Below are 68,634 nucleotides of genomic sequence, written 5' to 3'. Positions count from 1 at the left end.
ATATTGTGGTTACTAGTTCAATGATTGGATCGGTTGAAACAGACTGTGTGTTTACAGACATCTGCTGCTGACATTGGCAGGTTAAGAGAGCTGTAGCCATCTTCTTCTTCTTCTTCTTCTTCTTGTGTTCACACCTGTACACTTGTGATCGGATCGCTCATGAGGGATGCTGATACCAGGTCTGAACAGAGCCTTAGAGTATTTCTCAAGACAGACAGAACAGAGATTCATCTTTAAAGTGTGAGCTGGGTGTGAAGCTGCACAGCTCCTCGTCTTCCCTGTTGGTTCAGTTGGTCTCTGTGCTTCAGTCTCCAGCTCTGTTCTGACTCAGTTTATTGTTCTCACTGTGAATCCTGGGAGGATTTTATTTATTGTCTCAGACAGTGTCACCATCTGGTGCATCCTCAGTTGGAAACTGATCTTCAAATTTCACTTAAGCCTCTTAAATGTGACATGAAGCACGACAACATGTAGGCACAGGCCCGAGAAACCTCCTCAATGTTTATGTATCTGCGGAGAGAAGATTTAAAATCTGTCGACATCTTAAAGAGTAAACCTGCTCCATCTGGTGCTCACAGCACTCGATGTAAAAAGTTATTTAAAGGGGCTAATAAATCCAGTGAAGCCTGTATTCACCTGTGTTTCCTGTCTTGTGTCCAGGTTTCGTTTCAGTGGGCGTATCCTGGGCCTGGCTCTGGTCCATCAGTACCTGCTGGATGCCTTCTTCACCAGACCTTTCTACAAGGGGCTTCTTCGCATGTAAGTCCCTCCGCCTTCCTCCCTCTTACTTCCCATCCATACCAGCACTTCCAGTCAGATCCCCCTCCCTACCTCCAAAGAGACTGCTGAGAATACGAGTGTTTCAGTCAGATCCTCTCAGCCAGCAGCTGGCTGGGTTTCCCATCAGTCGGAGCAGCGTCCTTATTAATAGCTTTGTCCAAACAAGCTCAAACTCTGCCAAACGTCTGCACTAAGGACAGATGTTTATGTGATAATAAAAGCTCCTAACCTTCCCAGCAACAGGGAGCTTTTTTTGGCTGCAACATTATCGTGCAGACAATTTATAAAAACAAACAGAAATGTATTCTAAATTCTAATAACAAGCACGTCAGATGCTTCATGCAGCCTGACAGCAAAGTGATGCATTTTGATTTCCTGTCACGGTGCAATGCAAAAAACTTTTCATGATGCAGATTCACCAGAATATAAAGAAATGCAAGCTAAGCTACAGTTAAAAACAGCTAACATATCATCTTCATAGCAGCCCTACACAGTATACCGACGCCTCAAGGAACAAAAAAACTAGAAAAAGTGTTAAATTTAGTAGAAATAGCTTTTATAGTTATATAATATCAGCACATAAATTGACATAACTAAGGCTCAGAAAGTCTCGTCAACATGCGTCTTATATCCCTGTAACACTGACACTCTCCTCTATTCATTCATATACTGATATCTGTGGTGCGCTTCACATCTGTGGAAAAACAGGCAAAAAAATCCAAATAATTTCACATTTTACGTCTTTTTTCTGTAAATGATGTCCTTAACTTTAGGACAGTACGGTCAAAGATGTCATATTGACATGTAAGATGTCAACACATGCTTTGAGTAACATGTTGACTATTCCCCAGTTTACTTTTATTTATTATCTGTGTGTCTCAGGGGTTTTATCTGATACATACTGAATTTAAGCAAACATATCACCTTGTCATGCATCTCTCTCTGTGTTATAGTTTACTACCTTTAGCTTTCTTTATGGAAAGCTATCTCACACTGGCAGTTAACCTCTAACCTCCCTCCGTATAATCAGCCGTGGTTTATGAGCAGGGCGAGCCATCGATGCCTCGTTGACCCCTCTGCCTGCTCTCTGCAGCCCCTGTGACCTGAGCGACCTGGAGTTCCTGGACGAGGAGTTCCACCAGAGTCTGCAGTGGATGAAGGACAACGACATCGAGGACATGCTGGACCTCACCTTCACCGTCAATGAGGAGGTCTTCGGACAGGTGTGTGACTGCAGCCTGGTTAACTGTGTGACTGCAGCCTGGTTAAATATGTTACTGCAGCCTGGTTTAATTTGTGACTGCAGCCTGGTTAAATTTGTGACTGCAGCCTGGTTTAATCTGTAGCCTGACTAAATTTGTGACTGCAGCCTGGTTAAATCTCTAACCTGAATAAATTTGTGACTGCAGCCTGGTAAAATTGTGACTACAGCCTTGTTAAATGCGTGATTGCAGCCTGGTTAAATTTGTGACTGCAGCAGCCTGGTTTTATGTGTGATTGAAGCCTGTTTAAATTTATGATGCAGCCTGTTTCAATTTTTCTGATGCAGCCTGGTTTTATGTGTGACTGCAGCCTCGTTAAATTTGTGATTGTAGCCTTGTTAAATGCGTGACTGCAGTCTGGTTGTATTTGTGATGCAGCCTGGTTGAATCTGTAGCCTGATTAAATTTGTGACTGCAGCCTGTTTACATTTGTGACTTTAGCCTGGTTTTATTTGTGACTGCAACCTGTTTAAATTTGTGATGCAGCCTGTTTAAATTTGTGACTGCAGCTTGGTTAAATTTGTGATTGCGGCCTGGTTAAATTTGCGACTGCAGCTTGGTTAAATTTGTGATGCAGCCTGTTTAAATTTTTGATGCAGCCTGTTTAAATGTGTGGCTACAGCCTGGTAAAATTTGTGATGCAGCCTGTTTACATTTGTGACTGCAGCTTGGTTACATTTGAGATGCAGCCTGGTAACATTTGAGATGCAGCCTGTTTAAATGTGGGACTGTACACTCAGATGTAAGTTTTCCCTGCCCGTGTGTGATCCTGCAGATCACAGAGCGAGAGCTGAAGCCGGGCGGGGCTGGTATCCCCGTGTCAGAGAAGAACAAGAAGGAGTACATCGAGCGCATGGTGAAGTGGCGTATAGAGCGAGGCGTGGCCCAGCAGACGGAGAGCCTGGTCCGAGGCTTCTACGAGGTACGTCGGTGTATTAACGAGGATCTGAGTCACTCTTGAAAAGGCAATAAGTAAGATTTTTCCTCTTAAGAGCACAAACTGGCTGAAATATAGTCTGTGATCAGTGACGCAGTGTGGCTGCGTCATTGCATCAGGTGCTGAGATTTTCCTGTTTTTTAACTCAAGACCCCACGAGCCTCCTTCCACCCACACTCCCACTGACATCTGGCATTTTCAGCTTCGAGCAAAAGGCTAAAAACAGTTGTGACGAAGCCAGAGAGAAAATGACAAAGCAGCATTTTAGTGAAGTCCATCATGACTCATCGCTCTTCATCAGACATCTGGGTTCGATCTTTGCTCTTTCTGCTTGTCAGAGCCGGCCTGTCATGATGATTATCGACTTATCGTCAGCGTCGGGTCGCAACGGATAAGATGTGATCAGGACTGTTTAATCAAAAGACAAAACATAAGTAAATAATCGAACCAGATTACATGTAATGAGATTATAGTTACATTATATTAATAACACTTTTAAGATTAAGCAACTTTTTATCATCGTAACAAATTCTCTGCGTCTGATGTTCAGGGTTTCTAAGACAAGATCATGGAGAGTTTATTCCTTTTTAATCACATTGAAAATGGAAGATGAACATTTTTAGCAGCTTTTGATTAAAAAACAACAAAAACTTACACAACAGAAACAGCACACGTCCCACATGTTGTACGATGCACACAATACACCTGTAGTATGTACTTGTACTGTTAGTAGTACTCGTTGTAGAGCCAGACTGATGGTTGATTTTTGAGGGCAATGCTTGTACCGATATTAGGACGTGAAAAATGTTATCGTTGGCCATTTTGAATTTAGTGCTCATTTTTGGCGATTTGCACACGTTGTACTTTAACAAAGCTTTTATAGAGCTTTAATTTATTCAGGATTTTTTAAAATTATTTTCCAATTCCGGTACTTGAATATTAATGTTTATGCTCTTTGAAAGGGTGTGGCATTATTATGCTGCTATATATCAGTGGCATAAAATGATCTTAGAATGATATTACATATATTAATATTGTTTATTGCTGTCAAATCAAGTTTATTTCATGTCATCCCCGCTCTCTCTCATCACATTTCCTGTCATCTCTAAGCTGTCCCATCAAAATAAAGCCATAAAAGGCCAAAAAAAACCCAAAGAGATTACATCAAACACAGGAAATCCCAAATAAGTAAGTAAAACACAGGAAGAGATCAAATCATAACACAAAAGGCATGATATAAAATGACACAATAAAACACAAAAACCATTAAAAAGCAACAAATAGATAAATTAAAATGGCTGGATGCTGTAGAGTACTTAGTAATACCTATTATGTGCTTGACTCCAGCTAATCAGCGGTATGTTCAGTATTTATTTTCACAGCAGAGTGTTTGGGTTTTGTGCGCTGGTCAGCTCAGGACACGTTCCTGCCGAGCGTGCCTGCAGAGGTCTGTTCAAACTCTGAGTAACGACAGATAAACATGTTTGTATTCGTCTGAAATATTTGTACGGGCGAGAACTCATTCCAGTTTATAACCGCGAGAAGATGGATGTTGACACCGGCCCTCCCTGCTGTGGAGGCTCAGCATGACAGAGTGAAGCAGGAGTGGACTGTAATCTGGGCCCGCTGCTCAGATTCTGCTTTTATTTTTCATACCTGGTACAAAAACCCAACACCTTGTTTAACTCGCTCACCTGGCAGGACGACAGATCGCTGGGCTTCATGTGGGTTTACAGGCCAAGTCCAACATTTACAGTCAACAAACCGATGCAGACTTTTCCCACAATAATGTTTATCCTCAGGATCAGCAGACATATTCGGCCTCATCCCTCGATAATTTTGTTAGTCGGCTAATTAACTCGTTCATTCAGGAGTCAAACATATTATTTCCTCAGTGTTTCCTGTGATAATGAGATCGATCACGAGTTATTTATGTCATTATCACGGAATAATTAATGTTCTTTGTTTTCTGGAGAACAAGCTCTGTTTCAACATGTTGGGCCGAGGGCGTCAGTAGCAGAGATTCAAGCTGACAACCTACTTAGCTCAAATTAAAACAAGGTGTGCTGTTTTGCAACGTGTTTAAAGTGCATTGTTTTAACTCATCTACGGTCAGACATCTGGAATGTAAACGTCCAGCCCCTTCTCTTTATTTCAAATCTGTGGCTCTCCTAATAAACAATCAGCCGTACTCATACTGTATGTGGCACCATGTGTTAAATCTGTTTGTCTGTGTTTCCCAGGTGGTGGACGTGCGGCTGGTGTCTGTGTTCGATGCCAGGGAGCTGGAGCTGGTGATTGCAGGCACTGCAGAGATCGACCTGGCAGACTGGAGGAACAACACCGAGTACAGAGGAGGTACGTAAAGCTGCAGGGAGGCAATGAGGCAACGGAGCGGAGATGAAAAGCGTTCACGGCACGCTGACGCCAACGTGAGGAAACTAGCAAAGTCAAATGGAAAACACAGCTGACACATTCATCCACAAGCTGCGTGTGTGCGCATCCGTTAACTCTCTGAGGGATTTCCAAGTTTTTTTCCTCAACCAGTCGGAGGATTAAACCCAGAAATCTGCCTGACTTCTCGGGAGATGTAGAAAATTTGAATGACAAATGTAAGATAGCTAATTTCACACCGGCTCGTTCAGCTACATCCCTCAAGATCCACTGAACGTGGCGGCGTCGCATGTCGGGTCCGTCACAGCTCAACAGCGAGGTTTGAGAAGTAAAAGTCACATTAATGTTCTGAATGGAGGATGTTGATCATCAGACATGATGTCGTGAAGATGATTTCTACAGCTCTCATGTTTCTGTGAGAGGAACGCTGCTTTGTCACAAACACATCCATGAAGTTTGGTTCAGTAATGAATTTATTAAAGATCGTCTGAGAATATGACCAACTCTGCTGGCTCATTCTGTCACTTCTGAAGTTTGGAGATAATCCTCCTTCTTCATTATTCAATTTCCTTTCTTTAGAGCAGCAGATCCACTGGCAGCTCAACAGCCCCACAGTATAATACTACCAGCACCATGCGTGACAGTAGGTTTGGCATTGTGGCCAAACAACTCAACTTTTGTTTCATCTGACCACAGAGTTTTCCTCCAGAAGGTTTTTTCTTTGTCCGTTCGATCAGCAGCAAACTTGAGTCGAGCTTTAAGCTGCTCTGATCCAGCAGAGTTGGTGCCAAAGGGAAAAGGCCGTCTGACAACGTAAAGCACCAAAAATGTTCAAAATATTGTGCACACTTAAACGGATATGTACATTTTAGGTAGGTTTATAAGTACCTCATACAACCCCTACTATCACTTTAAAGAGACAGGCACTAAAACGGAGTATTCACAGGGCGAATAGAGTTTGTTTTGCACATTAAAGCATGTAAACATTTGCTGATAAACACCAAAAATACAAGTATGAACCTGATACGGGACCATTAAAACCAGTAACGTGCAGCCACAGAGGATCTGTTCCCACACTGATCATAAATGAGCTCCAACTTTCTAATCAGTGAGCTTGTTAACACAAAAAAATGTCAGCAATAACAAGTCGAACAGCGTGAGAAATTTGGCTGCTGAGGAACAGATGGAGCGCTTCTGAAAAGCTTCCAGTTCACATTGAAACTGTGACGGAGACGTGATGTTCCAACAGAACCAGGACGTGAGAGAGCTGCAGCTCTAGTGGACGAATTTCAACGCTACAACACCGAGTCCAAAGTCTGAAGTTTGTTCCTGTCAGATTCAAACTAGAGGCTTGAATCCTTTAAAATAAAACCAGTCGATTCAAGTCTGGTTTCTGCCAATAGATCTAAAAAGGTGAACATGTGTACCACTGATATTACTTTAACTCCTTCCTGCACGATAAATAATGAATCTTCAGTCCGAGAAATCATTTCATTATCTGAAATGTGCCGTATTATGAGCCCTTGAAAACTTTGGGGAGTTGTTTTCTATTAAATTATATTAATACACATTGTGTTCAGTAGCAGCATGAAGGCTCCAGTGTCCAAACCATTTACAAGAGATCACATTAAAAGGCTTTTTAAGGGTCTGGCCAATGCAGTTGAAGAGCGGCCAGCAGCAGCAAAGAGACAAGAGACAACTCAAAGTGACGTTTGGGCCGTGACTCAGTGTGAAGCTCTTTTAATCGAGGAATCGACAGAACGGCTGCAGACATTAAACATTAAACAGCAGAGCCCATTCAAAAAAAAAAAAAGGAGGAGGAGACAGTGAGAGGAAGAGCCCCGAGGAGCAGGCGACGCGGTGGGCCTCGTTTTGTTATTCATCTGACTCATGCACCATCATCCTGTGTCATCTCCCCGCAGGTTACCATGACAACCACATAGTGATTCGCTGGTTCTGGGCGGCTGTGGAGCGGTTCAACAATGAGCAGAGGCTCCGGCTGCTGCAGGTACGGAGGCACGTGGGGGACCGCATGCACGCGGGCCGCCCTCGTGTGGAGGCTCGGGGGAACAGCAGGCCGCTGCAGAGACACACTGAGGACTGCAGGAGGATTTTATACTTCAGCCTTTAATGTCTCTAGATTAAAGAGCTGGGATACAAGTTTTATGTCTTTTTATTGAAGTTAGAAAATTCTCAGAGAAAGTTGGTTTTTGAGTCTCGTCCAAAAACTGTTGTAGGACCGGTCGGCCCCCAAGAGCTCTTAAAATGTCACATGACAGGTTGATAAATATATATTTTTTTGTGTGTTATATATTATATGAGTGGTAAATCATGCAAAAGCAAAACAACATATTTTGTTATTACTTTAACGGACTACTGGTTTATTCATTCCCATTTCTCCCAGTTAATTTTAATGTCATTATTTAAGTTTCTATTTCATTTATTTCACATTGTTGTATATTATTTTTTTTAACATTTGCATTTTACTTACATTTTACATACTTAACATTTATTATTTTATGTAAAAGAAACAATTTATTTGTAGTTTCTGCACCTTTGCACATTTCACATTAAAATAGTTACCTTGTTTACAGTACAGTGGTTTATTTTGTTACTTTCCAGCTCACCAGTAAGTCATGATAATGGTCGTGTTGGATGTAAAATGGACAAATGATGGACAATATATAGTTAATATTGACGGTGCTGAGGTGGGTGGTGATTCTGCTTCGGGCCCCATAAAGCTTTGGGCCGGCTCTGTACCAATGCGACCCACATCATTATTATTATTATTATTTGACGAGTTGGGAATGAGACTCAAAAATCAACTTTTCTACAAATAGCACCTTTAAGTGAGACACTACAGGTGAACAGAAAGAAGACGTGTTCTTGAAGCTATACAGCCCAAAACATCAAACTTGACCAGCGCTTTAAAAAATTTTGTTTTTAATTTAAAGTTTTCAGGATGCTGCTTTCATTCTTCTCCTGACTTTAATGGCCTTCTTCTTCTTCTTCTTCTTCTTCTTCTTCTTCTTCTTCTTCTTCTTCTTCTTCTTCTCTCTAGTTCGTGACAGGCACCTCCAGTATTCCCTACGAGGGGTTCGCCTCTCTACGGGGCAGTAATGGACCCCGCAGGTTCTGTGTGGAGAAGTGGGGGAAAATCACCTCCTTACCCAGGTAAGATGTCGCCTTCAGGGACTGTACTGTAATCCTTTAACAGCAGCAGAGGGGATAGCAAAAATAGTGAGCGTCAGTTAAAAACAGTGATAATAAATATGTTTGAAAATTTCAGCTATGTTTTTATATCATCAGTGAATAAACAAGCTGTTCTCAGAGGAAAATAAGGTCCCAGAACAAGGTGGCAGGGTCCGCCACATATAAACAAAGTAAAACAGTATGAAGTTGTGTTGTTCTTTAAGGTCAGTTTGTTTATTCAGTCGTGAAAACAAAGAGAGTTGTTTATTTAGTTTGTTTTTCTTCTGACTAAAATGTCTTTCCCTAAAACTACAGATTGCTCCTTTAAGACATCACCTCTCACAGGTGAGTCAGGTTGATGACCTCTGCCTCTCTGTGTGTCTCCACAGGGCTCACACTTGCTTTAATCGTCTGGACCTCCCTCCTTACCCGTCCTTCTCCATGCTCTACGAGAAGCTGGTGACCGCCGTCGAGGAAACGAGCACGTTCGGTTTGGAGTGACCTCGTCTCGGGTTCGACTCGGGCAGAAGAGAAGCATCTGGAGGTCCACCTTTCTCACTTCGGAGAGACAGGGAAAACAAAACTAATATCCTCAAAAGGCAACTAACCCCCCTCGTGGAAAAACTCTGCTGTTTTTTTTCCCGACCGGCTTCTCGTCACTCAGCTCGCAGGCTCTCGCTCCGATTCTCCGCCTCTCGCTCGTCAAAGCGAACACCTTCTGGAGGAGAGGCGGCGAATCGGAGGACGGTTTGAAAAAGCTGTACAGTTTCTTGTTTTCATGGTTGTTCATCGAGCCACATGTGTGCTTTATCTCTTCAGTTGATGGCCTTGTTTACTGGATTTCTAGCACCTCCTCCTCCTCCTCCTCCTCCTCTTCCTCCTCCAACCTGCACCTCAGAGACAGCTGCTCTTGAACCACGACGCTCCCTCCTCCCTCTCTGGACCTCTAAACTGTGTCCTCTCTGCACTGGGGCTGCAACGTTATGAACTATAATACACACACACATGAATCACCTTTGCACAGAACACACACACAAACATGAGACATTTTGTTTTTATCGACGGTGCAGACCAGTGTTTCCCCTCAGACTTTTTTTTATCAGCATAGAAAGATGAGACATTTTAGACTTAAAGCTGGATGTTGGCTGGTCCTCCTTACCTGTACGAGAGCTGGGGAAACACTCGTGTGCACGAAACACACATGAAACATACCACAAATAGCGTAAAAACAAGTTGTTTTGAGACTGAGAATACACGTACTTTCACAGTTTTGATTCCTGAAAAAGGCTGAAAAGTGAGTCACAAATGAATAGTGACAGTTATGGACAGCGTGCTGGTCGGGACTGTTACCTTCAATACTGCGACATCAGAGCGATTACATGACCACGAGAGGCTCAGACTACATGCATATCCTCGACAAGGACACCCGACAACACGATGCTCCGGGTGCACTTTCTTACAGTTCGACACATGCACTCGCTCCAGTATACAGACGCACTGACGGGCTCACTTCAGTCAAGCAGAAGTGCACGGCCTCTCAAACTGTTTCCACACATACATCATGAGTAACAGATGCATTTCCTCACACAGACAGATGCTCATAAATATGACACACGACGTCCTCCTCACTGATGTAATCGCCTCCCACCCTCTTGAAAGTGATGAATGTACCAAATAAGTGACTGAATGTATGAACCCTCGAGCAACTCCGTTCGGCCGAAGAGGAAACACAAAGCGGAGGGAAAAGGAAAGTCGAACGTGACGACGGTTGCTCGAGGAGCGAGGGCGACGCGATGAAGACTCGAGCCCCGGTGTCGACCTGGTGCCTGGTCAGGGTGCAGCGGTGGGATCTTTTTAGTGCCTCTTGGGTTTTCCTGACCATGAAGTGAAGTTTCATGAGGGAAGCTGTTTTAATTTCCCCCAGATCAATGTCTCACAAATCAAAGATGGTGGAAGTTAAGGAGCTGCGGTTTAAAGGAACAGTTCATCCAAATGTGAAAACTCATGGAAAGTCAGGTGACGTTTCGTAAGTCCACGAAACATTTCTGGAGCTTCACAGAAAAACTGTGTTGCAGCATTCTCCTAAACAGCTGAAGTAGATGAGGGGTTGTTTTAAAACGTAGAGTGCATACCTCCGCCAAGGCCCAACAGCCCCCTTTTATACTCACTCACAGATACCAGCAACTAAATACACCTGATTTTTGCATTATTCTCTGAGAAATTAACATAAATGTTGTTGTTTTTTAAAAACTACAGTATCTCACAATGTTAAAGGAAGTGAGAAAAAATACCTGGATCCGTCCCTTTATCTGGATCCACACTAAAAGTTAATGGGGTCTATTCTGGGTTGAGACACATCCTCCATCCAAGTTTCGTGGAAATCCGTTTTGTAGTTTTTGTGTAATCCTGCTGACAAACCAACAAACTGACAAACTTACAAGGGTGAAAACATGAAATGGCTCTACACAGCTCATCCAGCGTAATCCAAGTTTCAGGACACTCCAAGATCCCAAATTGATTTGAAAAGATGTTATTGACTTTTTTTAAGCAGAGATCTTCACTGTAGCTGCTAAGCTAAGTCTGAAGTGGGTGCACAAGCTCAACCGCACGTCGAAGGTGTAAATAATGAGCTGCGTGGAGCCATTTTGTGTTTGTTTGTTTTGTTTTTTTTTTCAGTTCTGTTTTTTATGTTTTAAAACAAGTCCCCAGCTACTTCTGTTGATAAGGCGAACTAATGCAGTGCTGTTAAAAACCAGCTGTTCGGCCCAGATGAACTGGTGACGTGAGGGGTTTACAGATCCAGTCTTTAATCCAGACTCATCGGGATGCCACGGTAATATCAAACGTATTTGATAGTTATGATTTAAATTAAATAACATCCATACTTTCCAAGCCGGACCACAGCAACCAATGAGAAAGGCATCCCTGAGCAGCTGACGGTGGCTAACCCTTGAGGCTAACGTTAGCTAGCATACTACTGTTGACAGAGACGTAAAATCTCCCCTCTAGTTTTCAATGAAGTGTAGAAACAATGTGTTGAGCGCGTCTCCCCAATCATCCAGACTCATTCAACCTTCTTCTGTTTGTTTCTTCTTACTTCTTTCTACAGCAAATGAGATCACGTGTCACGCTACCGTCACAGGTGGTGCACACACATTAACTGTAGTGTGTGATGCCATCATTTTCAAATCTTGTTGTGTGTGCACATTTAAAATCTGTGGAGTTTATGCGTGTGACGTAACCCGATTTCAAAATCAGTTAGGATTTTAAAAGTCCTGTAGTTTGAGCCCAGTTTCAGTCTGTAGAGCCATGAAGCTGAGCGCTGAAGCCAAGCAACAACTGCTGTTCGCTCGTTACGTATGCACGAGTGTCCAAATTGCACCGAATTCAACACTTCCTTGGGTCCTCAGCAACAAACCTGCCAAATGTGAAGTAGATCGGATAAACGTTTCTGCAGATATGTGAAGAGCAGACAGACAGAGAGAGATTCCTTCCTTCATTTATAGTTCGATGTTGAGACGCTGTTTTTGCTGTGAAGCTCCAGAAATGTTTTGTGGACTACGAAACGTCTCCCCGTCATCACGAGGGTGAGGAGACAATGAGTGAACTTTCATTTTTTGGATGAGCTTCTCTTTTAAATTTCCCCAAACTAGATATCACCACAAGGGGGCAGTAAGGTGTGCTGAAAGCAAAGAAGCAGTGATTGTCTCCTTTTCTGAATGACCTGAGGAGGTGTGATGATGATGATGATGATGATGATGATGATGATGATGATGATGATGATGACGATCAGGAAGCAGCACCGGCCTGTAAGGCTGTCTGGATATCGTACTTTAGAAACTTTTTGGCGTACACGTCCATGCAGGACAATAGTTTTGTCTTGAAAGCATGTGATTAAAAACATTAACTCTTAAGTGCACGACCCAAACCACTCACACTCACACACACACAGACACACACACACACACACACACACACACAGACACACACGCACACACACAGACACACAAACATACTCGTTTTCTATGGGGTGCATGCAAGATTACACCTACTGTACAGAGTCCTGTTGGAGCTAGACCACAGGGGCTGGAATAGAGCTAGAGAGCCCCACATGTGATCAACATGTGGAGGCAGACTTTCGTATCCCAGCCCCCCCCCTCCCAGTCCAATACTGCATGCGGGATCTTTCCCGGTCAGCTCTGTGAGCTGTGCTGGGAGCAGAGACCCCTAGATGGCGTTGTGTTATAGCTCGATATTGCATGCTGAAATAGTGCAACACACTGTCCTTACTAGCTTTTTTTGCATGAGGATATCGCTATCCATTGAGAAAAAAGGGGTGAGGGAGCTGGTTAAGTTGTGTCACTTGAGGCATGCGGCCTTATGCTTACCTGGCACTGTCATACCTTGAGTGTGAAGCTCATGGGAACAGGGTGTAGGGAATAGGTGCTCTAGCCACTTAGTTTTTAGCTCTGGGAATGGACACGGTGCGAATGCAGTAGTTTGATTTCTCTATGACAGTGTAACGGCGAGTATCTCGGCAGCATGTTTCAAAAAAAACGTTGTTACTTTCACATGTGCGTGTCTGCCTATCTTAGTAATAGGTCGATGGTTATGGTTCATTGCTCATGAGTCAGTGGTGAATCAATAGGGCTGTTTTGATTTTGTGAAACGTGAGAGCACATGTACGTGTACCATGTGTGCGGTCCTGTTTGTCTCTTTGTATATAAATGTATATGTATGTCTGTCCTGTTGTGTGTATAAATATATATTTTGCACCGAATGTACCAAAGGTTTGGGGCTTGCAAAGTCAACCATTAGGCCTGCTCTCTCTATTTCAGTCTAACAAACACATCCCACTCCAGAACATCACCTCATGTTTGCTTGACGGGCAGATTTTGTGGCATGGGCAACGACAACAACAACAACAACAACAACGCTTCACGTTAGGGTAAACACTCACTCTGTCAGTTTTTCATATATCGAGGCTTTTCTGCTGCAGATCACTGGTAAGATTGACCACTCGCTTCACATCCAGATGAAGACAGTCGCACCTCTCGTCTTTCCTCGTACATTTCTGACAGGACCCGGCTCCGGTTTTCAGAATTCCACTCTATGCAAAGCTCCTGTATGTGTGTCTCCATTTCACCCCGATGATTGTAATAAAAGAGAACAAATGGAAAATTTGGATTAATGACACATGAGCCTTATTTATGTTTTGCCGTATGAGTAAATATCAAAATGTATTATCTTTATAGTGTTTTATAAAACACAGTTCATTAAGACACATTATTAACCTTTTCCAGCCAAATGTCAAAAAAGGGAAAGAAAATTAGTGTCTCTAAATAAGTAGAAACATTAAAGACAATATGGGAAAAATATACTTTAAAAAATCTAATTGTAAAACTATCCCTTATACATTACTACTGTGCAGATGATAATAAATGTACCTGTGCACAGCAGACTGATTTATATGGAAGCTCATTTCTGCCAGGAAAATAAAAACTAGATTAAATGTTAGAAATGACAAAAATATAAATACATAAAACATATTAAACTATGATAACAACATACTAAGTGAAACATCAAAAAATATGAGAAACAATGCCAAGATTATAAAATAGGAAGTAAAGAAGCATGGGACGTAAAGTAAGTCATTTTGTTTTATAATTACGACTTTCTATCCCATAACTATGACTTTTTTTTCTCATAATTCAGACATTTTATTCATAATTGCAACTTTCTTTCACATAATTTTGACTTTCTCTTCTATAATTTCATTTTTTTATATCTCAAAATTATTATTTTGCTCATTATTTTGACTTTTTACCCTATAATTGTGACTTTTTTGTCATAATTTCCACTTTTTATCTCAGAAATGACTTTTTTAAATTACATAATATCTACTTTCTATCCCAGAATGATTCTTTTATTGATCACTTCGATTTTCTTTCTCATAATTTTGAATTTATATGTCATTATTGTGGCTTTTCTCTCATAACTTCGACTTTCTATCTCACATTTATGACTTTTCCTCTTTAACTGGCAGGTATGGGCTTCCATCCTCTCAACAAAATCACAATAACATATAGATAATCAATTTAAACTTGATACATGTGTTGCTCCAGATCTGGGGAGCTGTGTGGGGTGAACTTATGTTGATAAACCAGCTGATGAAAGCCTTCCCACACTTTCTGTTGTCGGTGTAAACAGCCTCCTCCAGGTGTCTTCTTGCTGTCCTGCTGTAACACAGAGCCTCCAGGTGTTGTCCTGCTGTCACAGAGCCTCCAGGTGTTGTCCTGCTGTCACACACAGCCTCCAGGTGTTGTCCTGCTGTAACACAGGGCCTCCAGGTGTTTTCTTGCTGTCACCGAGCCTCCAGGTGTTGTCCTGCTGTAACACAGAGCCTCCAGGTGTTGTGCTGCTGACACAGAGCCTCCAGGTGTTGTCCTGCTGTAACACAGAGCCTCCAGGTGTTGTCCTGCTGTAACACAGAGCCTCCAGGTGTTTTCTTGCTATCACAGAGCCTCCAGGTGTTGTCCTGCTGTCACACACAGCCTCCAGGTGTTGTCCTGCTATCACAGAGCCTCCAGGTGTTTTCTTGCTGTCACAGAGCCTCCAGGTGTTGTCCTGCTGTAACACAGAGCCTCCAGGTGTTGTCCTGCTGTCACAGAGCCTCCAGGTGTTTTCTTGCTGTCACAGAGCCTCCAGGTGTTGTGCTGCTGTAACACAGAGCCTCCAGGTGTTGTCCTGCTGTCACAGAGCCTCCAGGTGTTGTCCTGCTGTAACACAGAGCCTCCAGGTGTTGTCCTGCTGTAACACAGAGCCTCCAGGTGTTGTCCTGCTATCACACAGCCTCCAGGTGTTGTCCTGCTGTAACACACAGCCTCCAGGTGTTTTCTTGCTGTCACACACAGCCTCCAGGTGTTTTCTTGCTGTCACAGAGCCTCCAGGTGTTGTCCTGCTGTCACAGAGCCTCCAGGTGTTTTCTTGCTGTAACACAGAGCCTCCAGGTGTTTTCTTGCTGTAACACAGAGCCTCCAGGTGTTTTCTTGCTGTAACACAGGGCCTCCAGGTGTCTTCTTGCTGTAACACAGAGCCTCCAGGTGTCTTCTTGCTGTAACACAGAGCCTCCAGGTGTCTTCTTGCTGTAACACAGAGCCTCCAGGTGTCTTCTTGCTGTAACACAGAGCCTCCAGGTGTTTTCTTGCTGTCACAGAGCCTCCAGGTGTTGTCCTGCTGTCACAGAGCCTCCAGGTGTTTTCTTGCTGTCACAGAGCCTCCAGGTGTTGTCCTGCTATCACAGAGCCTCCAGGTGTTTTCTTGCTGTCACACACAGCCTCCAGGTGTTGTCCTGCTGTCACAGAGCCTCCAGGTGTTGTCCTGCTGTAACACAGAGCCTCCAGGTGTTGTCCTGCTATCACAGAGCCTCCAAGTGTTTTCTTGCTGTAACACAGAGCCTCCAGGTGTTGTCCTGCTGTAACACAGAGCCTCCAGGTGTTTTCTTGCTATCACAGAGCCTCCAGGTGTTTTCTTGCTGTCACAGAGCCTCCAGGTGTCTTCTTGCTGTCCTGCTGTAACACAGAGCCTCCAGGTGTTGTCCTGCTGTAACACAGAGCCTCCAGGTGTTTTCTTGCTGTCACACACAGCCTCCAGGTGTTGTCCTGCTGTAACACAGAGCCTCCAGGTGTTTTCTTGCTGTCACAGAGCCTCCAGGTGTCTTCTTGCTGTCCTGCTGTAACACAGAGCCTCCAGGTGTTGTCCTGCTGTCACACACAGCCTCCAGGTGTTGTCCTGCTGTCACACACAGCCTCCAGGTGTTGTCCTGCTGTCACACACAGCCTCCAGGTGTTGTCCTGCTATCACAGAGCCTCCAGGTGTTTTCTTGCTGTCACACAGAGCCTCCAGGTGTTTTCTTGCTGTCACACAGAGCCTCCAGGTGTTGTCCTGCTGTCACAGAGCCTCCAGGTGACTCACCTGTACAAACTCTCCCTTCCAGTAGCTCCAGCCTCGCTTTATTCAAACACAGCCGCAGTGCGCATGCGCCGGGCGGTGACGCGTCGACAAAGTGTCAAACCGAGAGGATGTAAAGATGATCGAAAACTCTCCGGACCGACTTATTAGGACACTTACCGCCCACTCGTCTGGATAGTTTACCCGGCTGGAGGCACCCGTAGAGGTAGATTTTTAAACACGGACCGCTTCTCGTCACTCGAGTTGAGGAAAAACTCGGGTTTAATTCACTTTTCTGAAGCCGCGACATTGACCGTTGAGCTAACTCAGTTGAGCTAGCCGGAGTTAGCATGGGCAGCTAACACAGCTAACACTAACATGTCACGTTAGCTAGCCTCGTAGCTTTAGTGCGCTCGGTCGTCTCTCGTTTTCGTTAGCGTGTGGGTATCCAGCTGGACTTGAAGCCTGAAGGGGAGAGAGGACGATGTCTCGGAGACGGCTGGACAGTCGCAGCGGTCTGTCCGCGGGGCTGCTCAGTGAAATACAGACCCCCATCAGCCCGGAGCCCGTGGAGAGCGTGTACGAGCTGACCGGGGAGCTCGGGAGGTGAGTGTTAAACACTGTCTGCAGGAAGCCCTAAAGTTCAGCCAGAGACTCATTTTGCTATGATTCGTGTGGAAAGTGTCTGCTGATGTTGATAAGAAGTCAAACTGGTATTAACAGGATTAACTGCATTACAAACATATCTGCTCCAGTGGCTCATAACCACACTATAAACACTTGCATAAGCGTGCAAACTGTCGGGAAAAGCTTATTAAAGCAGCCTGAGTGTGTGTGTCATACATTTCCATGTGTTATCACAGTCAACCCGATGATATCAGGGCGCTGGACTTGCACCAGCAACCAGCCAAGTGGAAACAAGGCTGATATTTGAACACTCAGCAGGCATTTGGATCATTTTGCACCCTGTAGTGAACTTTATAAATCACATTGACACTAAAGGTTTAGACAACATTACACATGACTAACTTTGGATTTTCTTACTACATACTATAAGTATTCACATATGGGTGTCAGTATATGTTGTCAGACAGTGTTGGGCAAGTTACTTTCAATATATTACATATATAAACTTTAAAAAGCTTTCAGGAAACCACAGTATTTCATCGTCCACGCAGTTGTCAGGTTGTGTCGCTGCTTTTATGTAATTTTGCAAAGGTTTAAATGACTTCTTGAATCATTTTGTTGATACGTATTTGATGAGTGATAGAGTTGTTTGTCAAGTTTTATTTGGCATCAGTAGCTGTAAAATAAGCATGCACAGAGTGATATCGCTCTTCAGTGTGCCTCAGTGTGCATACTAAGTTTGATTAAGTGTCTTAAATGTGAATATTTTAGTTTCTTTACTCTCATCTTTGAGTTGTGGACAAAATGAGACATTTAAGGACGTCATTTTTCACCATTTTGTGACATTTTATAGACCAAATAACTAATCGATCAATCGAGGAAGTTATCATTATCCTTACTTGGTGTATATGATATTTGTGCCAGAACCACAAAGTACAGCGTGATGTTTACCAAAGTTAAAGTGTGACTACAGATTAAGACAACATCAGATGAGAGGGAAAACACAGAAACCACACATCACACGGACGCTAGAAACATTTGAAGGGGACCTGAAAAATATCCTTTTAAGACTGACATGTCTTTTATCTAACCATTTCTAATAGAGCTACAACACGTATTTGATTAGTTGTCGATTTTTAAACTAATCACCAACTATTTTCATTATTGATGAATCAGTTTTGACTAATTTCTTAAGAAATTCAGCTCCTCAAATGTGAATATTTTCCTTTTTCTTTCCTCCTGTTTGACAATAAGTCGTTTTTACAGTTTGAGTCTGAGTCATTTGAAGCTTTAGGAAACACAGCGTCACTACAGATTCAGACCACATTAGACATGACAGGAAAAATGCCATAATAACCACATATCACATCTAACCAGTTCTAATATATTATAACCTCAAGTCTGTTTTGTTCTGTAATGTTTATTTGGAGAGCGCTGAGTCAAATAATTCAATACACCAGCGTTAACGTAGCGTTTGGACTCTGGACTGTGAGCTTCAGCCGCTGTTAACACACGAGCCTCGCCGTGCCAGGAGACCTGACTTCATCCTGCTACAGTAGACCTTTGTCATGTGTTTGGCACTGTGTGTGTGTGTGTGTGTGTGTGTGTGTGTGTGTGTGTGTGTGTGTGTGAGCGCCATGGCAACAGCTGATGGTGGATGGTCATATCCTAAGAACTCTGAGGTGTGTTTGAAGTAGTGTGTCATGCGGCGTGCGCTGTGTAATTCAGATGTCAAAACAGGAAGAAAGAAACGAGTACATGTGGAAACCAGACTGTAGGAAAGAAGAAATGGCACAAGCCGCTTCTGTTCGCGTATTTCAGTGTGATTTGACAAAAAATAGGGAAGTTTACATGCGCAATCATTTCAAGAAGATGATAAGGACAGCTCTTGTTCTAGTTAACTGCTCGTCCTCGGAAGGAATTAATATTAATTAGGTCGATTCGAGTGACCTTTAGCAGTGGAACATTATGTCTCGACTTGGTATATCGACTTGGTTAAACATTAATCAGTAATTTCTTTATTACCATCGAATTAAATGAACGCATAGTGTGAGAAGAGTCAGTCAAAGTGCTAAAAAGACAGAGGAATAAGTGACACCCAACTCTGGAGCTCCTGTTGTAGCTCACTGATTTCATTTCAGACAATAACATTTATTCTTAAACTGTAAAATATCCGGCGTCAGTCACATTTCTCTGTCACGAGTGTCTGATAACCACATTAGAGAGATCACTGCAAGGAAATGTGCGTATACCTTCCGATATACACGATTCAAAGTTAGTTAGGGGTGTTGGGATTTGCAATAAAAGTCAAATGAAATGTGTTGCATTATTTTTGGGGACCAAAAATATTCACAAAACACAAAATAAAAATTCAGACATTTTTTGGACCCAGAAATCAAGCATCAGTCAGACTTTAGTGTTTACAGCAAAACAGCTGTTATAAAACAACTGTTTGTTTCCTGCCCAGCAGCAAAAGTCCGACAAAGTTAGTGACTAGCTCGTTAGCAGTCCGAGAGTTCTGGTGTCGACTCAACCGCAGCTAAAGGAAGGCTAAATATTGCACGTGTGTCAGAGAAACGGCTCAAAATAAATGCCAGTGTTTCCACTCGCTTGTTAGGTAAAGCTGTTGTCATAACAGCCTGATACGCTGTTGGTTTGCGGTGGACGTGTCTCTGGTCGCCAGAAGAGGAGCACTGTAAGTTAATGAAGGGGCAGGAGAACGATTTAATACATGAAGACGAGTTAACTCAGCATGAGGAGTGTTATTCAGCCAGAACAGCAGCTGTACGACAGCTGTCCTCTGTGGCTCTGAAACAGCTTCGTCAAGAGGAAATAACCCAGATGATGTGCTGGAAGACCACACTTTTTATTTTTGGCATGACCCTTCTCAAGTTTGAAAGGTGCAGACATTTACTGATTAGGGAAGGTCTCAAGAAAAACTACAGATTTGTAGGGCCGCAACTAACGATTATTTTCCTTGTCAATTTATCTGCTGGTTAATTTTCTCCAGTAATCGATTCATCATTTGGTCAATATACTCATCAGAGCTCAAAGTGACGTCATCATGTTGTTCCTCTTTGTAAGGCCAACAGACCAAAACACAAACACGCTTTATTTACTGACATTTAAGAAGCTGGAACCAACAATTGTTTGACATTTATGGTTAAAAAGATGCAATCAATTATCAAAATGGTCTGTGTTTAATTTTCTTTCTATTGACGAATCGATAATAGACCATTGCAGCTCTTCTGTGTCGCATTATTAGAAATTTAACGATCACGTTTAATGATCGACATCTGCTGCTTTGATTTTGACCTGTTTTTGTGTCTCTGCAAATCTCACGACTTAACTGAAGTCCAGTACTAAATTGCTGGACTTTTTCCTTTTTAATAACTGTATAATTAAAGTCAGGAATAAAGAAAAATGCCTGCCACATGTCACCATACCCTTAAATTGCTCCACTAGTGTGCTGGGGAGTGAACATTTATTGATTAAACAGCTGCCAGGCAGATACCACAGGAAGGCACTCAACAAAGCAGAAGTCTGTCCAGACTTCCTCAGTATCAGTCGCTGCTGTCAGCTCGTGCAATTCACACATTTTGTTTATCAAATGCATGAAAATAAGCCTGTAAAGTGATGGGTGGTGCTGCAGCCGTAGGATTAGTTTAGCTCGATTGTTCTATTCTTTAAGAGAAGTCCTTCTGGGTCCGTAACCTTCACAGTCGTTGCTCTACGGTTATTTTTGGATTTATTTTCTTTTGTGGCCTTCGTTGTGAGGCCTTGTGGAGAAGTGTTTCCATGAATTGCATAAAATGTCGGCTGGATGCCAAAAAGTGGATGTTTTTTTTAGTGAGGGCATCGAGGTCCAGTTCTAACAACAATTTGAGAGTCAATTAGTGACTTAACCCCAACACATGTATTGCTAAGGAGACACATGTGTGTCTGTTGTGTCACGTCAAGTTGTACATCAGTAACTTCCACCTTCTGTGAGGTAAAATGACTGTTTTTTTAAAGGTAGTCTGGTGGATTTGAAGAGAGCACAGATGGATATAACCGCTTCAGTTCCCACATATAAAGCATTCAGTCTGTGCAGAGTAATCATAGTTACTTATCCCAAGTCACCTTTGTCACATTGTTTTTATAATTTTGTGTTTTTTGTCATAAAACACAGCGTGATGACAAACTTTCACTTTTACGAGTTGTCACATGACGTCTTTATTTGTCTAGCGCCGATTCAAAACGAAAGTCATCTCATGACTCAGGTCTCGACCACACTCTTTGATTAAATTATTTACAGAGACCCAACATTTTCCCCCTTGAGCAAGAACTTGGCAACAGTGGCCAGAAAAAACTGCCTTTTAACAGACATGGTCGGTGCGGAGCAAAATGTTGTTTCCCCCCCCAAAAAAAGAATAAAAGTTGTCGCTTTTTCACCATTAACAACATTCAAACAATGACGTGCAAAAACATTAACGCGAGGAGATACTTCAATTTATATCATTTATTGTGTTTTATTTTGAAAGTGTTGTGGAAACATGTTGACACATTTTGTGGTTCTAGTCAACGTAATAAAGTAATTAAGATGTAGTGAATATTTAACAAGATGTCTCCCAGCCTGCCTCTGCTTATTTCCCATGACTGTAATGTGACGAACATCAGTGTGACGACTTAACATGTGATTTTCCATCCTCATCAATTTATTGTGCTACATGATGATAATGGGAAACTCCATCACACATCAACACACATCAAACCACCACCACACACATCAAACTAAAGTAACTCACACTAATTAGGGGTGTGAGATCTTGATGGAAGTTTAATTTAAGGGTCCCAGATTTTGTTTATACTCTGTTGATGAAGCTAAAGGTCGCAGCTAAACGTCCACTTTTCTGCCTCACAGGGGGAAGTTTGCTGTGGTGAAGCGCTGCGTGGAGAAGGCCACGGGGAAAGTGTTCGCAGCCAAGTTCCTGCGGAAGAGGAGGCGAGGTCGTGACTGCCGGGCTGATGTCACTCACGAGATGGCCGTCCTGGAGATGGCCCGACACAACGCCCGAGTGGTCAACCTGCACGCCGCTTACGAGACCGATCACGACATCGTCTTAGTGCTGGAATAGTGAGTTCACGGCAGCACCAGTCACATGTTCTTTCACCTTTTCAGAATCGGTATATAATACATTACGTAACCGGTCTAATACCACTTATGCTGACTAATTTTTTCTACCACAAACAAGCAAAAACATGCTCACGGCCGGCAGTTTGATCCTGTAAGTGCCTGTTAAAGGACAAAGTCCTGTTTGTCTAATCTTCAGGAGCCGCCACACTCGCTGCTTTTTATGTAATCCTGATTCGTCCCAACAGGTCTATCAGGATCCGGTTCAAAACTAAAAGTCTCGTGTTTGTTAATTACAGAAGAGTTTTAGCTGGAACTCCAAATCAAGATGACCTGAATAACTATCTTCTGAGGCATCATGATGTCCTGATGTCTTTACCTTTCCGATGCATCAGTTTTGTTTCCAAAGAACTGTCCTTCTTTATCTGGCAGATATTTTATTTAGTTTCATCAAAACCGAACTAGATGTGAGACTTAGATTGTAAATATGAGTGCAGTTGTCCTTCTGATCCGTCTCTATGATCTACGTTTATCCTTTCACTAGATTTCTGTCCACTGTAGTGAGCACCGTGCATGAAAGGGTTAAAGTGGCTTGCTATGATTTTCTAACCACACCTTTTAATACTTTGTTGTTGGAGACACTTAAATCCTTCGCTGAAAGCAAAGACAACACGAACACCTCACTCTGTTGACCTAAGACGGCCTGGACGATTCAATAAGAGCTCAGAGAAATGACACAAAGTTGACTAACCTGAAATGTCATAAAATCTGAAAGATGAACTTTGTACTCTGGCCACAATTTAAGGGCTTTGTGTCGACTTTGGCTGACGTTCACACCTACGGTACTTACCAGTGAGTAATCAGGAAGTTGGGTTGAGGTTGATTTCTTGCTCAATAACACTTCGCCGGGACACGCAGGATCAAACCAGCGACCTTCTGACTGAGGGTTGGCCACCGAAACCACCAGGAAACCAAGCAGTTCATGATTACACCATGTTTCTGTTTCACCCATTGAAAGCATCTGATATTTTACCTGAACACTGTGTGTGTGTATTTGTGTATTTACAGTGTGTGTGTGTGTTTTATCTTTGCACAGCGCGGCGGGTGGAGAGATATTTGACCACTGTGTGTCTGACGAGCTGCTGCCAGAGGCCCAGATCACTCGTCTGATCTGGCAAACACTGGAGGGAGTCAACTACCTCCATCAGAGCAACCTGGTGCACTTAGACCTGAAGGTCTGCACACACACACACACACACACACACACACACACACACAAACGCACACACACACACAGGAAGTGTAGCTGGAGCCGAGGGAGTCTATTTTTACATGTCCACTCGCTGCTTCACCACAAACTCGCCCCTGAAGTGCTCGGCTGTGAATTCCCTTTTTGTGCACTAGAAAACCCCAGTTTCCTTTTTTCGTGTCACAGTGGCGCTCAGAGCTCAGAGCTCGGAGTTGTAGGTGGCAACAGAAACCTTCACGCAGGGCAAACAGGGGAAGCTCGACTCAAAGGTGTCATACGGGTGATTTTTACACCACTCCTGCAACATTCAACCACTCCTTGAAAATTTCAAAAATTCCACCTCCTCCCTTCAGTGGGGCTTTTCCATACACTTGTACCGACTCAGCTCAGTTTGACTCAGCGCAGCAGGGATTTCCTGTAACGATAAAAGCCCCTCATTATGTCGTTATTGTAAAGCTTTTATTATGAAGCAGCAAAACTAGGAAATGTTTCAACTCCTTGACACAACTACAAGTACACTTTTACCCCTCTGGTTAGCTTGGCTCGGCTCAACATGGCGAGGTTAAACTGCTCGTGAAAAAGCAAATCAGCGCTGCCAAAAGTGCTGGTGGAAAAGCCCCGCAGGACTCCCTCCAGAGCCACAACAACACAACAACACACAAACATGCACTGTTAATGTCATATTTGCATAAACAAAAGCAAATCTACACACTCTGATACAGCAGGTGGTTGTGTACACTTTTACAGTTGGTTTGCAATCCAGCAATAAAGACAGCAGAAGAATAAGGAGAACATCTTGGTGTTATGGGATATTAAATTCTCCATCGTTGCTCAACACAACGTGATTTTTAAAACATGAACTTATCAGCGATCACGTCAGTATCAGTCACGAGAAGCAGATAATTACTGGTTATCAGCATCAGCTGAAAGCAATCGATGTCAGGCATCTCTAAATATAAGTTACCAGCAGGTTGTAAAAATAAAGGTTTTGTTATCTGACAACAAGACATTTGCAGTAACACCAGTGTAAACTCTGGCTGTGAGTCTAACATGACCAGTTGTGACTGTTTGTGCTGATCGACATCCAAACCTGTGCAAACAGAACAAAACAAGCACAAACTCAGCCGTACTGTACGTTCTCCTCTTCTGTACGATGATGCAATAACTCAATAATGCCAGTGTTTAATGTTTTTACAGTGTCATGTGGTCGATATATTTCCAGCACTTGAACAAATAATCCTGTTAACAGTACTTAGAGAAAGTTAAACACCTCTCGCCGCGAGGACAAAACATGATTAAGTGTTCAAAGAGATTTAATGTGTCGAGCACAAGTTCAAAGTACGTCTCATATTTCCAGAAGTTCTGCTTTCGACATGACGTTCACCCCGTGTTTCCTCCTTTGTTTCTCAGCCGCAGAATATCCTCCTGACCAGCCTGTCTCCTCCGGGAGATATTAAGATCGTAGACTTTGGTCTGGCACGCAGGCTGGGCGCGGTCGGAGAGCTCAGAGAGATTCTTGGCACGCCTGAATACGTGGGTAAGGTGATGTTCATAAAACACAGTGCGATTACTCAAACACACGAGGCAGGATATCACCTGCAACAAAACCACATTAAAGTGAAGAGTGAACTCTATCTGGTGTTGTGCTGAGGAAAAACTCACAGATGATCAGCAGTTAATTATCAGTCAGTTTGTACTTAATGAAACGCTGTGTGGATGAAAACACACTAATAAACACACAACACAAAGTCTTTACTTAAATGTCAGGATGGGAGAAAAACAACAACACGAGATATGAGACAATACAGGAAATTACACAAAGACATTCTTGTGATATTGAATGAAACCTGACTTCTTCTTTCATGTCTTCTTTTCAGCTCCAGAGATCCTGAATTATGAGCCAATCACAACAGCCACTGACTTATGGTGAGCCCATTTTTTGCGAAACCTGCAGTGAATTTATGTTGGAGGATGTTCAGCCGCTGTTAAAGTTTTCACTGTGGTGGTTTAAAGAAAGGTTGGAGGGGTGAGAAGCAGACGCCTACAGGTTATTAGTTTTTATTGTCATAGGTGCACTTCGATCATTTTGACCCCAAATCGATCAGAGTTCAGTGTGAGCTCTTCTGGTTTTGAGTGAGAACTTAAGACATTTTGGGCAATAATGGGCTTTGAGTTGAAAATTTCTCAACTTCTCAGAAAGGAGCCGGTGGCGTCTTTTCAGGCAAACAATCTAAACAAACAATTTATTGGGTCAGTTGGGACTCGAGGAGAAGCTTGTTCTGGCTGTGTTTGTCTGTCCTGAGCTTTATCAGGCGGAAACTTTGATAACGGAGACAGAAAAGTCCATTTTAGGGAGCAGACTGAATGTTGAGCTTGTTATTAGCTGTGTCGTCATGCCCTCTGTTACCATAGTGTTAGCAGCTGTCAGTCAAAACCAACGTGCAGTGTTTGTTCTCTCGGCGCACAGCCAGCACTTGTCTGCCTGTATATGGACCCGGGCCCTTTATACCCGTCTGCTTCTGACCCCTCCATTCGTCACTGTAACCGTCAGAGGGTCTGACAGGTTTTTAACCAAATGATTTGTAAATGAAACTGAAGCCGATCCATTTCAGTTTGTAAAACCACAAACAAACTCTGCCACGCTAATGGCTGTTTACAGTCTGGATAATTATTTTAATGATCACCTTTGTTCTCAGTGAAATGATGAAAGCAGGACTTGTGTTTCTCACAGAATTAATAACTGAACGAGACCTCGTGTGGCCTCTGGTACTCAGCCCGTCTCCTTCATTCCTGTGTGTGTGTGTGTGTGTGTTCCTCAGGAGTGTGGGTGTGATCGCCTACATGCTGGTGACGGGCGAGTCTCCGTTCGCTGGAGACGACAAGCAGGAGACGTTTCTGAACGTGTCCCAGGTCAACGTGGACTACAGCAGGGAGGCCTTCTCCAGAGTGTCAGAGCTGGCTGTGGACTTCATCCGCAAGCTGCTGGTCAAAGCTCCCGAGTGAGTAGAGACGGCGTCTGAACGGTCACATGATATTATATTTAAACGAAATCAAATTCTGAGCGTTTCCGTTGTGTTTGGACCTCAGGGACCGGCCCAGCGCTGCAGAGTGTATGAGACACCCCTGGCTGTGGCAGCAGTTCTATCTGAGCCCCGACCCCACCGCCACCACCCGCACGAGGAGCTGCGGCGCCAAGTGGGCCAACAAGGAGAACATCCTGGAGTCGCCTCACTCTCACGCAAAAAGGTCTCGCTTGGACGAGGAAACGCCGGCTGCTGTAGACGGCGGCTTTTGAGAAAGTCAAGTCTCAAAGGGGAGAGAGGGGAGCTTTTAAAGTCTTTTAAGCCTCCAGAGTACCAGCTGACTGCTGCCCACCACTCAAAGTACTTATGATGTTTATATTCCACTAATCTGCAGAAGATCGACCACTCAGACCAAAGATAACCAGCTAAATATTCTGAGATCTGTTTCTGATCATCGCTGTTAAAAAAGTGTGAAAATTGTACAGTATGTCGCGATTAATGCAGCGTGTTTAACCTGAAGTATTTAATACGATTGATTGTTAAAATCTCTAAAAAGTTCCTGTGATGATGAAGGCTAGTGGAGTATTTGTAGGGAAATCTATGCAACACGTCTCTTAATTTTCTCACAAGACCTTAAAGTTAACGACGCTCTGCCTTAAAAATCAGAAGTGTTCTTAGTGTCGAGTTGCACTTGTGCTTCAGCAGAACTGAGTTTCTCTGTAATGAGGAAGTGTGATAACATCCTTATTTGCATTGTGCCGTCTGTGTCACAGCTCCATCTCGTTCTACCTGCGTCGTTGCTGTAACTCACGTTCAAGCTGAAAAACAGCCAGAAGGATGACGGGAAGCTTCGTTACATTCCTCTTTATGTTTCCCTCGAGTCAAACTTTCATTTTCTCCACGTCTGCAGTAGCACAAGTGTTTAAAACTAGCTCAGGGTTTTAGATTAAATTCATTCCCCCTCCAAAGAACTGAGAGGCTGTTTGTGTTCAGGTTATTATCACGTTTATCGGCTTAAACTGCAACAAATCTTCATATTCGTGTCATTTTGAGATAGAAACTTCAAACTGTAACGGCTCAGACGCTTGGTGAGTCACGCCACCGTTCCCCCGCCACACCCGCTCTTACTCAAAATGATGTCCTCACCCCAGCGAGCTGTTGGTTCCTCTTTGTTAGCTGGCAGCACTTCTAGCACTTCTTACTTCATAAGCACACGTACAGAAGTATTTATAAAAGTCTGAGAGGTTCACCAAAGCCATTCAGTGTGCCGTCTTTATAAAGCTACTCTCGTTCTGTCGGGTCCGGGCGCCTGAAGTGATTTATTCCTGTTGTTTTCATCTCAGGGCATGCTGCTCACTCTCCGCTCACTGTGTTGTGTATTCTTAATGTTAGAGGCCTATCATTATTATTATTATTATTATTATTATTTATGTGCTGGACTCATACTTTATATTTTTATGTAAATAATGTGCTCACGTGTCTTATAAGGAAGTGTTGTGATTACGTCGGGAGACTTCAGATGATTAAGGTGTTTATTTAAAACAAGACGATGCTGTTAATGAGAAATAAATGGAGATGTTTGACCGCAGAGGATCAAGTGGATGAAAGGAAAGAGGATCTAAGGTGGTGCTGGGAAGTAAAGCGAACGTGGAAGTGAGTCAGATGGTTGAGTCAGAAGGAGGAAGACGATTAAAGTCTTTGATGGAGTTTGGGATGTGTCAGGCGAGAAAAGAAGCGTTTAAAGGGATAGTTTGACATTTTGGAAATGATGTAAAATGTTCTTTTGAAGCAACAGTTCACCCAAAAAAATAAAGATTTAGTCATTACTGACTCAGCACAATGTGGATGGAGAGGTGGGTGGAGTTATGTAGTCCACAAAACACTTCTGAAGCTTCACAGCAAAACAGCGTTGCAAGATTCTCATGAACAACTGAAGCGGGACCGAAATGGCTCCTTACAAGTCGTCCGGTGTAAATCCAAGTCTCCAGAAGCCCCGAGGTCCCAAATTGATTTGAAAAGATGTTATTTACTCTTTTATGAGCCGAAATCTTCACTGTAGCTGCTAAGCTAAAAGTGTTAGCGTGCACTCTCTCAGGTGGGTTTACGAGCTAAAACAGAACAATCGCTGAATTCGCAGCAACGAGTGCCTCTGTAGACGCCAACGCTACATCTTTTAATATTCCTGCAACAGTGCTAATAAATAAATATGGTTCCAGTGTCTTTTCCTGGATGTCATATTGATCTACGACTGTGGCTAATCGCTGGTCATGTTAATCCAACCTTCTCCGTTGACTCGTTCCGTGCTGTCGGTGTGTGGTGAACACTTCTCACCGGTGGATTTCCGTCCAAAAATAAATAAAACAAATGTCGGTGCATCTTAGTTTGTGCTGTCCCTCCTGACAGGGTGTGTAACGCTTTTAGCTTAGCGGCAACAGCGATGATTTCGGCTTCAAAACGAGTGTAAATAAAGTCTTTTCAAATCAATTTGGGATCTCAGAGCTTCTTGAAACTTGGACTACACCTGACAAGCTGTATGGAGCCATTTTGTTTTTGCTTTCCCGAGCTACTTCAGCTGTTTAGGAGAACGCTGCAGCGCTGTTTTGCTGTGAAGCTCCAGAAATGTTGTGAACTACGAAGCTTCACCTGACTTTTCTTCGGCATGAGGAGATAATGACTGAATTTTCATTTTTGTGCAAACTGCTCCTTTAAATACTTTGATGGCGTTAGGATTGTAGGAAGCGCAAAGGAATAGTTCATCTTTGGTAGATACTTCCCAAAATGTTGAACGATTCCTTTAAGTTGTGATGTTGGGAGTTAAGATACGTAGACATGAGAGGATTTTTAGGTGATGAAAGTGTAAATAATGATTTCAGTGTATAAAGAGCAGAAGCTTAGAGAACCGCTGTGTGACGAGGTGCTATTGATTCACAGGATTTGCCTCCATTGAAACGACCTCACCTCCTTAAAGTGCAGATTCTGATCGCTCTCAAACCTCCAGTGAAACATTCCTCTTCTTGTTCCGAGGGGCCAAAACAGAATCGGACCACACTGTGTGTTTGTTTGTTGTCGTCAGCAGCTGGTACAAAACAATGGCCTTTGTGTCGGAGCTGGGCGTCTCCAGCCACGGCCATGCTCTCATCTGTATGCTGTCATACTTCAAGACTGGAAGATTTTCACCTCGGCCAGTCGGCAGATTCTACTCGCGCTTGCTGCAGAAACAGCCGGGAGGTGTATCTGTAACGAAATAAGCTTGAATCTTGCTTCATCTCGGTTTCTTTCAGGTGTCGGCGTCTCGAAATAATCTCGATCCAGGCTGAAGTGATGTCACTTGAAACAGGAAGTTTCTCAGATACAGGTTTAGCTTCTTTTTCCTGTTCCTGTTGTAAAAACAAGATTTTAAAACTTGACTCGCAGCTGAACCTCGAGAGAAGACGGACTCGTTCTGCAGTGACGTCAGGGACCTCGCTCGAACGCGCCGCGTTTGCCGGCATTGTCCGTCTGTCACTTGAACATGACTGATGCTGCGCCGCTGATCTTGTTATTTTGTACACCTATTGTACTGTTATCCTCAGCAGCTACCAGTCTGAGCGACATTCAGGCCGTCACCGTCGAGACGCGGAGCAGCAGCAGCAGTGACATCAGGCGACTGGTGTCAGCCAACATTCCTGTTTGTCGTGTGAGACTGAAGGAAACTGTAGGTTGGAGTCAAACCAGCAGCCACAAGCACAACGAAATGTTCATGAGATGTTTGTTTATTTTGCATTTTATATTTTTTTAATGTATGAGCATTCTGATTGCATCTGAAATGACTAAAAAAAAAAAAAAAGAAACATAATCTGTATTGTATTCTGATCAACTGCAGGCTAATATGTAAGCATCACAAAAGCAAACTGAAAAAGCTCATTAAAGGTTGTAGAAAATATCTGATGGAGTGTTTCATGTCTTGTTTTTGAGTCTTTTACTGCAGAACAGACTGTTTTTTTACACTCTGCTGCCACCTGCTGACAAACTGCTCTCCATCTTTGGTTAACAGGACAAACAGCACAGTGACACCAATGCACACCAATTAACAGGCAGATAATTAACAATATTTCATGTTACCTTGGCTGAACACCTGCTACAAACCTTTTAAAAAAAGTTCATCTTCTTCGCCCTCGTCGGGTTTTTAAACAGCACAACAGACAGCGAGGAGCAAACATGGAATGATCTGAAGTTACATTCAGCAGAACGAGTTACAGCCGTCAGCTTAGTGCAAAGATGCTACTGTATGTAAGCTCACAGAGATCGGACTGGAATACATCGTACACAGATTAACACACATGCTGCCACATTCCCATACAACTAGCAAGTGCTTGTACTTTTACATATTGCAGTAAACAGAAAGTACAGTATAAAATGTGCATTTCTGCCACAATGACAAAGCAAAAAACAACTTCTGATGAGAGAATTCTTGTTAATTCATCTTTCCAACGTGTTTAATTTTAACCACAGATGTTCTGACACCGTTTTCCCGTCCCAGTTCTTGAACTTGTGTATCTGCCGATACTGAGAACCGACCTGTACGGAAGCCCTGAGGGGCAAGTGAGGATGTTTTTCTTTTTTATCTAAATTATTTCTGATCTAAATAATTTTTTCTCGTGTTTAAATGAGCCTTAAATTCTCCTGCCAGAACTTCACTTGGTTTCAAACACAGAAGAAAAACTTTGTTTTCACATGTTTTGACACAGAAAAAATATTCTGCTGTGGAAACACAAATCCATTTAACACAAAAAACATCTGCTGCCAAAACTTTTTTTTTTCCATTTGGTTTCACACACATAGAAAAAAAAGTATAAAAAAACTTCACACATGAAAAAGGTCTCCTGTCTGCTGTGAGAAAAAATCCTACCACTTTTTTCGTTTCACCAAAACATCGGACAAAAAACTTATCCTGAAAAAAAATAAAATGTTTTCACACAATACTGGGAGAGAAAAAATCAATTTAACACACACAAAAAAAATCTCCTGGCAAAACTTTTTTTTTCTTCATTTGGTTTCATAAATATAGAAAAAGTTCTTGTATGTTTTCATACATGAAAAAAAAAAAAATTCTCCTGGGGTAAAAATAAAAAAGCTTTGAGACTTGAAAAAATTGCTGTGAGAATATTTATTTTTTAACGTCTGTGATTCACGTGTGAAAGGGAATTATTTTCCACCCAAGGAGATTTTTGTTTCATGTTTCATGTGTGATGTTTTTCAGACTTGAAAAAATAAAAAATCTTCCACAAAATGTTTGGTTTCGATTTGGTTTCACACGAGGGGGTGGGGGATGTTCGGCATGTTTTCACACATGAAAGAAGAAAATTCTCCGGCGGATAAAAATTCTTTTTCACACATGAAAAAATTGAAAAGTTCTCCTGGAAATAAAAGTTTTTCAGACTTGAAAAAAATAAAAATTCTTCCACAAAATGTTTGGTTTCCATTTGGTGTCACACGTATCAGGGAGAACAATTCTGGAAAAAAATGTTTTGCATGTTTTCACACATGGAAAAAAAATAGAACGAAAATTTCACCTGAGAAAAAAAGTTTTTTCACATATTTATACTGCCAAAACTTTTTTTTTTTCATTTGGTTTCATAAATGTAGAAAAATTGGAAAATTGGTGGAAAGATTATTTTGCATGTTTTCACCCACAAAAAAAAAGTTCTTCTGGGGGAAAAAAAAGTTTCAGACGTGAAAAAATAAAAATTCTCCCACAAAGTTTTTGGTTTTCACACATGAAAGAAGAGACTTCTCTGGAGGGGGAAAAAAAAACTTTTTCGTTTATGAAAAAAATTCTCCCACCAAAGTTATTTTCGCTTTGTTTCACACATGGTGAAAAAAAAATTCTAGTGAATAAATTTTTTTTTCACGCAATTCTCCTGGGATTTTTTTTTTTTCAGACTTGAAAAAAAGAAAATTCTTCCACAAAATTTTTGTTTTCCATTTCCAGATCAGATGAAAAAATTCTCCTAGGGGAAAAAAAAAAGAAGTTTCACATGTGAAAAAAAGGTCTCGTGGGAATTTTTTTATTTATTTTTTTTTCCAGACTTGAAAAAATAAATATTCTTCCACAAAATGTTTGGTTTCCATTTGGTGTCACATGTATTAGTATACATGTATGTTTTTTGCATTTTATCACACGAAAAAAAAATTCTCCCACAAAATGTTTGGTTTTGCATGTTTTCACACATGAAAGAAGAAAATTCAAGCATGAAAAAAAATTCTCCCACAAAAAAAAAAAAATCTATTTGGTTTCTCAAATATCGAGGAAAAACATGTTTTATCACATGAAAAAAAATTCTCCAGGGAAAAAGAAATTTCCTGCCAAAACTTTTCTCCTTTTACTCGGTTTCACACATGAAATACCAAAAAAAAAAAAAAAAAAATGCATTTGGTTTCAAACAAGGACAAAAAATCCCCAGGAAAAAAAAAGTGATTTTTTTTTTACAGATGAAAAAACGGCGGGACTTGGAGAGATTATTGTGGCAAAGCTTTTTTTTCTTCTTCTCCAGTCACAGGAGTGAAAATAATTTAGATCACTTTTGACTCACCAGAAAGTCCTCACTTGCCCCTCAGGGCTTCCGTACATCTGATACCAGTGCGTTAAAATCATGCTTATATACTTTTATTTAAACCCAGTATGAATGAGATACGACTGCTATCGTTGTTCGACCTGCTTCAATATTACAGAGTAGATGCTATATACGTTTCTTTCATCATCTAGTTTGACAGTCAGAACGACAAAAGAACACAAATATCAACAAACTGTTTGCTAACATGCTAACAAGTTGCTTGTTGTTTATGGATATTGGTGAAAACTCTTTTAAATTGCATACAGGTGTACGGACGCTGCGGGAGAGAAGCAGGGTCCCATTTTGATGCTAATAAATTACATGGATTGGATCAGTAATCGATTACGCCAGCCAGCATTTTAGTCCGTATCAGAGGCATTTCTGATGCTGATTTTCACCTGAAACCTCTCATTTTAAAATAATTAGTTTCTCTTGTCAAGTCCAATTAAAACAAAGATAATTTGGTGTATTTTCAACACAAAAATGTACAAAAAGATCCAATCAAACAGAGCAAATTAACATCAGTTGATTTTTTTTTTAAGTGCAATAACAAGAAAAGTGTTAATAACTAGTTTAACATTTTTAATCTAGAAAATCTCGCCTCAAGGTTCATGTGATGGAGTTTAAAGCAGCTCAACAAAGATCATGTGATATGAACCAAAGCTCAGAACAGGTACTAAATGGACCTTGAGGTGAGATTGTGTTGTTAACTGAAACTCTTCAGCTAAACAGAAAAAGAAACTATTAGTGAAAAATCCACTACTGGGATCAAACTGAAGGAATGACAACAGAACTGTATTTCTAAACGTTCTGACAAAGTAATTATTAAATAATTAACCGGCCACGCGTTTTAAATACAATCAAGAATCACCGCTGAGAGTCCGACTGATGAAGTCTGAAAGTTTAAAGTTCAGACGTTCAAACATTCACTCGTCTAAAAGTAGCTCAACACGTGCAGGTAATGAGGAGAATGTAAAAAGCTGCTCTGCTTCAGGCAAACAGACGTTAAGATTAAAATCATAGCAGAAAGTCACATTATTACACTTTATGTTACATTACGGACATTAAAGTCATTCCCTCCAACTGAGACAACATGAATCACTCATGTTTCAGCAGCTCTGCAGCCACTCAAAGACAGAATCAAAGGTAAAAGGTGATATTCAGCCTAAAGAATAAATAAGGAGGAAGACCATTTTCATACCTGCATGTTCCTCCTCGTGGCCACAAGGATCATTCAAATCGGATCAAGTGCATTTAGCAGTAAAAGTCACCATCATCTGTCAAACGCTCTAAACTCTGAGCCCTTAAATCACAGAAAGATGAGGTAAGACCAGCGATTAAGACACTCACTCTGTACTCTGGGTAAATAATCTACAGCGCTCAGAGACGTTCGGGCGATCAGCTCGGACTCAGAACTCCTGGATGACCCTGAAGTGGTTCTCGATGGACGGGGGCTCGTCCTCGAAGTGCAGCTTCTTACTGGGACAGGCTCCGAACTCCTCCAGGGTCTTGATGAAGTACCCGTACTCGCGGCCCACCCAGGCCCTCATCGGGTCGCACACCTCGTACGGGGTCACGTGGGCGTGGATAGACACGCCGCTGGAGGCGAGCTCCTTCAACACCTGCTTGTCCGTCACCCAGGTCTCGCTGCCTCCTGGGTGGCCTCCGTCCAGCCAGTACATGTCGGCGATGCGTTTAATGAAGTGAGACAGCTGCGGGTCGGCGCGGGCTCCGGACAGCTCGTACACCATCTGGTTCAGGACCACGCAGCCTTTACTGAAGCCCACCAGCGTCAGAGAAAACCCTGAGGGGACGCTGTCAGCGCCTCCCTGTGGCTGGAGCGGGTTTGGTAGGTTGGCTCGCTCCATGCCGTGGCTCAGCAGAGACCTGTGATCAGAGACGTTCAGACCGTTTTAACACAATCACCACGCAGTAAACTCTGATTTAATAAAGCTCACAAGGTCGAGGTGATGATTCTGCTCCAGTCATGTTAGATGATGGTGAGAGTTTATTTTCCTGAGAGTAAGTGGAGAACAAAACAAGAGCTAAAAGAAAGGTCAATACTGATGAACAGTCATCATGTGGACATAAACACAACTCTGAATGAATGATGATGTAGAGCAGTGTCTACTGGATGTGTGAATAAGCAACAATTTGCCAACATAACATCCTCTATCAACCTCAAAGGTGATGATGTGAAGTGTTCAAGACAAGTTTCTGCTGCCCTCAAGTGGCCAAATGCAAATGCAGGTTAAACACAGCATGTTGAAAAGCAACAATAAAGAGCATTCTGCATGAAATGTGCCTTTTAAGAAAGAATCAAACAAACCTGAGGTGTCGAAACGCTCCAGACTCAGGTGAGTACGACGAGTGCTCCGGGGCCCCGAACATGTTGCTCTCCACGAAGTTGTGGTAGCAGCTGAACTTGTGCAGATACATGCGGGAGGCTCGGACCACCCAGATGTGTCGGTCCGGGAAACGACGGCCCAGAGTGAGGGCGACCTGCTCCAGACTCCAGCAGAGCCACTGAGCTCCTTCAGGCTGCACAGACATCTCGTCCTGGAAGTTCTGCACCGACAGCAAACACAAGGAGACGGTTTAAAGCTGCAGGACACGACTTTTACACTCTGTAACAGCATGAAAATATGATGAGTGGGGGGAATATTCAACATGTCAGCTTTTTTCATCAAAGATATTTCCAATGCAGCTCAATAAAACTGCTCAGATAAAGCAATTTTCGAGCTGCAATGATTAATCGATTAGTTGCATCTATTAAATTTTTTTAAAAAGGAAAAAAACTCTGATTCCAGCTTCTTAAATGTAAATATTTTCAGGTTTCTTTCCTCTGTGACAGTAAACTGAATATCTTTGGGTTGAGGACAAAACAAGACATTTAAAAATGTCAAACACTGATCGACAATTTTTCACCATTTTCTGACATTTTACAGTTTTTCATTCTGTTTTTCCCATGAAAAAAAATTTTCATACACTTTTTTCACTTGGTTTCACACATTGAGGAAAAAAAACCATCTCCAGACAAAACGTTTTTCATTTAGTTTGACACGTCAAAAAAATTAATTATCCTGGAAAAATAAACGTTTTCATGCAAGAAAAAAAATCAGCCTGCCAGAACTTTTTTTCCCATTTGGTTTCATAAACAGAGAAAAATGTTCTCGTATGTTTTTGCACATGGAAAAAAAAAAAGTTCTCCGCGGGAAAAAAATGTTTCACACTTAAAAAAAAAATAAATTAAAATTAAATTAAAAAAAATAAAAAATCAAGATTTTTTTGACTTGGTAGAGAGACAAAAAAGTTTTTCAGACGTGAAAAAATAAAAAATTCTCCCACAAAATTTTTGGTTTCCATTTGGTTTCACACTTAAAGGGAAAAAAATGTTTTGCATGTTTTCACACATGAAAGAAGAAAATTCTCTGGAGAATAAAAAAATCTTTTTCACGCATGAAAAAAATCCTCCAGCAAAAAAAAATTCTCCCACAAAACAAAAGTTTCACTTGGTTTCACACAAAAATCCTTAAAAAATAAATAAAAAGTTCCTAGTACAAAAATTTCCTTGGGGGAAATAATTCAATTTCATATGTGAATTTTTTTTTTTACGTGTCTTCAAAGATCAGTTTCAGATGTTAAAAAATAAACATTCTTACGGCAATTTTTTAGCCAAAACCTTTTTTTGTGTGAAAAAAAAACCTGCCTAAAAACAATTATCCTGGAAAAAAAAACACCTTTTTTTTTTTCTCACTTGGTTTCACAAATTTAGGAAAAAAACATCTCCAGACAAACCGTTTTCCATTTGGTTTGACACATCAAAAAATAAATTATCCTGGAAAAAAAAAAAAACGTTTTCACACAAGAAAAAAAATTGCCTGCCAGAACTTTTTTTTCCATTTGGTTTCATAAATACAGAAAATGTTCTCGTATGTTTTCACACATGAAAAAAAAAAGTTCTCCTGGGAAAAAAAAAAATCACATATTTTCAAAGATTAAAAAAATTCTTCAGCCTACCAGAACTTTTTTTTTCATTTGGTTTCATAAATATAGAAAAAACTATTCTAGTGGAAAAAAAGAGTTTCAGATGTGAAAAAATAAAAATTCTCCCATAAAATTTTTTTTTCACTTTTTTAGGGATTTTTTTCTTTCTACATGTGTGAAACATGTAGAAAGAAAAAATATCCTAAAAAAAAAAAAAAAAAGGTTTCACACATGAAACAAAAATCTCCTTGCAGGGGAAATTATTCAATTTCACACGTGAAATATTTTTGTGTTTTCAAAGATAGAAAAAGTTCTCGTATGTTTTCACAAATGAAAAAATAAAAAATTCTCCTACCAAAGTTATTTCGCTCGGTTTCACACATGTAGAAAAAAAAATTTGTGAAGGAAAAAAAAGTTCAGGGAAAATTTTTTAAAAATTTTAGACTTGAAAAAATAAATATTCTTCCACAAACTTTTTGGTTCCCATTTGGTGTCACATGTATCGGGGAGAACAATTCTGGGAAGAAAAATGTTTGGCATGTTTTCACACATGAACATTTTTTTTTTTCAAGTTTTAATACTTTTTATCACTCTGCATCTATTTATGTCTGAAAAAATACAGGTGCATGCATCCACAAAGCCCACGGTGTGCCTACAAAGAGATATTTAGTCATTGGGGTCGTGACGTTTAGAGTACAAGTCTTTAAAAGACGAAGTGTTGTGGCGTGAAGTTATCTATCTGGGGAGGAGAGGAGCTGCTTTGGCAGCGTTATCGGCCCTTTAAAAGCTTAAAACTTAAGTGGAAGGATAAAAAAAAGTTTTCCTTCCGAAAAGTCAAAGATGTCTGCCAAAGAATAAATGTTCCCTTCTCCTGACGACAGCCATGGTGAGAGTCTGAATGAAACACACACACACACACACACACACGTCCATCTCTGACACACTGGATTCGTTCCATCAGCAGCATCCTCTCAGCGTGCCGTCAGACTGTGTGGTCTCAACACAATGACCTCCTTCTCTGTATTTACATGGAAACATCTCTGTGACGGCGTCCTGTGCATACGAACGTCTCCTGGCAGACACCGGCACACTGTGGGAATATTAACACTTGCCTGGAAAGTCGCCCGATGAATTGCAAATGAGGACAAAGAAAAGAGGAGCTCTGATAAACGAGGGCACTTCTTAAATTCTTGAAGGCAATTAGAAAAGAAAAACAAACGGGCGATGTTTTATCTTCTTTCACTCCTCCATATTTGTTACACTTGATTAGTGACGTGCCCGTCCACGTACTAAAAAAAGAAACAAAAAGCCTGCGAGACGGCTCTGCATAATCTGACAGCATAATCTGGCAACTGCTGCAATTAATAGGTTTGGCATCGGATGAAGAGACTCGACCGTCTTTTCTTTAAAGAAGTTTTACTCAGAACTGCGAACATGATCAGAAACGCCTCACTCCTCTGATGGTCTCAGAGGGAGAAGAGTACACGATGTGCTGGAGCTCCATCCAGGAAAAAGCGTTCTGCTCTTAACGAAAACACCTTTAAAAGGACAGTTCACCCCAAAATAAAATAAAAAAAACAAAACATTGTTCTTTTACCTGTAGTAAATCTCAGATATCTCCAAAACTCTGCAACTCACACCAACACAATCTGAATGAATAAATAGCACTACAGGTAAGAGGATAAACATGTATTATTGATTTTGGGGTGAACTGACCCTTTAAATAGCAGTCAATGAAAAGGAAAACTTGCGCTGCTCTCATGGCCACATCAAAAGATGATGGTCTGAGGACAAAAAAGCTTCAAAACCCTGAATGCTGTGAATGTGTACTCAGGTCAAAACCTATAATGTCTGATATAATTATCATATTGTGAAAACATCGTACTGATTCAACCCTCGTATCAATTTTAGTTGCAATGGTTATTTTTGCATTTGCTTCTTTTTGCCTGTCGATAATATTTTGAATAATTGTGCAGCCCTGCGGCGTAAAATTGCAAATTTTCCAATAAAACTCTGCAGCGCAGAAGGCTGGGAAATCAAGTGTCAATAATGCAATACATCATCTGTCATCAATGTATTACATCATGTCACTGCGTGTGTTGGTTTGTGTTTTGTATTTATTGTGAATAAATACCATATACGACCAGTTCTTGATTTTTCATTAATGATCCGATATATTTTATTCCTTACTTGAATTCAGTTGAATTTTACAACCGAACACTGAGCACTAAACAGTGTCGTTCACTGATGAAGGTCTGAACAGTATAAATAAACTTAACTTGATATCGACGCAGAGCAGCCAAGTGTGACAGAGTCAAATATCTGCCCTCATGAGATGGAAACCTCTCAGACTTACTGATTTTAATCTCCTGTTGCAGATTTACTTCACACTGACAGTTTACAGTAACGTGCAGAACGAACTATCAATAAACAATCATTCTCACGCAACTAAACCCAAATGTGCTTCCTCGTGTGCAAATTAACATGCAGCTGATTTTTTTATGAAGCAGTAAAACAAAGAAGATAACCTCTCCTCTCACCCACGAGGTTTCACATGTTGTGTAGAAACTATAACAACTTTTTACTACTGAAAAACACGTGACAAAGACCAAATACATGTCATCATTTTTCAAAGTCCTTTGAGAGACTTTTTCTAGGTAGGTTTAGCTTCCAGAAAATATTAAGGCTGCAACTAAAGTTTATTTTCATCGTCTATTTCCACCTGACAATTGTTTTGTTGACTAATCAAAGAGTTTTTTCTTTTTTTAATGTATTAATCTTGTCTTAATATACTTTCATGCCGTCTGTATTGGGTCTGAGTTCACAATAATTTAATGTATTGCAAAAAAACAAGAGTACTGCAAACTAGCTTAGTTTGTTTTTTTCTCTCACACCTGTAAAATTATCTGTTTCCTTGAATATTTGTTGTTTTTTAATAAATATTTTTATTTGAACTTTTTGTGTTTTCTGTATATTTGTACCAGAAATAATATTTTAAAATGTTTATAACATTTTCCTAAAAAAAAATAAAAAATAAAAAAAGTTTTAAGTCAGAAAAATTGTGAAAAACGTTGCTCAGTTTTTCTCATGACGTCCAAATGTTTTGTTGTCTTGCACAGATATTCTCTTTACTGTCACAAAGGAGAGAAACCAGAAAATATTCACATTTAAAAAGATGGATTCAGAGAATTTAGAGTTTTTTCCCTTTAAAAAAGGACACAAGTTATTCATTGATTTTTAAAATTAGTTGATCATTAGTGAAACAGTCGACAACTCATCAAATAGTCATTGCAGATCTTCTAAAACTGGTTAGATAAAGGACATGTTAGTCTTCGCCACATAAAAATATTCTCCAGTCTTTCTTTAACACGTCTATCGTCCATGAGATCCATGACAGTTCTTGCATTTTCCCTGTCATGTGTAAAATTGTCTACATCTTTAGTGATTTTATGTTTATATTATGTTTTTTGTCCACAACCCAAAAATATTCAGTCTGTCGTCACAGAGGAGTGAAGAAACCAGAACATATTCACATTTGAGAAGCTGGATTCAGAGAATTTCTGCCCTTTTTCTTTCTTAAAAATGACTCAAACTGATCAATCGATAATCAAAATAGTTGGTAATCGATTAAACAGTTGACAACTAATTGAATAATTGTTGCAGATCCATTAAAATTGGTTAGTTAATGGACACAAAAAGGATATTCTTCAGTCCAATGTGTCTGTTTTCCATAAAAGATGTATCCTCTCATGTCCAATGTTGTCTTAACATGTCGTGACTTTATGTTTACATTATGTTTTGTATATTTTGTATGTATATATATGTATGTATACTATATATATTCAGTTTATTGTCACAGAGGAGTGAAGAAACCAGAAAATATTCACATTTAAGAAGCTGGAATCAGATAATTTTGACTTTAAATGAAATGAATGAACCGATTAATCGATAATCAAAACATTTGGCGATTAATTGAATAGCTGCCAACTAATCCATTGATCCTTGCAACTCTACCACCACCTAAACCACTTAGATCACAAGTGAGGCCAGTCATCGATCACCTGAGCGCCTCCCTGATCGATACACCTGCACGCGCTCACCTGTATGTCCCCGTGGAAAAACACCGCGTGTCTGTTGCCGCTCTTCTCCTTTGACTCGGCCCCGGTCAGCCCGTCCGTCTCGGGCCGGAGCAGCAGCAGGTCGTTCACTCGGCTCGGGTCGTGTCCGGGCACCGCCGGCAGCCTCTGGAGCCTCCGCCGCGGGCTCCCGGAGCGCGCATCCCGGCTGGCTGACGCATGCAGCCCCCGGGGCTCGGAGGATGTCGCCGCTGCCACGGAGGTCATCGTTTCGGCCGCAGCTGTCAGAGTGAAGCCCGCCGCGACCGCTACTCTAAAAATAAGAAAATGAGTCGGCGTTTTTTTTCCTGTATAAACGCAGTTAACTACTACATGCTGCTGCTGCTGCTGACAGCTAGCTAACCGGCTAACTAGCTAGCTACAGCATCACATTATCAGCAGCTAGCGTCACAACGATTAGCCTTTTAAGTGGCTATAACCGAGATATTTATCAGTCCGCAGCGCGTTTTACCGTCGTCTGCCTCACATCGTCGCAGTTTAATAAGAAATTCTGACAGTTTTAATTAATTTCTGTCAGTTTTTGGGTCTTGTTTTATCCGCGGAGAGGCGCTGTTCATCACAAACACACCCACCGGGCTGCTAGCTGCTAGCCGCTGCGGAGCTAGCCAGGAGCTCTACTGCGCATGTCCTCCAGAGATACTCGGTAGTGGGATGATGCACTCCTCTGTACTTCCGGTTTTGACTAGTCGGACAACAACACACAGTTTGGTCAGCTTTCGGCTCGGGACATTAAAAATATGGCTAAATTAAAACAGAGAGACACATTCAGGGAGAACTACATTTGTGATTTATCTGGAGAATATAAATATTTCTCACATTATAGAAAAAAAGGCAGGAAATAAATACATACATTAATGAATTCTCGTCTAAACAATCACATAATAAATAATAACAAAACATATTATGCTTATTCAGTAGGCCTCCTTGCACACACACACATAATACATACAATCGGAACAGAGCCAACAAAGATTGTACAAAAAAAAGTTTACTGGATACCAAATTTAGCTTCCTCAAGAACAGACAAAGGTTTACGGGAGTGAACCATCTTGCACTGAGCACTCTCTTCTGTAGCCACACATGCTAAAGTCTCCCTGTGGATTTAAACGTGGATGTTTTGACAGCAGCTGCATTAAAGTTAGTGATCTGTTGGGTTTTTACGTGCAGAAATCAGCTGGTACAGCACCAGAGAATGAGGTGCACATGATGCTGCTGACAGAACTGTCATTATAACGCAAGTATGACACTTTATGGACCAACAGTTTAGCCACTATCACATGTTTTTGACTGCATGCCACAGATACAAGGAGAGAGTTTACTCCAGTCTGGACTTTGAACATGTTCAGTCAGCAGTCAGCACTGATATGGAGAAAGCCACATGCTGCACAGGACTTTATAAACTATTAAACTGTTGAATTATTGAGCTGTGAGGAGCAGTCTAGGTAAGAGGAGACTCCTTCCAGTCAGGTATTTCAGAGATTTCTCCTGCAGATGTTACATATATCCTTGTCATCATGTTGAACTTTGCAGATTATTATTATTAGTAGTATTTCTTGTTATTTGATTGTTCCTGTTGTCTAAGGCAGCTCCACAAACTAACTGTAGATGGCATCATTATTAAAGTCTGACGTTGAAACAGTTGACAATCAGCAGTTTGTAGCTTATTGTAACCGTGCGTTCATTGAATAACTACTCCACTTAATGCCAAATAGCCAAACAGGAGGCACAGATGCTGATTTAAAGCTCCAACAAAAACAAAAAGGGAGAAAAAGGGTTTGTTCTCAAAAGTGAGCCGGCGTAACCGTCGTTGAACAGCTGGCACGATGGCCACAAGAGACAACTGTGAGATACCGTTAAATGGGTCATTCCCCTCCAACTCACCCAGAACTCAGAACTTTTTTATATTATGGATTTCCACGAAAAAAGTCGTGTCATGACTTTTGTCAAATTCATGGGACCTTGGTTAATCCTATCGCTGTGATCAAGTGAAAAATAAATTATTGGTTAGGAGTACTCTAAGTGTTTACTAATCCTTTGCATGAGCCGGGAGGGCCTGTGTGAGTTGGTTTGGAAGGACCCGAATGAAAATGGCAATATCTATCTGAAGTTTGCTAACAGTGGCTCACATTAGCCGCCATAAATTACTGACATGTACTGTCATTTATTGGTTATTAATTAAACTTTTAATCTCAAAAGTTAAAATAGTCTCACTTCAACATTTCCTCTCTTGCACCAGGGTGAAGAAATGTGTCATCTTGGCTTCATTTCTGTCCAGATAAATGTGGGTTTATCTTGAATATTGTACACGAGTGCTGACATGTCGTTCAGCAGACTCAGAATTATTATCGCTGTTGCAGAAACATGGCCTCATGTTCTTCGGGCAGAAGACTGGTGGCTTGTCTTCTCAACGTTTCTGAGGCTCGCAGGAAAGACCTGGTGGAGACTGTGGCCAAGGCTGCTTTATACAACACGGAAGGCAAGTCTGACTTTGTATCGCACCTTAAATTAAAGTCGTCTGGAGAAAAGTTGTAAGAAAAACATTTATTTGTTCAAATGTTGAACACAATATCTTCACTTTGACTCAAGTATGACTCTTGTGTACTTTATAAAACACTTGCACTTCCACATCTGTCCTCCATGATGCTGCTAAACGTGGTTTCTAGGAGTTTTATGATGCCTCATAGATGTAAACTGAGGAGAATCTTTATCTAAAACATCATTTGAAATGTTTTATATTCTCCTGTTTGTAATCATTCTGCATCAGGGGTGAGACGAGAGGGGACGGCAGTGCTGAACATCTTTAACGACCGTGACTACAACCGCTCTGTCATCACCATCGTGGCGAGCATCGACTCCATCAGTGAGTCCTGCAGCTTTCACACATTTGTAGTGAAATGTGTTTTTCATTCATTCTCCTGAGGGAAGCGTCGAGTCAGCTACTTGCTGCAGCTTTGCCTCTACCGCAGGGATTCAGTTCCTGTCCCCTGCTCTCCAATCCTCTGAGAGGAAAAAAAATCCTTTAATAAGCTTTGTCAGGGATTTAAACACAAAAAATTCAGGATGAACATTTTTCTGGCAAAGATCACAGAGAAAAGTTTATCTGGTTGAGCGCTCGTCCCGAACACAACGTTCTGACAATGCAGACAAAGCTGGCGGGCGTGTGTCCTACACTCGCACCCAAACACAAATAAATTGGATTAATTTGCTTAAATTTACCAAATCCTTTGAGTTTTTTTCTGAAGGTTACACAAAACTATAAATATATGCATTTTGTTTCAGGGGAGGCGGTTCTGTCTGCATGTGAGAAAGCCTGTGGGCTGATCGACATGCGTGCTCACATGGGGGTTCACCCATGTATGGGTGCCGTCGACCTCATACCCATCTACCCCCTGGGGGAGGAGGTGGGAGTGGAGGACTGCGCTAAAGAGGCTCGGGGTGAGATGTTACTTGTGCATGTGTGTGAGTGCAACTAGAAATACTGAATGTCCCCGTCGACTAAGTTGATCCACAACGGCCATTTTCTCACTCGGGGGTCGTACTGCTGCGTTCAAGTTTGCAAGTCTGAACGTAAGAAATCTGACAAATTTTATCATTTCACCGCTTCATGATTGATCATCAACTGAAAAGACAATAGAGACTGAAAATCTGGAGGGACATTGGGACATAATTCAAGGAAAAACAACATATGTGATAACCTGTTGGCTAACGTTAGACAACTGCTAACGTTAGCATTCAACCACTTCCTCGCTAACGTTCCTGTTTGATAGTGTTACACTATATGACAGCAAAGGCGTGAATTAAATTATAAATTGTTAATGCACATTTATTTCAACCTGGAAGTGAAACGGTAATGTCAGCTAGGAGGTGGTGAACGCTAACGTTAGCTAACAGGTTATTGAATATGTAGTTTTACCCTGAAATATGGCCGCGTGTCCCTCCAGATAGTCACTATCCATCATCTCTCCAGTTGCTGATCAGTCAGAAAGTGGTAAGCTGATAACTATTTGCAGCTTAACATTCATTATCCCAGTATGTGAGCTTCTCACCCTGAGCGTGACATGAGAGGAAATATGTGTGTGAATATGGTCTATTAGCTTTCAGGGCACAGTCATTACTCGTGTCTCTTGTTTTGTATTCAGTGCAGCGCCTGCTCAGGACGGAGACGAACATGTTTTGACTCGACTCAGTGGCTCAAATATAATTAATATCCAGTGTGGGCACACAGACAGACTGGAGGACAGCACGCAGACTGTGACTTGAAATGTTTCCTTTGCAGTAAGCAGCTGTAATTTACATTTTAAGTTATAAAATGTAAGAAATATGCATAAAAACGCCTCCCGTCCCAGTGAGCACAAACCGGGATTTCAACGTAGATTTTTAGTTGAAACCTGGATGATTTCCGGTCTGAACATCTAAAATCTGTTTTCAGCATCTATTCAATCGTCTCAACATCAGCGTGTCACAACACACAAATCTGTGTAATCATTTGAATAATTTGCTCATTTGTAGGTTGAAAGAAAGACAGTGATTAACATCAAGGTATTTCTCCAAAGTCATATTGCACCAGCAGGTGAAATGTGATCTAAACAAAGACGTCAACGCATTTAATCTTTCATATAAAATGTCATAAATATTTAATTATATAGTCTGTGTACTGATAACAAAAAGCTTCCAGGACATCACGATGCACGGCTGGGCCCTACTCAGGGTCTGCTTTCTTTCCTCCTCTATGACAGTAAACTGAATATCTTTGGGCTCTGAACAAAATAAAAACATTTGAGGACGTCATCTTAGTCTTTGGGAAACTCTGATCGACATTTTTCTCCATTCTCTAATCGATAAATCGTGAAAATAATCGCCGGATTGATCGACAATGACAGTGAACGATAGCTGCAGCACCTCCTGCCTTCATCTCTCCTGACAGACTGTATATGTAAATATACTGTAACGAGCTCGTCCACAGCGTCTATTGGACTGAGTCTCAGGCTGATTGTGTTACATCTTGAGCTTCCTGTGCTGTTGATTAGTCTCAGAGTTAACAACATGACTTGGCAGCCACGTGTTTTGCCGATAATGAGCAGTAACGCAGCATGTGGCCCGTGTGCACTCTGTATGCTAATCTGCGTGGTGTGACTGCAGAATAATAATCAGCGAACTCACTAACGAGAACTGTATTTATGCATGCGTGTAATAAAATGCTCCATGTGTCCATATTTTTCCCCTCTGTCTGAATCAAACCCCTCAGGTGTGTTTAGTCTGTCAGGCTCACATTGCTCTCGTGTTTCTGGATTTGTGTGCATGTGATGACTCGAGCCTCGTTTGCTGCTTTAACTAACGTGTGTGTGTGTTGTTTGTGGGGCTCAGCTGTGGCTCAGGGACTCACAGAGCGGGTCCGGGGCACCAGCGCCTTCTTGTTCGGCTGGGCGGACTCCCCCCTTCAGCGGGGGCTGGCTCAGAGGAGGAAGGAGATGGGCTGGTTCAAGAAGACGGCGGACTTGCAGCAGATCAGGCCCGACGTCGGGCCGCAGCCACAGAAACAGTTCGGCGTCACAGGTGAGCAGAGCTGAGGAAGATAGAGTTGATATGCCAGACGCTTCTGTGGATAAATGTTTTGAAGCCTGAAAGGAAGGTTAGACCGTCTCTGTGTGAGGATTATACAACACAGGTGACTTTGTGTCTGTGTTTGTTACAGCTCAACCACAGGCCACCTCTCTCCTCTCCTTTGACCTTTTAAAGGTCCAGCGTGTGGGATTTAAAGGATCTATTATCAGAAATACAGTATCCATAATTATGTTTTCATGAGTGTTTAATCACCTGAAGAGTCACTGTTATTGTTACCTTAGAAGGAGCCTTGTACTGTTTACTCACAGAGAGACTGAGTCCTTTGTCTTTGCCCGCCATGTTTCTACAGTATCAGCTGCTTTAATGATTAATCTCGTCCATACAGACTGTGATGCTTCCTTCCCTTCCACTTAACCTACATACTGTTTGGACAAACAGACTTCTGAGGGTTCATATTCGCTTCGGTTGAACTTTTCGTCCTCCAGTTTCTCACAGTGGAGTCACAGCAGTGCACGAGGGAGGGAGCACTACAAGGCCATTACGGACTTGTTCTGTGTACATATGGTGCATGTGAATATTTTATTAGGACCGACTTGAAAAAAATCTGAACCAGTTCTTTAAAAGCAGCCGCTGGTCTGATCTGCTTTCTATTATCCCTGTCCACTCTGTTATTTAGTGCTGTAAATATCTTAAACATGCAAAAAAATGTCCGTCATCAAGAGTTTTCTTTTTAAGACATGAACCATCTCAATCCATCACAATCAAAGAGCAATACTGTCTTTCTGGACCTGCTGTTTTGTCTTTTGACGGGTTTACAGAGAGAAATCCTTTGTAAAAATGGAATAAATTCAAATTTCACCACCAACTGGAGCCTCAACTATAAAAACAACACCTTTCATTTTTACACAAGGTACAAACGTTTGCTTCACTGGAGAGGGCCTTCATTCTTAGTCTGTGTAATATCGCTGTGTTGGTTGTCCTGCAGGTGTTGGGGCCAGTCCGTACGTCATGAACTGCAACGTCACTATCGACACCCAGGACATCTCCATGGGACGCAGCATCGCCGCAGCCATCAGGGAGTCCGCTCCGGGGGGACTACCCGGGGTGCAGGTTCTGGCTCTGCCACATGAGGGCGCTGTGGAAATCGCCTGTAACGTGGAAAGCGTGAAGGGGAGCCCGCCTGGTCACGCTGCAGGTGAACCGTGGCCGTCTTTCAGCATCGGTGGACAGCCGTACTGTCACGTTCCAGCGTCGCTCATCACCACGAGGGTCGCAGAGCTGGCAGGGAGGGAGGGCGTCCACACGAAGGGGACCGCGCTGGTGGGGTTCACCCCCCACGAGTGCAGGGGCCTGGCAGAGTTAGCACTGTCCCGAGGGATCGCTGAGTTCTGGAGAGAGCGGCGAAGGATCCGAATGTGAAAATGATTTATTGCCTTAACCAGTGAAACCTCAAGTAAAAGTACATCATCTGTGTTCATGTCACTTTAATTACAATGACATTTGTTAAGCTGTGCCATCCTCTGTTACCACTGCTGCCCCCGTGTCAAGCTATCCATCCATGTGCAGCACGAATACTTTAATGTGACAATGACAAATTCATCACTCACAATTCTTAATTTTTTAATCGATACACAAAAGCCAGAATAAACCAATAACAACGCAAAAACGTGTTTCTCATTTCTAGCAAACTGCCGCTAGATGATTTTACTAGTTGTAGTTAGCTGAAGTTAGCTTAACTAACAGTGATTGTTATGTTGGTTAAATATATTCAAACAGTATATTTACATTTTAGATGCAAGGCTAAAAGACCAACCAGTGTGTTTGGCTTACCTGATGGCTGTTGTTAAACAGGACAACAAGCAGCTAACGTTAGCTAAACTCTAATACAGAGCATCTTCGCTCCCACACAGTAAATGTTCTGGAGCTCAACGGGGACATTATGTAACCTGCAACGTTTGCAGCTTATGTTCGATCAGAGAAACACACTTCTGAACCCATTTCTTATAATGTAGTTTGACTATTTTAGGCTTTGGAAAGGCAAATCAAACATAAATAGACAAATAAACACATAAAACACACAACAATAGTGCAGTTAGCTAATAATATGCTATTTGGCTTTGAAAACATTCTGTTGAACCGTCTCACAATTTAGTTTGATGATTTTTGGCTTTGGAAAGGAAAATAAAACATAAAGACGTAAATAAATATACATATAAAACACCACACACACACACACACTTCTTGCAGTATGTGGAGAAATCCAAGACTTGTTAGCCTAATTTACTATCGCTAACACTGACTGAGGTCAGGAATAACTACATTTGTAGAGATTTCATGTAATATTTGATGACTAATTGTGTTTTACTACAGTTATTAGGTTAAATAAAGAATTTATCAACACAATATTTTCATCCTGGTGTTATTTTCATGAGGGGAGATCGACTTAAACTGAAGCAGATCTTTCCACGTCCTCTATATAACACACCTGTCTCCTCGGTGCATTATTAATCTGACACTTGCAGTGAAAGAGATTTGTTTTTTATCTCTGAGTTTCTTCTCTTCTCAACCAAGACAGAAAGTATAAAAAACCCAGCGTGTCGTCCCTCCAGAGTGGAATTTAAATTTTCGTCTGTGTGTGTTGCCATTTCCTGTTTGGAGCAAATGGGACACTTGTGTTTACTGATGAGTCCCTGCTGATGAGTCTTTTCCCATCATTCTCCACCATCAGCCTCACCGTGCATGACTCTGTGGGAGAGTCACCATCTGTGTGTGAGACTGCTATTTTTATCTCGAGTCATGGCCTGAATCTTCGAGAAGACATCAAGCGTTTTGGCTGCGTTTCCACGAACATGTTAGAGTGGACCTCGCTTACAACCCAGTCGTAGTTGTTTATCATTTAGTGTAAGCTCGTGACGCACGGGATTAACCATTTAATAACACGGGGACAAGTTTGGCCAGAGGACAGGTCAGGAATTAACTGGGGCGAGATGATTCCACTCATTTCTTACATAAGGGGAGTATAATGCATTGAATAGCGGCACATTCATGGAGTAAGGAGGTATAGATATGAGTCATTAGGTATTATAACTTGAGCTATATGGCTGAGGCACAAAAGCAGGGTCAGAGTGAGGCTTTAAAGCCAAAAACTGCATTAGAAAATGCTCAATTTTGTCCTTTTTGTGAGGAAAGTGATCGATTCCAGAGTTTATAATCCACACAGAGAGAAGGTGCCGATCCGGGTTCACAAGATCTTCCAGTTTCAATGCCTGAATTTACTCTGCTTTCATTTTGTTGTGCGGTTTCTCATCTTCCTGCATTCAAACTTACATAAGGTTGCCTTCTGAGGCAGAAGCTGTGCGATTTTTCATCAATGTGTGCGCGCGCTTCTTTGGATAAGCTCTCTGACTGCGTGAACATTCACCTCTTTGTATGTCATCCAGCTGAGGCTCTTAGTCACACAGGCGACGCAGCCATGCAGCTTCATTTCATGCATACATACACAACAACGCACACACACACACACACATCCCTCCTCCTCCTCCTCGCTGCTGTCTTCCTCCCTCTTCTGCATCTACACACACATGCATTTACTCTATGGATGGCACACACACACACACACATATACTCAGCCTGCCAGGCTCGGGAGCATCAAGGCCTAATCTAGGTCACAGCATAAGCCCAGAGGTATCCTCGTCTCCACACACACACTCACACACACACACACTCGTGCTCATGTTTTTTTTGCATATAAAATCTATTTTGACGCGACTAATTTTTTTTTTTTAAATCTCATTTTGACACATTACACTTCCCAAGAAAATAAGCTAAAAATAAAACCAGTGAATTTCATATTTTTCCACAAAATCCCATCTTCCCCCCGTCTTCATCTCCCAGTAACCTAATTGGTTACGTGGCTCAGAGTCTAATGGCTCTTGTGATTGTCACAAGGCCATCGTGTCCCTGATTAAAATGCACTTTGGGATCTTTCGGCAGCAAATCGCTGAATCAACATCCATTTAGGATGACGGCTAAATCAAAAAATGTTGTGCTTGGATAAAGACGTGGATGTTCCTCTGCATGCTGCCGCTGCAGACGCACCATAGGATCCCTTTGATATGACTTAGCCTGACAGCGTACCATCCGAGATGCGACCGTGTGTCACAGCACCGAAATAGAGGAGCTTATTTCTTTACATCAGTCTCCAGCCTTCTATAAATATTCCAAAGCTCTCTGTTCTCTCTTCTTCCTCTCTTTTCTTGCTGCTTTCTCTGTTCTCCCCCTCCCCTCTCCCTTTTTTTTTTCTGTTTTGTCCATTTTTTCTCCCCCTACACACTCTGCCTCCCACATCTTCCCTTTACCCTCTGCTCCAGTCGGATAATGTAGAGAAATGTGTCTTGTGTGTCTAGAAAGAGGCAGCGGTGTTGGAGCGAGGACAAAAACACTCATCATCTCTGAGCCCTCGACAGTCCCTGCACGAAATCACATCTAGAAATCAGATCCTCCACTTCCACACAGATCTCCAGCACTCTCATCTGTGACGGCTCAGATTCAAAAATAGGAACGTTTACAGGGAATAAAGAGGCAGATTTTTATCTGACTGCCGGTTAGACGCTGCACAGTGCCATCCTCCCTAACCTATCAGTGTGGGAAGTAAGCGTGCCACCTATGAAGTCAGCAGTCCCCAACCCCCACCCTGAACACATGTTCAACATCCTCTGGGCACAGGCTGAGCAGAGCGCTGAGACACAGCTGAGAATTAGAGAGGGAGAGGGGGAGAGAGAGGGAGAGAGAGAGAGCAGTGAAGTGGAAATATGGGTGAGCATCAGAGAAAGACAGAAATAGAGCGATAAAGCAGTGAATTAGGCAGCGGCAGAGAGAGGAGGAGGAGGAACGCGGAGAGTCCTTCGCTGAGGCGCTGATGCTTCGTGCAGACATTGTGATTTCTCCGTCTCGTCGTGCGTGGATGTGAGCACCTCGTGGATTTTGAATCTCTGTGGAATTCATTACATCTCGATCCGAAACGGGGAGGATGCGAGCGCGGCTGGATGCTGGGATCCATGTGGGCCTGTGACGTCTACCTTCTTCCCCATCAGGATGGCTCCAGCGGCACTGACCCAGATTGTGGAGTCGTGGCTCTTGGCTGCTCGCTGCCCCTCGGGTGGTCTGTGAATGTGATGCGGACGAGGCGTGCTGCACACCTCGGCGGAGACCGCTCAGCCCGCTGCCTCTGCTGACATCTGTCTCCGTGGATACACGCAGCGACCGGCAGGGTAAGGATGCTCGGCTCTGACCCGCACGCTCAAATGTCACGGTGATGGGTTTTGCTTGTGTGCACGTGCCTGTGTGTATGAATACATTAGAAATCACTACAGCTATGTTGATCTCATTTCTGTTCCTCCTTCTTGGACACATACATGGAGGAAAATATTTGGATTTTCTTTCCAGAGGCTTCAAACAGAACAACAGTGTGGCTGTGACGAAGAATTGCGTGTGCATGCACTATGCAGAATAGCTCCATGTATAATGTATGACCGAGGAGATATCATGGTGAGCAACAAGTCACTGCGTTTTCCCCCAAAGTGCAGAGGAAAGTAGGCTAGGATGGCACAGACAGAGACCTGAATGAAATATTTAGTAAAGTCCGTGTGGTTTTTTGAAAGCATTTGGCTTCATTCTGCTCAGAGGAAAAACACAGACACGAGGAAAATGTGTTTCTTCACGCTGGGAGGGATGAAGAAATGATATCCCATCTGGACCAGTCTGATAAATTCAGCTCAGTCAGCCAGTTCACCCTCAGTGTGGTCAGTTCAGCTCAGGTCAGTTTGGTTCAGTTTACGTTAATATAACTGAATTTAACTCAGCTCCTTGAAGAGGTTAATAAGACACGTCACAGATCAGTATGTGTTCAACCTCAAGACATATGACAGGATGTGATTCAACCAGAGGTCACTCAGAGGTCGATAGCTTACCAAAACTCTCGTTTCTTTCAGATACAGAGAGGCAGGGATGATGTATTTTTGTTGGCTCACCCAGAAGTAAGCGTCACTCTGCTTCTATCGACCAGTTGGATTTTGTGCTATTGCCAAAAATAAACTCTGAGGCGAACACAAGATTATGATACAGCCAGATAATCTTCACGGATGAAGATGTGATTTTTGAAGCATAAATGCAACCGCTAGAAGTGAAGCTAAGCTAATCTTAGGCTATAAACAGATGCATGCTTCAACGTCACCACTTCACTGTGTATCTATCAGTCTAAGAGTTATACAGATAGAGTTGGAACTGAAGTCGGCCTGATGAGTCCCCGTGTTTGGCGTGATGACGTTTAATGTCCCAGACAACTTCACTTCACTTGTTAGCAACCATCTTTTTTAAGACACGTACTCTTTTTCATTCAAACGTAGGGTGTTAATCAATGTATTTTATGTCCGAGAACAATACGTGAAAACCTCTCAAGCTTGTGTTAACAGAAGTTAGTTAAAGCTGCTGTAAGTGTTGCAGTCGTGTCAGATAACTTCCTGTCTGTTTTGCAGTAAGCCGTCCCCTCCCTCGTCTCCACGTCACCACACTTGCACAACTCCTTTCTGTTTTCGAACCAGGAGAGCAAGAATTGGTAGCTCACCCTGTTCCGCCATTGCCGGTAAACAGGAAGATCCTGCTGTCTGCATGGACCGCCTCTTTATGGCCTCTTCTCTGTCCTGATTGGATAACGTGTGCAGGGATACCAGAAAATAACTTTTCTCTTTTACTGCGTGAGTAGGGCGAGGGGACACGTGGATTACTGACCAGACGCTTCAACGGTGATTACTGTTGGAATATAGAGCTATTAAACACGTCCTGTATTTTAATAAGAAAATAACACTTTAAGGCGTCTCAGTCAAAAAGCCCATTGACCTCGAGACGAGGGAGCGTGTAGTGAAAAAATGCTAACTCACTCACAGGTTTTAGGACCCTGGAGCTATTCCAGGATCTGACGAGCACTTCTGAACCCGACTGGTGTTTAAACATCCAATCACGACGTCCCATTATGGTTCAGAAATAGTCCCAAACTGGAAACTGTGCCAACGTTGGGGATGTTATCAGTCTGTCAGCTGAACGTCCTTCCTGGATGTCCCAGCAGCACTGAAATATGATGTTATCACGGAGGTGCTTATTCAGCTACGCTGTACACAGAAAATAAGTCAACACTGACTCACAGAGGACGCAAACCTCGATCTTTTCTTAATATGGAGACTTTATCATGATCTGACTTTCTGGCAGAGAGCCCTGAAGTCTTATATATGCAATCAAAGACAGCTTGGATGAAGACTTTTGGCCCTGATAAACACCAAACGATGAGACAGGAATAACTTTTAACGTTAATGTTTATAATTGAGGGCAGCTGAGGGTCTGACTGGACCGTTACTGGACGTGTTAACTACGTCACCAACTGACCGTCTGCCTCATCACCACATTGAAGTTTTTGGCGCCAGACCAAAGCCATTTTTTGGCGAAGAACAACATGCTTCATAAATTTCAGGTCCATAATCGTGTATACTTTATTATAGTACTTTTGTAGGTTTGCAGTTCTTCTAAGATGTATTGAACGCCTTATTATAATACTGCAAACTTCCATCTTAGTCACTGAACAGTGTGGTCCAAACACCATCACTAACAGGAACACATCACGTTTGCCATCTTGATGCAACCACCAGGGCCACTTACAGCCCATTAAAGCCCCGCAGACGGTCTGTAATCATTCATTTCAGTGGGGACCGACTTTGTGTTGTAGTGCTAACAGCAGCAGTACTTTACTTACCTTACATAGTAAAACAATGTAACTACTATCAGAAGTAAAAGTACCGACTGTGCAGTAAAATGTTCCCTGTCAGTGTTTTCTTCTTCTTCATGTTTCTGGATTAATATTAATGTGTCTGTGTCTGTGTGAGCTCATTTTAACTACTTTATTTACCACAAGCAACATGATTTTACACTTTGAAGTACAGTAAATACACCAAAGTCCAAGTCTGTGTGCAGGTGATCCTTCCCATTAACTTCTACTTGATACTCTTGGGTAGTATAATCTACAGAAATATATCATATTCATCAGATGTTTGCAGCGTGACCGTCCTGTAAGAACCACGTGTTTGTAAAAAGCGCGTCGTCATCTTTATGATGACGCATTTTCCAGCTAATCCAAAAGGCTTTTTTAAAGAGTTATTCATCTGAAGAAGGATCATTTTCTCAACACATAAAGAGACACTTCATCCTTCAGTTCATCACAAACAGTCGACATCAACACATCTGGAGATTAGTGTTGTTTAAAGTACACAAAAGTCAGACTTGAGTAAAAGTGTGTAATATATTACTTTGGTAAAAGTAAAAGTCACCAATACGAATAGCAGTATCTGATATACTACATGTACTTCAGTCTCAAAAGTATTTTCTGGCAACAAATGTACTTAAGTATAAAAATTACAAGAAAAAGGAAATAATACATATATTTGAACATATATACTGTATATACTGTAAACTATGGCTGGACTGATTGTTGACCTGAATCAGATTCGATATTCATCATTTTGTTTCTGATCATCAGAATCATTGTTTTTTATTAATCCGATTGCTAATCACAACATAATTAAAAAATGTGTTACTTCGGCTCTGATGCAGCACGTAATCTTTAAAGGTGCTATTTGTGAGAAAAGCTGATTTTTGAGTCTCATTCCCAACTCGTCAAAAACTGACGCTTTGGGATTATAGGACGGGCCGGCTACCTTCCCAAATCGTCAGTTTAATGTAGTGTAAAGTTACAAAAAAACAGAAATACTCAAGTAAGTGCAAGTACCTTGAATTTGTCTCTAAATACAGTACTCGAGTAAATACGTTGAGTTACATCCCACCACTGACGGGGCTGTACGCACAAAACAGCAGACAGAGTTAACGAGAGTCAGCGAGGAGCTGAAGCGAATGTGACAGCTGTGAATTACAGTGAATAACAAAAAGTGAACAACTAGGCCCTGTCCCTCGTGGCAAAAATTACCAAACAGAATCTGACCTGTCACATTAATGCTGCATTGACACGACAGTTTGAGTTTGGTCGAAAACATCTTAATGTGAGTATTTTGACAGATACTACGGTTGCGATGAGATTAACGATTAGTGGGAATGATCATTTTTGCATCACAATTTTCATTTTCACTGAAAAAAACACGATATTTGTTGACGTCTGTACCAAACAACTTACATCTGGAGATTTGTAGGTCAGGACGTTGTGATTATTTACGCAGAAATCCTCATATGTCTTCCTCTGATCCCGCCGTGAGAGCTTCACTCCATCCACCTCACTTACCTCCTGAACATACTGTGACACTCAGGAGTCGATAGTCTCATTCAAGGGGAAACAACATCTGAAAAGTGTTATCGCAGCAACACAGCTGACCTGACCTCGATGTAGAAAATGCCTTTAAACAGGAGTGGATGTACAGTAGCTCAGGGCGAGGGGATAACCATTGTCTGTTGCTGCATCTATTCCACGTTTGGTGCATTGAAGCAGAAAGTCTAATGCATTCGATTGGGAGACTGGATGATGGGCATTGTGCAGCCACATAAAAGGGGTCAGCGGTAGCCTAAAGGTTAAAGTACATGGAGAGCTATGGCTGGAGTCTCCGCACTGGTCAGGATATCATGGGCAAGAAGAAGTGAGCGCTGTAATCAATATTTCTGAAGTGAATACCAAAGGGATGACTTTTTCACTGCTTGGAGCTCATTTTTTGGTGTTGAAGATACACTATGTTAGATTTCTGCATTATAATGTCTGAAAACGACCACAGCTTTGTTTTATATTTTGTTCAGTTGTGCCAAATGTTTTCAACAAAGTTCAAACCGGAGAAATCAGTAATTTATAACAAGTAACGATGTGTTTCATTTGGTCACCTGTGTCTATCAGAGAGCGAGGAAGGAAGGAAACGAACAAACGAGACTAAACTTAACTTTTAAACATTTTTAAACTTGTCCTTAAATATGCCGGATTGAATTTCATTAGCAATGGTGTTTGTTTAATGGTGTGTTCACCACCAGTAAAGCGACGTTTTGCCTCATGATACGTTGTTGCTAGTGTTAACATTTTTGATTAGTGCAACTTTAAAATTTAGATTTATTCATTTGTATTAATTCATTATTCACAATTGTAGGTTGTCAGATTGTCAAAATACTGTTTTAGGGGCTTTATCAAACTGTCTGTGTTGATGAAATATCCAAGGCCAATAATCGGTTTACCCCTACAAGTGTTTATTCCTCCCAAACAGCCAGATTACTTTCCTGTACATTAGCCGTAAGCTAGCAAGCAACCTCGCACACCGAGGCTGTGTGCGTCAAATCAACCTCTGACTCAGCTCAGCACTCAGCAGAGACTCTGGTTCTCTCTCTTCTTCTTCCCCTCTCCTCTCTGTAACGTTACGTTCATGAAGTAAAGCACATTTCCCCTCCAGCTGCAGTCAGCAGTCAACATTACAGAACATAAACACCCGACAGTGGAGGTCGCCTCCACGATCACTGCTGCAGTCAGGCTGATAAACAGGAGTGAAGATAAATCCACTTTTTAATCCCAAAAGTTAACAAATAATCTCTGAGCTCTCTTTTGAATGAGAGCAGAATCCGATGTGATTGTGAGTGTTTATTCCTCCAGAAGGTCTGGATCTGGAGTTTTGTTTTGTTTTGATTGAGAGACCCAGAGCGGCAGAAATTACATATTGTGTGTTTAAGGTTTGCAAATTTAACGTTGGTCTCTGAACCACCTGCTATAATCTTTGCTAGCAGTTTAGCGTAAACGTCATTAGCATGTGATATGTATTGCTTGTATATGTGCTGGTGGTTTTGATGTTTTTTCTACTCCAAAGTGGCCAAAATGAATAAATATAAGCAGTAATCAGTATTTTTGTTGTTGTTGTTGTTGTTTAATCGGTTGTGAAAGCAGATTCAGGCTGTTTGGGGGCAGGGGTGAAAAAAAAATAGCCCACCACACAAAAAGTCATGATGCATTTGTGGTGAAACACTTCCAAATCCTATTCTAGCATGTAGGGCAGCCTATCTGGCACTGCAGCATGTTTTCTCCACTGAAAGGGAAGCCTGGAGGGGTTTGTTGCACATTGGGCCACTGTAGAGCGGACCTGATCATGTTTTATCAACCACAGGGGCTTGCATCAGGGTATTTGCGGCAGTCCACCAGATTAATGCCATCTAAAAACAATCAGCTGAAACAGCTTCACAAATATGAAATTACGGATGCTCCGCCATCTTTGTTTCTCATCAGCCTCAGTCCAAAAACCTTTTTCACTGAAGTCACTTAGCAAATTATCAGGCGTGAAGAATGAAATCAATGAATCCATTTGGCTGCTTCAGTTTGCATGGTCCTGCCATATTGCATGCTAGCTCACTGAGTGAATTTGTGCTTTTTCTGCCATGAAACGTCCAAATATTTGTTGGGAAAACTGCCTGCTGTCTTTTTGGCAACTTTGGGAAGCAGAGAGGAGGTTTCTGGCACATCTTCACTGACTTCCAGGGTGCACGGAGGAGGGAAAAAGTGTAAAGAGGTCAACAAGCTCCAGCAACACCCTGATGAAGGCCACAAGCCAACACGTGTCGGTCTAAGGGCCTGCGTCCACATTTTTTGGGGGCAGAAAAGCGTTGGCTGAACGCCGGGATGATACTGCATGTTGGTTTTGATTGACAGCTGCTAACACAGGACTGATCACACGGCTTATAACAAGCTTACGACACGTGGGGTGATGAAAGCACAACACTCTCCAGCAACAGTCAGCGTTCAGACAATCTGCTCCCACAAATGGACTTTTCTGTGTCTGTTATGAGAGTTTCCGTCTGATAAAGCTCGGGATAGACACACAAAGCCAGAACAAGCTTCTACTCCATTTTCTGGATTACCAGGGCGACGAGTGACGAGTCCGATTGATCTAATATATGATTTGTTGCCTGAAGAAAAGGGACGGTGACACCATCAGCGCCTTTCTGAAAGGTTGTGACATTTTAAACTCGAGGCGCCCACATAAAAGAAGGCGAAGCAGTCCAAAAAGCTGGGAGCACAGGATAAAAAACAATATGTGGACACGGACCTTAATAATGTTGTTCTATATACTACAAGTGTTATGACCTTTGGGGACAGAAGAGCTACACAACCAGCTGATGGATGCTAGCTTGAAATACACATTGTTATGCTAGTGTGTGCAAAAAGTTGTCTATAGAAACATCCAACAAACACGGACAAAAATTCCTTTTGTTGTGTAATATGCAAGTTCAGTATTCACTCATATTCCTTTTTAGCTCTGTTTTGGTTGAGCTTTTAAACTCCTAAGAAAAATATCTTGTCCTTCAGCTGCTCAGTGCTCCATTATGTTCAGCAGTTAGTTGTTACCTCAGCCAGTTGGTGCTGGGAACATAGTGTACAATGAGTTTACAGCCTACTGTAAGATGTTTGTTGGCTGTAAATGGCTGTAAATGTTTGAAATGAATAACTCCGACTGAACCATTCAGTATTTCTGTGGGCTGTGGAGCCAAAACAGGGAGTTAAAGAAGGCTAAAAGCTCAGTACGGAGCTACAGAGTTGGATGATAGCTTAATTTTAATTCTGTCATTTTTTTCTTTCTCTTTCTTTTCCTACTTTAAATGTTCTTTTTATCCATTTGTATGAGGTCATTATTCAAAACTATGGGTTGTTTAATGGCCAAAATACAGTTTTAGGGGCAATCCCAAGATGCCAGGTGAAAAAGCGAGCACAAATCATCCTCTACTGATCCTCTAAAACTATCAATATTAGCACTGATCGCCTCTTTCATGGCTTTAAATAATGATACAGCTGAAATCACTCACATAATGAGCCACCATTAAAGGGATGATTTGGTCAAAGAGAGCCATTAAAACTGTTACAGTGATGGAGAAATACTGAAATGTCCAGAAAAACAAAGATAAACTATAAACTAATCTGTTGTTTCGCCCACGTAAGCATCCATGAGAAGGTCTGAATATATCTGGCAAACATGGAAATTTTATGCATCCCTCTCTGCTTCCGCTCCATAAATAGTCCTCGGATGAGATATTTTTAGCACAAAGCTATTTTTTATGCGTCCTTGAAGTTGCAAAGGTTCTTACCGACTGTAATGCTGTTACCATTCTGTCGTCCCCGCTCTCTAATCTGGTGCTGCTGCAAATTTTTATGGAAACGACAAGTTCGATCTTTGATGGAGAGCTATTTATTACAGATTGTTTTTTTAAATTTATTCAAGGAATGATTCAGCGAAGAAACACTGACTCTTTTCTCTGCTCCACGCTGCTCAACACAACCGAATTAGACTTAAAGGATGGTATTGTTTGTTTCCTGTTATTTCAGCTTCTGTCGATACTCTGAGTTAGCAAATCTGTCTTTTATGAATCCTGTGTGTTGTGTTTATGCCGCTATACTCTTCGTGAGTCTTCGGTCCGGACTAAAATACCTACTATAGACATTTTAAACAGACATTCATGGTCCCCAGAGGATGATGCCTGCTGACCTTTGTGAGGCTCATGAAAGGACATAAAGGTCCACAGAGGAGCAGTTGTGAAGATGTTGGTGATCTACTGCCAGTTTTCTTCAGCATTTATTCAGTGAAATTACACAATGATTGCTTTATAGACGAGCATCCTGTTGATAAATCAGACTTTTGATTATGACCTTGTGATTTCAGACGGTTGGTATTTAATAACGTCTCAACGATTTCCTTTACTTTCCTTGTGATTTGGCACAGACGTGTGCAGTTTGTTCCCCAGAGGATGAACTCTGATAATCTTATTAACAAATTTAAGTTTGTCTGATAGACTAGATAGATCAGCCTTTGTGTTTTTTTTGCTAATTAGTAAATGTGATGAAATATGTTTCATATTTACACAACATACTCTCACTCACTATGACAGTCTTAAGCTACGCATAAGAAAAGTAATGTAATGCACAGAGTTGTTGTGTGTGAAAGTACCTACATTAAGAGCTACATTTCACTCATTACTCATTTCCCAGTGGGAGTCGTACGTACAGTTACAAGGCCGGCTCGCCTGTATATCAGCAGGATGTGATTTGGGGGAGAAGTATGTAGTCGTTAAATACCCAGGGGGCAAAAAATCTGAGCGAGCTCCTGTCCTAATTCATTCCAACATCAATGCCAGCGGCTGAACTGCTGCCGTGATTATACCAATTTACCCTCCCACCCGCCCAAAAGGAAGACATGTAATTACACTATTTACACTGGAGTGCTTTCCTCTCTGAAAGGTCTCAGAGTAAACACACGAGAGCTTTGTTTCTCCTCTGCGCCGGAGTCATTGTGATTGAAAAGTACAATAAATGTCAGGCTGTTTAACTCGGTGACACTGACGCAGAGCAACATTAACAGCTCTCAGTACATCAGGATGCGTAATAAAGGCTCTAATGTATCCGAATAATGTCATCTAATGGAAGGGCAGTGATCAGTGTTACATCACAATCAGATCAGAAAATGTAGTGCAGATGATTCATACCAGTGTGTTTAGACTGTAGACAACTATATCAAGTATCTGTGAATCTTGAAGTGTTTAAATAAGTAGATACTACGGCTGTTTTAAGGAGGACACTCTAACCTGCTGTTCGTTGCAAGTTCTCTCTCTCATTATGACTTAATAATTGAGGATGTCTAAATATAGAAGAAGTCTTCAAAGGTTTTAAACGGTGCCTGGAGATCTCAAAGCTCAGCTACATACAGGAAGAAAACACAAGCCAATTAACACAAAATCTGCATCACTTTGACAACATATACGTCACGTTGACGTCTATAAAAAACCCGATGCAAATGTCTGTTTATTTTCTTTCTGGCCCGGCTGCCAGAATAAAATGTTGGCATTTGCAAACCACGGATACGTTAAATCTGTAAGTTTAATATGCATCTTCTTCTTCACGCTGGACCTTCACTATAAATGCTTTCTTTTACATAAAAAAAACATGTGTGACTGTATCATTATGACCGTGAAAACCATGTGAAAGTTGTTTTAGCTCATCGTTTAGCCGTCTGGATCTTAACGTTACTGTTTTGGTTCACTCACAGAGTCATTTTTGGCAGCTATTTTGGCAAAATGAAAGATTTAAAACCCCACTGGTCTCTACCTGCTTCACATCAATCAGCATATAGACACAGTTAGCTAGGTGCTAACAGGTGAAAATATTGAAGCGTTTAGCAGTTACAGAGCCAGATATTTCCCTCAGGAGTTGGTAGAGACCAAAACCAGAGCAAAAAGAGAGTGAATATCTGGCCTACATTGGTTAAGCAGACAGAAACTCAACTCTAAATGAATGTTAATGTTGCTCCATGACTGTTGGATGCGTAAATTAGCTGCTAAAAACATCAACTAGAAATGTCGAGATATGCTGAATCCAAAGTTTCCAGTTTCTGAAGCCCCCTAGTGGCCAAAAAAAAACAGAATATTTCATTGTCATTGATTTAATTCGAGATACTGGGTAGACGTAGCGTTAGCATTTTACTGGAAGGCCTCTTCCACAGCAGATATTTAGGCCGGTGCTCGTGCTGCTCTGCGTCTCACTGTCATGACTTACTAGTTAACTTTGACAGAACCGAGTCAACAACATTAATGTTATTAGTGACAAATGTGCTTTTCCTGTTATGATTGTCTGCTGTACTGAGTTTTTACTGACGAGAATCAGCTGTTTGTCTCTTCTGGAAACTTCTGATGGGATTTTTCTATTTGCTTGCGGTTTCTGTATTTTTTTCAGCTTGTCTCTTTAAACCGCTGTAATTTGTGTCGGTTTGCTTGAGTTTTACTTTTTGGTTTTTTGCGTGTTATCACAGGGGTAAAGATGTTTTACTCATTTGCATTTGCTCCTATTTGCTTGTGCTGTCGTCAGTTGTCAAACGTTGAGCTTTCTGGGTCACAGCAGTTTCCTCATCTTGTTATTTAAAAATCAAGAGATTGAAAGTAGCCTGTAGGCTGTAGGCTTCATTTTGGGGCACTTCACAGTTTGTGCTACTTTGCACATCTACTCATTTATGTTCAGGGACATATTCAGCTTTTTACTCTGCTGCATTTATTCGACCGCTAACACGTGTTGTTACTAGGGGACGTAAGATCATAACCTTATTTAAATTGTGCTACTTTGGCTCTGATGCAACATCCTCACACACAACGTCCCGCCCAGAACAATTTCTGATTGGTAACATGTCACAATTATTAGCCTACAAACACTGAATGATCTGCAAAGTAACTACAAAGTTACTGCAAAGTAACTAGTAACTCAAGTTATCAAATCAATGTAGTGGAGAGGAAGTATAAAGAAGCAGAAAAAGGAAATACTCAAGTAAAGTACCTCAACACTGTACTTAAGAACAGCACTTGAGTAAATTGTACTTTGAAATCTTGACACCAAGATTTTCATTTTTACTGTAAATGAATGTCGAGCCCAAATATCGATTTTCAGGCTCCTTGATTTCTAATAATTGGTATCAGCCCTAAAAAAGCCATATCGGTCGACCCCTAATTGTTACACAGTAATATATATTCTGTATATATGCACATATGCATATGTCGCATATAAAAATGGCAACAATAATAATAATAATACTGACTTGTCTTTTGTTTTTTGTAATTGAGCCTTTTTAGACTGATTTTATTATCTTATCATCTGAATCCTCGCTGTGTCACGGCCTGAATCCTTTATCTTCTTGTCTCTATTGTGAGTAAAAGTCTTTGTTTCCAATTCTCTGCCCGGTTAAGACACATGAATGAATGAATGAATGAATGAATGAATGAATGAATGAATGAATGAATGAAACCTTCCACTGTTTGTACCCAGTGAAAACAAAACTGACCTCTGTTGTTAAATCGGCACACTGGTGAGCTCTTGTCCAAAGAACCGCTTGTTACTAAGAGGATGAAGTCTAAAAAACAGAGCGGACGCTTCAGTGTCACGGCTGCATCATGATGTCACTTACAGTCGCTGGTTGTAGTGAAGTATTTAATGTACAGTGTAAGTGTGTACTCGACATTCTCGTACTTATTAAAGGAGACAAAGACGAGGTTGATCTATAGAAACAACACCACCATGGGTATACACCATCTAACCTCTAAAGATATATATATATATAGCTCTTAAAGATATATCTTTAAGAGCAAGCGAGCGTAAACATTTCCACAGCTGTTAAATTTGTATTAATTTGTACGATTGACTGACGTATTTTCCTTCCAAAATAGATGTTTGTGAAGAAACCGTCACGTGACTCCTCTAAAGGCGCCGTGTGACTCAGCTGACTAAACCCACACTTCTAATTAAAGGTGTAATCCGGCTCTCAGACGGGAGCATCTTCTACTGTTTTGGCTTTAAGGAAAACAGATGTTCAAATAAACAGACGCACACTGTGTGACAGTGTGAGGCAGGTGATAAAATCCAGATGACGCACCAACACAGAGGAAAATAAACTAAGAACTCCATCTACTGGCCGACTGCTGAGGAGCACAGTCGTGCTTTAAAAGGAGAAACAAATCAAATAACATCTCTCATACAGACTTTATTTATTCACAGCTGATGTTTTGAGCTGTCACAGCAGAAAACACAGGTGTCACCAACACAATTAATGATTGATCCAGCCCGTTAAGTGTCCCAGCAGAACCAGGACAGACTCTGGAAAACTCTGTGGTGGACTGCAGCCGTCCTGAGCTGATGTAATGTAGTAATATCCTTTACATATCACACGTTTCACAAAGCGGTGACCCTCCCCTCGTCTCTCCCCTCTTCAGGACGCCTCTTTCAGACCCAATCATGACACTATCGCCTGTCACCACTGAACCTGCTCACCTGTGGAACGATCCGAACAGGTGTTTTTGGAGCAGTACGCAACTTTCACAGTCTTATTTAGCTACTGCCATGACTTGTTTGAAACATGTTGTTGCCATCAGATTCAGTTCAAGCACAGTTACATAAACTGTCTTTGTACTGTGAGTACACGTCAGACAGGATTATTAAACTATTACATTCTGTTTTATTTAAGTCAGCACAGTCGCAGCTTTATGGATTTTTGTCAGCCTTTGATAAATTAGTTGTGTGTGTCCTCGTTTTCTTGTTCTCTTATGTCCTGTCATAGCTTTGGACTATTATTGTCGATATAGTCATAAAATGTTGTGTTGAAAGAGACAAAAACACTGGTATGAACCTTCTTCGCTCTTCTGGAGTCAAAGCAGTCTTTTTGGAAATGATAAATTTCGTCCCCATCGTTCATAAAAGCATCATTAGCCTGGGTAAAAATGTGCTAAAAAAATAGCTTGCACCAAGAAATGTTGACTAAAAAATTTGATTAAATGAATTTTGATTGACTTTATGCAATTTCCCCCCTGTAATTATCTTCCTTTTTTAATTTATTTTTTAAAGAGCCTTTATTTCTCTACAACTTCCCAGCACAGTGATGTCCTCCAGTACTTTTCTGGGTTAGCCTGGTATATGTGAGCATCTCTATGAATTATTGGCACTTGATTTTTAAATAATTTGCTGGAAAAAGTCTTGAAACAGTTATTAAAACGTAACTTGTGACATGTTTTCTGAACCTACTGCAGGCTGTCATCATCTGAGCTCTGCCATCTTGTGGTGACTGCAGACGGACGCTTCAGTGTCACGGCTGCATGATGATGTCAGTTACAGTAGCTGGTTGTAGTGACGTATTTAATGTACAGTGTAAGTGTGTACTTGAACTTCTCATACTCATCAAGACAAAGAAGAGGTTAATCTACAGAAACAACACCGCCGTGGGTATATTTTTTGACGGGTTTCAGTTTTAAATGATGCACCTGCTCTACACAAAACGATTATGTTCCCACCTCTTCTCAGCACAAAGCGATGTCCTCGGATTGTCGTATAAATCAAATACATTTGAAACAACTAACAAAAGCATCAGGAAACAAAGCATCACACATCCTTTCTCAGCAGACCGTGTTCACCTGGTTGTCGTAAAATTATCGATGTTTAACTTTCAGGTTTTTAAGCTCTTTGAGGACTTTTCCAACGTGATTGCTGAAGGACTAACTAGAAGAATTAAACCACTTTAACTAAAAAATTCAAGTCAATAGTTTTGATTTCACAGTCATGCTGCATTCATTCTGGTAATAACCTGCGATCACCACCAGATGGCAGCGCTGATTCACAGTTCACATCCTCTCCAGGTCCCTCAAACCATTTAAATCAGTTCATCTCTGGATGATTTCATGTTTTTGGCCTTGAATTTGCATCTTAAGAATAAAAAAATATAATTTCTCTCTCTGTTGAAGTGGCAACCCGCTATTATTAACTGTGTTTACACGCTCTGCTGGGTTGAAGGTGAGATATAACAGATTCACTTAAAGAAAAAGAAAAGGACAGAAAGTGGTGCTAAGTGCTTTAAAAACTGATAAATATTTTTATGTTGTCCCTGACATGAAGGATGATTCAGGGTGATTATTTTTCTGGTTGCAGTAATAATCCAGTCACCGCAGTAAGTTTGGCATGACTGACTTAATCTTCAAACCAGCTGCAGATCTGGACCGATTATTAAAATAAATCCAATAACTGTTAATTAAATGAACTTTTGTGACGACCCCGTTGTCTCAGTTTGCTAACACAAAGAAGAAGAAGCTGCCAAGTGCGAGTGTCTCGACATCTGTGCCACATGATTGAAAAACCACGAATACATTTCAGTTAATTGGACGCCGTTAATTAAGACTGTGAGCATGTTTGACCCGACAGAGTTTTATTACGCATCCGTTTTAACTAAAAACTCGGAAAACAAGTCTTTACCAAAGTTTAATTGAAAGAAATATTTACAAGAAGTCAGTGTTCTGGAAATATCGACTGAATTAAAGAAAAAGTACTGAAGAGAAAATGTGACTTTTCATCCATTAATGTAAAAACAGGGTTTTATTGTTAGTTTGTTGAGGAGGAGCTCGTTTCATAGAGATAACTTATAAAACTCTTTAGATATAACTCCTGCATGCTGTTTGAGTACATAACCTTCCAAGCCACGTACATGACCACATACTTCATGTATGTAAAGTAATCTATTACATTACCCAATCAGTATTTATTTCTAGGTGTTTGTATTTGTTTTGAAAGTAATAATGATAATAATCACATCAGCTTAACAGTGTCAGTGAGAAGATGCAGGAGGCTGAGGAGTCCTGACTGTCATGGACTTTCCTCCACAGTCACCTGACCTTGAGCCCACAGAACAGTTCTGGAGGAACCTGAAGAAGCTTGTGGATCCCTGTCAGATCCTGCTGGGACCACATGAGTCAGCAGGTTTCACACAAACTTGTGGAGCCCACGCCAGCTCAAAAACACAGTTCACAGCATCAAACCTACGATTAGTTATCAGTGAACGAATGTAACTAAGTACTTTTACTCAAGTACTGTATTTCAGTACAATTTTGAGGTACTTGAGTATTTCCATTTTCTGTTATATTTCAACTCTGCTTCATTTTGGAGGCAAATAATGTAGTTTTTACTTACAACGTTTATTAGATTACTTTATTTGCCAGTTACTTTACAGATTACTTTACCTCAAAGCCAAAGAGACCGAAGTACCTTCAATACTTCAGTACATTCATTACCAGAAAATTACCTTTGATACTTAAGTACATTTAATATCAGATACTTTAAGTATGGGTACTTTTTACAACCCTTGTTACTGCCCTAACCGTTAGCTAGCTAGCTGGTGTTAGCTACACCTTTAAACATTAGTGCAACACCGCTCCAGACTGGGAGTAGCCACATTAGCCGAGCAACATGCTAACGCCTGTTTCACAAAATAAACAGTAAAGAAACACAAACATGGCAAAACTTACCGCTTCCGGGTCTGAAGTCAGCTCACAGCCGGTAACGTTAATACAACCCACACATCCTCCAGCTTGTGAAACAGCCTCACAAACAGTTTTCAGGTCGTTGAAGTCACATTTCTGTCGCGTTTCCGTCAAAATAAAGTTAATCCACTGGGTCCTGACATCCTCAGATGAGAGTAGATGAAGACTCTGTGTTGATTCTTGCAGCCAACAGAACAGCAGCTAATGTTTTTAGCTCTTAGCTTCGTACAGACGAGCCTCATGTTGGAGATATCCGGTGGTTTCACGCTTACAAATGTTGAAACGCTGTGGCCTGTGGCTAACATGATGCTAGTGCTAGCTGTCAAGCCGTTGCCAGGGATACACAGACTGGGGGCGTGGCTATTCAAATGAGCCTCAACCTGACATCAGAAGGACAATAAAAAGTCAATAAAGTCTCAGTTTGTCGTAATTAAAGTAAAATATCATGCAGTTTTGTGTTAAAGCGCTCAGTGAACTACATCATCTCACTCAACACACGTCACCGACACCAACATGGAGCCAGCTGGGCTTCAAACGTAAAGTTCTGACCTTTTATAATCTCAGAAGTCCATAAAAAAGTCAAAATCTTTTAAACAGAGGCCTTAGTCCTATTCTGTACATGTTGTCTGATGCAGGCAGCTGGCGTCAAACCTCTTGTGAACAAACACTGAGCCAATAAAGCTGATTAATCAGGGTCATTTTGTTTTCAATTCATATTTACAGACTGAAGCAACATCAAATCTCTTTCTCAGCTGTTTTCAGTGGAGTGATATTCAGACAGGTGAGCAGCCACGAGGTGACACAGTCATTATAACATCAACGACACCTGGACGTCAGCTACAGAACAGCATGAGGGCAGCCTTGATTTTCATAGTTTATATTATATATTTGGTCCAACAATGACAAGTTCACCCCTCGGTCCTGTCTAAATGTCCTGAGCAGGCAGTTTATC

General features: G+C 41.5%; 4 protein-coding genes across 7 annotated transcripts in view; 3 read left to right on the top strand and 1 right to left on the bottom strand.

Annotated features, from left to right (window-relative positions):
* Positions 1-13,752, top strand: part of hecw2a (HECT, C2 and WW domain containing E3 ubiquitin protein ligase 2a) — a 41,654-nt gene extending 27,902 nt beyond the window's left edge. Inside the window, exons 24-30 of the mRNA XM_073473660.1 lie at positions 661-759; positions 1,874-2,003; positions 2,818-2,964; positions 5,223-5,337; positions 7,296-7,381; positions 8,435-8,547; positions 8,955-13,752. Coding sequence (XP_073329761.1) covers positions 661-759; positions 1,874-2,003; positions 2,818-2,964; positions 5,223-5,337; positions 7,296-7,381; positions 8,435-8,547; positions 8,955-9,066 — 802 coding nt within the window. The 3' untranslated portion in view covers positions 9,067-13,752. The remainder of the gene's footprint in view (positions 1-660; positions 760-1,873; positions 2,004-2,817; positions 2,965-5,222; positions 5,338-7,295; positions 7,382-8,434; positions 8,548-8,954) is intronic.
* Positions 13,753-16,642: 2,890 nt separating this feature from the next.
* On the top strand, positions 16,643-30,449 carry stk17b (serine/threonine kinase 17b (apoptosis-inducing)). Its single transcript, XM_073473110.1, has 7 exons — positions 16,643-17,121; positions 22,046-22,258; positions 23,352-23,490; positions 24,915-25,041; positions 25,382-25,430; positions 26,324-26,503; positions 26,592-30,449. The coding sequence occupies exons 1-7, from the start codon at positions 17,000-17,002 to the stop codon at positions 26,797-26,799; spliced, it is 1,038 nt and encodes a 345-aa protein (XP_073329211.1). The 5' UTR covers positions 16,643-16,999; the 3' UTR covers positions 26,800-30,449.
* A 3,515-nt stretch (positions 30,450-33,964) lies between these two features.
* On the bottom strand, positions 33,965-41,515 carry c9h2orf69 (chromosome 9 C2orf69 homolog). The gene is made up of 3 exons (XM_073473463.1): positions 41,208-41,515; positions 35,450-35,688; positions 33,965-35,007 (listed from the first exon to the last, which is right to left on the bottom strand). Exons 1-3 carry the CDS (start codon positions 41,448-41,450, stop codon positions 34,530-34,532), a joined length of 960 nt encoding a protein of 319 aa, XP_073329564.1. The 5' UTR covers positions 41,451-41,515; the 3' UTR covers positions 33,965-34,529.
* Positions 41,516-41,916: 401 nt separating this feature from the next.
* On the top strand, positions 41,917-49,208 carry ftcdnl1 (formiminotransferase cyclodeaminase N-terminal like 1). 4 transcript variants are annotated; one of them, XM_073473462.1, is made up of 7 exons: positions 42,145-42,481; positions 43,480-43,524; positions 43,601-43,719; positions 44,008-44,103; positions 44,523-44,678; positions 46,608-46,796; positions 47,791-49,208. In XM_073473462.1, exons 3-7 carry the CDS (start codon positions 43,605-43,607, stop codon positions 48,222-48,224), a joined length of 990 nt encoding a protein of 329 aa, XP_073329563.1. In that variant the 5' UTR covers positions 42,145-42,481; positions 43,480-43,524; positions 43,601-43,604; the 3' UTR covers positions 48,225-49,208. The 4 variants fall into 4 exon arrangements, with proteins under 4 accessions (XP_073329560.1, XP_073329563.1, XP_073329561.1 ...); XM_073473459.1 differs by lacking the exon at positions 43,480-43,524 and having other exon boundaries at positions 41,917-42,481; XM_073473460.1 differs by lacking the exons at positions 42,145-42,481; positions 43,480-43,524 and adding an exon at positions 42,525-42,685.
* The last annotated feature ends 19,426 nt before the right edge of the window (positions 49,209-68,634 follow it).

Source organism: Pagrus major, chromosome 9 (assembly GCF_040436345.1).
Source record: "Pagrus major chromosome 9, Pma_NU_1.0".
Lineage (NCBI taxonomy): Eukaryota > Metazoa > Chordata > Actinopteri > Spariformes > Sparidae > Pagrus > Pagrus major.
The sequence above is the reverse complement of the archived record's forward strand: the minus strand, read 5'-3'. Positions and strand labels throughout refer to the sequence as shown.

Bases quoted from the DNA above. Each gene is read 5' to 3' on its own strand.
- stk17b (XM_073473110.1), top strand. From the start codon at position 17,000: ATGTCTCGGAGACGGCTGGACAGTCGCAGCGGTCTGTCCGCGGGGCTG. The intron at 25,042-25,381 runs GTAAGGTGATGT...TCTTCTTTTCAG, and splicing joins TGGCACGCCTGAATACGTGG to CTCCAGAGATCCTGAATTAT. The intron at 25,431-26,323 runs GTGAGCCCATTT...TGTGTTCCTCAG, and splicing joins ACAACAGCCACTGACTTATG to GAGTGTGGGTGTGATCGCCT.
- c9h2orf69 (XM_073473463.1), bottom strand. From the start codon at position 41,450: ATGACCTCCGTGGCAGCGGCGACATCCTCCGAGCCCCGGGGGCTGCAT. The intron at 35,689-41,207 runs GTGAGCGCGTGC...CTGTCGGTGCAG, and splicing joins TTTTCCACGGGGACATACAG to AACTTCCAGGACGAGATGTC. The intron at 35,008-35,449 runs GTTTGTTTGATT...CTCTGATCACAG, and splicing joins GGAGCGTTTCGACACCTCAG to GTCTCTGCTGAGCCACGGCA.
- ftcdnl1 (XM_073473459.1), top strand. From the start codon at position 43,605: ATGGCCTCATGTTCTTCGGGCAGAAGACTGGTGGCTTGTCTTCTCAAC. The intron at 44,104-44,522 runs GTGAGTCCTGCA...ATTTTGTTTCAG, and splicing joins GGCGAGCATCGACTCCATCA to GGGAGGCGGTTCTGTCTGCA. The intron at 46,797-47,790 runs GTGAGCAGAGCT...GTTGTCCTGCAG, and splicing joins GAAACAGTTCGGCGTCACAG to GTGTTGGGGCCAGTCCGTAC.